The sequence below is a fragment of the Chelmon rostratus genome, chromosome 19 (assembly GCF_017976325.1).
Source record: "Chelmon rostratus isolate fCheRos1 chromosome 19, fCheRos1.pri, whole genome shotgun sequence".
Classification (NCBI taxonomy): Eukaryota; Metazoa; Chordata; class Actinopteri; order Chaetodontiformes; family Chaetodontidae; genus Chelmon; species Chelmon rostratus.
In genome coordinates, this window is record NC_055676.1 from 5,052,746 (window position 1) to 5,124,834 (window position 72,089).

Here is a 72,089-nt window from a genome sequence, read left to right on the forward strand (position 1 = left end):
TATTTATTGATGTCTGTTCCAATCTACATCTGGCTAAGCAGGACGATGCTCTGTGTGGGTGTGTGTGTGTAGGTGGAGGAGAAGGGTTCGGGGGGAAGGCTGGTGCTTCCGCAGCGCCTAGAGGAACTTGTTTTCCATGTGCACTTGTTCACCTGCCCGTCTTCTCTAATGGGGCTCAGCAGGGAGGGATGAATAGGCCTGAAAGTGGCAACGCGGCGGTGAAATTGCATCGCGGCGGCTCAGCGTGCACGGGGCTCGGCTCGTAAAATCAAGCAAAATCCCACCGCTGTCTTTTCTTTTTCAACTCCTGCTCTGAGCTATAGAAGAGGCAAAAACAGGGGAAAGCACACACAGGCACATGTATAGTAATTTACAGATGAACAAACTATCAAGTAAGGAAGAGAGGAAACACACATACACTCACATCGATCACGTAAAGCACTGAGCCAAGTAAGTGAGAAGATACTGGGTAATATCCTTGACAAGCAGCTCAAGAATCTTTTTAAAGTTCAGCAGCAAAACAAAGCAGTTTCTTATTGTGTTTCTCTCTTTCCCTGGAGTGCACCGTGTTAGTGGATGGGGAAATATACAAGTCTGATTTAACGTGGAGCTATTGGGGGGCATTTAAGTCTCCCAGTGTCCCAAAGATGAAAGGTTTAATAGTAAAGTATTTGGTGAAGAAGTGGTGGAGTGATTGAAATTTTCTGAAATGAGCGGTATTTCCTATAGGCCCAAAGCACAGCGGCTATGGAGTGCTAACACAACAGCTTTTTACATTGGGGTCCACATTAAGTGAGGCAGTAGGTGTAGCTCCTGAGGTGAATTTTCTCTGTTCACTGCTAATTTGAATTTGTACACTGGAAACATACTATGCAAGTTACATAGCTTTCACTGACTCTTATCTCCCCAGAAGCGCGTATATATCCAGTTCAAAAATGGTTGAAAAAGAACCATCACTTGCTTTCTAAAATGTGTATCTGTTCTTAATTTGAAGAAAAAAATATGAAATGGGATAACACAGTAGCCACTTTAAGACAGAGCTTTGCTCACATGTCCAGTCGGTTCTATGACTAAACACTTTTGTCAGCATATATGTACTAATTCATGTTTCATGTCCATTGCGTCCATACTCTTAAAAAGAAGGCAGCATGCTTTGCTTGTCCCAAAAGCTTGCCTTGTATATACATGTAGCAGACATTTCATTCAAAATTAAGCATTGTTTCAGTTATAAGTTCATCACCACTCTCCAGCTCTTCATCTGTAGAGCAACAAGAACAGGAACAGTCACTGTCACTTGTTAGGAGGTGGCCTGCTGAGGCGGACTGGAGCATAAGATAGGACCAGAAACTCTCCAGGCTCGGTCTCAGGCCTCTTCAGCTCTTCGTCTGTGTATCAAGAGCAACAGGAACAGTCACTGGAGAAGTGGTTGGACGGGTTTCCGAACTCACCATCAATCTTACTGGCTGCTCTGTTGCTGCAAAGCCACGTCCCATTGAATAATAGTCTCCCCCTCAGTTTTCTTGTTTTTTTGGAGAGTATCAGGATCTACAAATTTATGGATCCAGCGATCTCATTTTCATATACTGGTCTTGTCTTCTGTATAACTGGACTCTGCTCTGTCCACAGTGCAGGAGGCATGAGGTGGCCTTCTGAGGCGATCTAGAACATGACACTTAAAAGTGACACCAAAAAAACCTGTTGTTTCAGTATCAAACATTCACCTCCTACAGACTTACAGGAGGTGGCAATCCAGCTCTAATCTTCCATTTATTGTAGTTTGAGCATTATTTCAATGACATCTTGCTGTGGTGGAGAATTTATAATGTATGGAGACTTCGTTTGTAACCATGCTTACTTTAGTGGGCTAAACTTGAAGTAAGCCTCTTGTTCAACCAGGAAATGCTCAGCTTTTTTGTTGGATACTTGATGGAAGTATTAATCCATTATCAAAATGTATGATACATTTTCAGTAAATGACTAATCAAACAATTGACTAATTGTTTCAGCACAACTTTATATCAGTTAATTAGATTTTTGTTTGTTGCAAGAATTGGGTAGAAGAAAACCTCTGCAAATGAGAGGGAGAACATTTATTTGTTGCGCGTGCATTGCTGTGGCCGTGCATCAACCCCATGCTTGTAACCATGCACGCACACGCATACATACTTGCACCCATCAGCTCACAAACTCTTACACGAGCGTGAGGACGTGCATTTGAGTGAATCATGGCTGGGATTGAAACATCACTGCGACCTTGAGGGCTGAAACATCGGATGGAGGTCTCCGCTGTTGGTTGGATGAAGTTAGAGGAAAAGTAGTGAGTTCATTTACTTTGTGTTGTGCAGAGAACGGGAGGTGAGGGGGGAGCTTTAGCTCTGGAGGCTGGCCCATGTTTCTCCCTCCACTGTTTATTGAGGGCCTGTCTCAGGGGCCAGGTATTGATTTCTGCCTGGATGAGATGGGATAGCCCTGGAAGACTCAGTGACGGATGGATGAGGAGGAACGCAGGGATAAGTGGAGGAGTGTAGCTCTTGTCCCAGCACTGAGGCTGCCTCAATTGTCTAGAAATGGTAACTTTGCCTTGACCCCCACTTATTGGTTCCTGTTTAGAATAAATATTGAAAAAATATTGTGGATTTTACCTTGATTTTTGTGCATATTTTTTAAAAAAGAGAAAACAATTACGGACAAACTCTGTTTTTTCTTAACACAAACACTGTATTAGTCTTTAAGAATAGTAGAGACTCCAGTGAAGTTAATTCCACTCATCATGCAAACATTTGTATAAATTCATTGTAGGACAATGTTTTATTTTACCAGATTTTTTTTAATGTATCTTTTATTGGGGAACCTCCATTTAAGGACATGTGAAGTTGGTCCTTCTGTCCTTTTATCACCTCTTTGCCTTTTAGCGTCACTCTACATTAAAAGTTTGATTTCAGTGCATGCTTTGACTTTTATAATTCACATTTTTTACAACTGATTGTAAGTCTGGGTCTTTTCACTTGCCTGGACAAGTCAAACATGCAGAGAACTAAATATGACAGCAAAATACAGTGAGTCTAAAAGTTTGTGCTAGCTACGTAACATTTAAAATATAATGTCAATGGAGAATATTGGGTTGTGATTACTTAATGATGAATGAAAAATTGAAGGTTTGTTTGATTCTCTGCTGCCAACACAACAGTCAGCCATAAGAGACTGCAGCAGCTCTGCGAATCAGCTGGAGCTGTCAGAACAACTGTGAACTCATTTAACTACTGACAAAGTGCCCTTGAGCAAAAACAATTTAACTTGCTAGACCTGGAACTGCTCAGTAGTCAACAGGAGGAGAAATTTTGGACAGCTTCCCAGATGTGAATGTGTGGCAATCATTTCAAGGATAAATACAGTTAACAAATTCATACACAAATGGACCTGTCTTGAGGAACCCCTGATTATCAGATGTTCTCGGTATATCTGTTGTTGGCCCTGCTTTTCATATTTCATCTTACTCCTTATTTCTTTCTGACATCTCTCCTCTCCTCCTTTAGATGCACGGCCTGTGAGGTAGTGTCAAACTCAGACTCTGTGTTTCATTTCAACTTGACACAAATTATACTCTTTTTGGGCCCTCTATCACAAACACACAGTCTTGACTTTATCAAGGTTGTATAGTTGATCGTTCCCTGGTTAAGTGCCCAGTGAAATTCACAAAGCACACACACAATACACACACACACACACACACCTCCCAGGCCCTCTGTCAACTTAACGGCTGCCGATCAATAGCAGGAGGTCAGCCTGGTGATAGAGAAGCTTGGAGCTGCATGTGTGTGTCTGTATATGTCCGTCTGTGTTCATTTGTGTGTTTTCATGTGCCTACATGAGTGTTTGTGTGTGTGTGTGTGCGCGTGTGTCCATCTGATAGAGAGCAGGGCTTAGGACCACCGAGCGAATGAGGAGGGGTGAAAAAAGTGTCCAAGATTCATTTTTTCTCATCTGGTACAGAGGGAGAGGAGGGGAGGCCGGTGCGTTATTTTTCTTGGCTTTAGCCCTCACGGCTTTAAGTGGGTATTGATCAGGTGCCTTAATGCAAACCTGTCAAATTAATTTTGCTGGGAGAGAAGGCTGTGACTGCTGCAAGATTGCTTCAGCATCAAAGGGGGTGTATGGGGGGTGAATGGATGGATGGAGGAATGGATGGAGGGGGTAAAGGGATGTTAGAGGTGGGGAGCCTATGAATTTTAATCATCATCTAAATAGGAAGCTGCCACTCGAGTCTTCTTTTTTCATTCTTCTTTTTTTTCCACTCCTTTTGTCCATTTGCTTACTTCTACATCCCTTTTTCTTCTTCAGCACCCTGTCCTCTGGTACTCCTGTTTTCTTTCTTCTCCTGCTTTGGTTGAAAACCTAACACACAACTACATAAGTGTGTGAGGCAATGCTTGGATACTATTTGTGCCTGTGAGCAGCCCTGAAAAAGAGAAAGTTGTAGTGAGGTGGTGGAAGCATCCACAGCCGGACTTTAGGTGCTACCTTGAAAACTATCTGTTGCTGTATGTAATCTTTTTTCAGTGCTTTTGGCCTGTGTCTCATTCACCATGTCTTGGTTTATTCTTTGTCCTTCCAACTAAAGTTAGATAATTAGATTCATTTATGTTGTTATTCATCTCTTTTCATCCTGTCTTTGGTCTCAAGCTTGTTTCACACTAAATACATTACAAATACAAGCTATGCTTCTCAGACCTCTCAGCCAAATGGATGCTACAGTGATCCTAAAACACGGATAAGTGAAAGCACAAATGTCTACTCCAAGTTTTAGATTTTCCTTTCCTTCCTTCCTTCCTTCAGTTGCATTTTGAATTCATCTTTTTTCACACGGTATATAGCACTCCAGTAGTGTTTTACAATGCTGCTGCTAGGTCTCATCTCTGGATCGCTCCATCAGATCAGGCTAATCTCTGGCCTGCTCCTTGATCCCATTAGTTAGTTAACTGTCGGCCGGGGTCTTTTCACGGCGGGGAGAATTAAAAAGAGTCATAAGTAACTTTTACGATGAGGGATTTGAGGGATAGAGTGGTGTTACGGTGAGTGCATCTGCATGTGATCTACTGCAGCGTGTTTTCTCTGACTCTCGCTTCTCTCTCTGTTAGTTTATCTGAGAGCTGTAAGTTTTACGCAGAAGGCTGTCGGCCCGTTCCATCGACCCTCTCAGCCTTTTAGGTGTGCTTTGTGATCCATTTAGTACAGAATGAAGACACGCACTCACACAAACACAGCCACACATATACATGAACACATGGATGCGCAGTCTTGTTATTCCCGATCATTAATGTATGGACAAACCAGACTGTGTACGTGCATACATTAATGTCTGAGATACACGCACACACACACACACATCCACAGTCGGACTACATCAATACAGGCAACTGTGGAGGGCTCCACCACGAACAAATCATTGTAATAACTTTCTCTCTGGAAACAGAGCAGTGTGACAGAATTATAGTGCTAAGTATCATGTTGATTCAGAATGAGCTTTACAGTGGAGAATTTAAAAAATATCTCATATTCCAGATGACATTTTAACTATGTTTTAAATTCCTGTTGATGTTTTGCGCAGATGAGGTTGTTCAGAGCAACACTCCACAGCACTCCCAGGTCTCTCGTTGTACATCTGGTCCACAGTTAGGGTCTTAAGTGTTGCCCCAAATCTATGCCAACACTGTCGCATTAGTGTTGTGTAAAGTGGGGAACTAAAGTGGCGAAAGTGCTTCAGTTTACAGCACCTACACATGTGGTTGTGGTTGCATGTGAACAGTTTTTTCTTGTTTAGTTATTAATTTAATAATTTTTTTTGATGATTATCGGGCTGTTTACTGATGACCATTAATTGTGAAGTTAAAACCAGTGATTAGCTTAGTTTAGCATCAAGACTAAGAGCAGGGGACATGTTTTAGTCTTGTTCAGTGCACACTTATCTGGGTCTTTGTATGCTTTCCCTTTGTCTCTTTAAGCTCGGACGGCCAGGTTATACATGTAAACATCAGCATAAGCAAAACGTATTCAATTCACATCAGTGTACCAAAGTGATTCTTGATTTAAGCTCCCCAAATAGAAAGCTCATTTCAAGATAGATTTCCCATGCAGAGCAGTATTTGCATATCCCTAAAAAACCTCTTTCTCCTTTTTTCTCTCTCCAGGGCTCAAACAAACACTGCCTTCATTTGAATGGTAACTCGAATTGTCTCACTAGCTAGCTAGCTGCCACAGCACTCGAGATGCAAATGTATTTGGTAGACGTGTGTTTGTGTGTGTGTGTGTGTGCGTGTGCGTGTGTTTGAGTGAAATGTATTTTGGTGAGCTGCAGATTGGCTGGCTCGTCTCAGCAGAGGTTCCATTACCTCTCAGTGGCTTTCATCTGCTCATCGAGTGAGAAGTCCTCGTATCTGAGGCGAATGAGACACGGTGCAACATGCACACTGACACACACAAATGCAGAACTAAAAATACAGATAAATGGGGAGCCAGAGAGAGAGAGAGAGAGAGAGAGAGAGAGTGTGACAGGAACTCAAATAGAGTTTTATGACAAATACAATAGTTTTCAGCAGGCTTGCTGTGCTGGTGAGCGCAGCCTCAAAGCAAATATTTTGCTGTTAGAGTTACAAATCCCAATATTGTTGATAAAATGTCTTTGTTGTGCACCTGAGCAGCATTATGGCGGGTTCGGGTTCAGACGGATAGCACGGGAATGCAGCGATATGTCAGTTCTCATGTGAGTGGTACCCGGGGCTCTTCACATATATAAACGCATTTCGCTCCGCCAACAAGTGATTCTCCCTCTGTCACTGTCTGCTTGTGTGTGTGTGTGTGTCGCAGCGCATCCTGCCCAACATTACTGTCTCACACCAGAGCCATTATTGTACATGCAGAAATTGACTCTGCACTTCTATACCCAACAAACAGTGATGTACAACTCAAAGACACATCGATCAAAGCAATTCCGGGGTGAAAAAAGTTCTTGGAAATCTTGATTATAAAAAGAACTTTATTGAACTCAAGGATAGATAGAGACAGAATAGGTGGTGGAGAGATCTTAGTTGAGCAGATGTTGAAATTTTTTGTGACTTTGACTTTCATAGTTGTGACTAACATATAGCATGAACATAATAGGTACCTAAATGTAGCTGTTAAGATAAACTGCCGTGAGTTCAGCAACACATCAAGCTGCTTACTTGCTTCTTGTCATCAAAGTGGCGCTGCCCTGAAGCTTCATGTATCATCAGAGAATGAAGTGATGTCCTAAAAGTAGCTCTGAGATCAGTTTCCCTGCAGTTAAGAATAATATTTCTTGTCGCAAATGAAGGCGTGTGTGCGCCTGTGCGTGTGTGTGCAGGGTAGACAGATGACGTGTACCAGATAGGCAGATGCAGACTGTCACAAGGCAGGAAATTCACAGACTGACAGGACTGATTGTGTTTAGTTATGACTGACGCACACACACGCACACACACAGTCAAATGCTTATGTCTGGAAGTTTTGCATATTGTCCTTAAACCAACTCTGTATAAGTTGTTTTTGGAAAAGGAAATGTGTGCAGGATATTTGAGAGGACCATCTGTAGATCTCTTACTACAGTAGTGCTGTTAGTTCCGGACAGCTGTGTGCGTGTGTGTGTGTGTGTGTGTGTGCGTGGAACATATGTCTGGAATAGGGAGTAAAGCTTGAAACTTTGTGGAAACTTTTTTTATTTTTTTATTTTTTTAAGGAGAAGCCCTTGAAACAGCTTCTCTCCATGCCAGCAAGCTAGAGTCGAGTCTGCATCCAGAACATCGTCGTGTTTTGTCCGTTTGTTGCATTTTTGTTTTCAGATAGCTTTATACTATCACTACTTTTGAATAAGACATACCTTAAAATCATCTTTAAAGAAATTGGACATGCACTCTGTTTAGGGACAAAAGACACAAGATAAAGGAGTGGAGCTTGAGGACAGAGTGACGGAGGGAATGAGGGTGAGTATGGATAAAGTGGTGTGTGTGCGTGTGTGTGTGTGTGTGTGTGAGTGTAGGGGGGCTCTCCTGTCAGCCCTCATATCCATCAAAGGCTGCATCCCATTCACAGCAACATGACAGAGACGTAAAGCAATCTACCTGACCAAAAGCATTTAATTTTGAAATGGCTGCCCAATGAATCCCCATTCAGATGAACATGGAGCAATGCACACATATATGCACACAAATGATTTAGCATGCACATACTCCAGTGTGCACATATACGTGCACAGATACACGCATATGGCATTCTGCACCGCCCTCCCATCTATTACCTCAACCTACCCCCCACACACAGCCTCCGGGGAAAAGGGGAAATGTCTTTTTTGAGGATTGAATACAGCGGGATGAGCTTCGCCAGTTTACCCTTACATATGCAAAATCCGGCGCTGTGTATTCATGTAGAGAGACACAAAAACGGAGGCTACAATCAAAAATGTCATTTCCCTGCCAACGAGAGGGCCTCAACTTTTATCTGCCGAGACCAAATGCTCTCGCTCCCACTGGCACAAACTTTCATCACCAATTTAAATAGATATAATGAAATGTATGATAAAAATATTTATTTATGGTTCTTTGGTCATTCTTGTAAACATTTCCTTTTTAATTTTTTTTTTTTAATTATTTGACTATCTAGGATTCCTTTTCAAAATGCTGCAAATTCATCATAGGAAATGTATAAAACTCTGTCTACATTTCACAAGATGCCACATGGGGTCCTGACCCTAAGCTTGAGAATCTTCAACACAAGATAAGCCCATCATGGGTTTAACTTTTATGTCTGCAGTCAGTACTTTTTGGGGACATTGCATTGACTTACATTGTGTCACAGGGCCCTAACCTAATCTTTACCATAAGCAAAGCATGCTTAGAATCAACTGTTACACTAACATAAAGAGCATCATTCCTTCAACCAAGATCTGGTTTATCATTTCTGTGAGTTATGAGAATGTTGCAGAGGTATGGATACAGACAGATTAATTCATCAAACATTAAATTGTCAAATAATGTTAACAATAGTTTTTTTGTGCGATGTTAATAAAGTGAGTTTGACAGAATGAAAAAAGACTGCTCAGGCGATGTCGAGCATGCACACGTGTTATCTAGTTATCTTGTTTTGTATATATGGTAATAACTTAGTTAGCTTTGCATGGAAACATTATACCCCATCCCTCAGAGATTATCTTACAGTGGAGTGAAGCAATGATCTTCAATACAAGAGACCAGCTGACCAACTCATACATCAGAATTTTTCAAAACTCACAGCCAACTTCAGTCGGGTGAAGAAAATAACTCCATCACTGCCGGTTTCATTTAAACAGACCCGCAAGATGCAAGTTATGTTTCATAAAAAGGATGAATTAAAAAAAAGGAATCAAATTGCATAGTGTGATTATCAAAGATTGCCACCCTTAGCAAAGCTGTGTGTAAGTGTTACATGGTCCCTGATCAGGGTATTTGCATGAAGGTCTCTTTTTTCTTTTTCCCTTCTCAACATTTATATTCCTCTCTAAAAGTCTCCAACTTACATGTTCACATACTCTATCTTTCTGACGCTCACACATACTCACTGTATCTGTTCCTCATCTTCACCTGAAGTGCAAAACCAGCGAGAGTCCACCCACTCAGGACACTCTTCCCCTCCTCTCCATTTCTTAAAGAAGAGTGACAAGATTGGGAGTTATTTTGTGTCGTCAATTTGCATTACACTAAAAGACAAGGAGAAGCAGAGATTGCCAAAACTCTTCCTAATAAACAAGCCCCTGCTGAGTTCAACTGACTTTTCTTGAAACCCTGATTTGCTTGTAATCAGATAATGTAAGTTAAACAAACCACAGATTTTTTTTTCTTTCCATAGTGGTTCAAACAAGTTTATGGACACTACAGACAAGAAGTAAAAGTTTGTAAACTTACTGGAAGAGAATGCAAAATCAAAAATTATAGTGAAATCCAGTTAGCTTTCTCTGGTTGGGACTCTGGCAGCATTTTGAAATAGCTGTAGTGGCCCACAATTGCAGGACATTGCAGTACCTACAAGAAAATTGCATGAATGCATTCACTGCATCTACCTGAGAAAAGTCACTTGTTACTCACTATATATATATACAAGATACAAAAGAGAAGACAGAAGACAAAAGTATTATCACCCCTTTAAATTAAATGCAGCTACATTTCTTAATCTTATAATAAAACAGGACACCATTATAGGGTGTGTTAACAATATTGCAATATGAATTCTGAAACAGGGAGAAAGCTCATTATCAAATTGAAACAGCATTTGCACACAGAGGCAACGCACACATACACACTTGACATGTGCATGAAAACACAGGCATACACACGATGCACACGTAAGCCCACTGCAACACACACACAAGCAAAGCTGCATAATTGAATTCGCTGCACGCTCTTCTGTGGTACCTTTGAAAATATCACTATTGCCTGAAAACTGTTGTTACCTCTAGCCAGATGATGTTAGCATTGTCTGCAACACAATGCTGCTAAAAGCTGAGGCCACTAGTGCTGCTAGCATCAGGTGTGTGTGCCTGATATCCAATACTGAGATCAAAAGACGTATTTCAGTGTGTCTTAATTGAATTGAGAAGCATCTGCAATGGGATTGAATCTCAACTTTGTGTGTGCATGTGTGTGTGTGTGTGTGTGTGTGTGTGTGTGCTGTAATCTGTGTATTAGGTGATTGGTTGGTGGGAGGATGGGCGGGTTTGAGTGCATTTGAATGTGTGCCTGTGTCTCCCTGTTAATTGAACTGGGTGTTCTTAAAGGTCTGAGAGGTGTGTGTAACAGAGTGTGTTCTTACAGTACACCTGTGGCAGCGAGGAGGAGGTTGATTGTGTGTACAGGTGCTGGAGTGTGTTTGATGTGAAGTATCCACACCTCCCAAGAATCAGCAACACATGCTTTATCCCAAACATGCACATGCACACACAAGAGGAGAGGGAGAGATACACACTCTCATTCTTTTTCCTGAGATGAACAGTAACATAGTAAAATCCCACTGAGAAAGCAGAGTGTTTGCCCAGAAAAACTCTTCTAAAATTTCAAAGTAAAGATAAACAGATCAAATCAATACAGATAATAAGGGTTAGGGAAGCAATACGCACATCAAAACACAAAGCTGAAAGAATTGTGAAAAAGTGATTTTTCAGTCAAGGTATCTGACAATTAACCAAACAAAATTGCATGATTGCTGTTCTGAAATAGTTTATTGGTTTCTTCAATCAATATCCCCCCCCACACACATTCTATTTATGCAAAATTGTTCACCTAAAGTCTTAAGGTCAGTGTTGGACAATAAATAAATACGACTTGTGCACCATGAATGATCTGACTGAGTCTGTTACAGTCTGGGCCAGTCAACACAGTGTGATCTGAAGGACTCATGAATCTATGAATAATTATTACGTTTTTTTTTTTCCTAGCAACTCTTCTTTTTCTACTATCCCTCCAGTTTCTCTCTCACCCCATCAAGCCAAAAAGCAGATTAAATTCATTTTTTTATTATTATTTTTTTATTTTTCTGTTTCTTCTTTAACTGTGCATATCCGAAAGAAGGGCGTGTGGAGCGTTTTAGAAGATTTGGGCTGAGAGGGATTTCCTGTCGCTTTTCGGGGGTGTTTTAAAAGGGGCTTGAGTCGCTTAAGTAGGGCTGCTAACAGCGCTATCCCACAATGCAGTGTCCCAAATCCAGGAGACTTTGAACACTCATACATAAGGGGCAGGGGGAAATGAGGAGAAAGAAGAAACATGAAATGACATGCTATTAACAGAGAGAGAGAAATGAGGGATGAGAGCGTAACACCAGCTTCACTCTTCCATCTCTCCGTCTATCCCTCAATCCATCTCTCTCTATCTCAATTAGGAAATGAAAACTACGATTGTCTTAAGAGTTCAGAGATTACTCTCTGACCCTGATGTGCATTATAGGGTAATTCACAGGAAAATACCCCACTTTTTGACTTTTACCATAATTAAGAAAATTCAATTCACTTATGACTTTTAAACCATCTTACAGATCTTCAGCTTAGTGCAGTTCTCTACTTTTGGAGAGAAATGCTTTGCTGATTTAACTTGTACAACTAAGACAAAGTCGTAGAGTGCATTGATGTTAAAAGCTTGTGCATTAATGGTATAAGGTTTGGCCTTAACCATGGGGGAATCAGACTGATGCTTTTTTGCCCCGGTTGTTAGTGCTCTTCTCTAAGCCATGAGTGTCAAATGTAAGTTCTACATTTCGTAGATACAACTTTTGATAAATTCTGAATCTTCACTTTCACTGCTATTTCCCTGTTTCTATAGAATAAGCTGTGATATGACTAAAGTTTATTCCATGGATATATATAATGATGAATACAAGTGCACAAGGACTATTTCCTTTGGTATTTCCTCCTTCTTATGTTGCACATCCACCACAAGACAAATGCTCTTTTATTTAAACCTGTCAGCTGCTCTGAAGACAGGAAATAAACTTATCTTCTTTTGAATTAATAAATGAAAATAAAATCTGTGTGTGTCTGTGTATGTGTGTGTGTGTGTGTGTGTGTTTGCAGTACAACAGTAGGAGAGGTCTGGTGCCCCATATGTTCCATTTGCCCCCCTATGGAGCATAGAGCCCCTCCATCACCCATCATCCCCTGCGTACACACACAAACGCACACACACACAAACACAACGCAGCACATTCATTCAACGCATGAATGTTTGTGCTTCTCTACTTGTGAGGACTTTCAGCGAGCGCATTCTCTGTTTCTAATTTGGCCTGAGGAATGTCTGCTGGGTGGTCTATTCGCGCTGCCTGGGTTTCAAGCCAGTCCAGCGCTCTTTTGCGCTGTTATGTTGTTTTTGTTTTGTTTTGTTTAGCTTTATCCTAGAGAGGTAGATTTATGAAATGTCTTTTTGTTTATTTGTCTGTTTCACCATATATCGCTTGTCATTTTGGTCTTGGTTTATCCTGAACTATATTCAGTTTGTCACCATTCCATCGTTTTGCAGAAATAGATTATTTCACTTCAGTTGCAATTCAGTGTTCAGATACTGGTTTGGGGACTGGGGAGGGACTGTCTCTTAACTTTCATGTTGCTCTCCTGACTCCGATGCATAACCTTATCCCTAAAACCGAATTCACCCTCAAGCTGCATTTTGAGGTATTTAGGACTAACCAAGATGCCCTCATTATCCAAAAAGGTCCTCTGCTGAAAGGTCTGAAACTCACCCTGGTCTTCACAAAGGACCTTAACTGTGCCCTTAAGGTCCTTACACATTTGTATTTTTTATGAACTGAAAAAGACATCTTTTTCAATTCGAACCAACGCCAGAGAATATACTGTACCTGTTGTTTTGTGAGACAGCATCACTCATTTCAGCAAATGACCAAAAATGGCATATGTTTACATTAGTAAGTAAGTAACAAAGACCTCAGGGGTGTAGGAATTATTTAGTCACAAAGTCTGAAGAATTATGAGGTCAAGGTGGATGAATGGGTTAACAAAACGTCCAACTTTGATGTTTGTTTCCCATTTCCTGCCAACACCTTAAGATGGTTTCTTTTAAGTATGACTGCGGTTGATCCCTAACCTTAAACAACTGATGTGCATGATGACAAAGGTCACCAAACCCTAAAGCAGTACTAAAGTAACATTAAGCCATGCCCTGATCTTCTCCTAAATTTAATCCATATCATTTTCTTAAATAACCACCTCCAATCAGACACATTTGTATCAGTTTTGATAGGCACAAACAACCGACAATGTCTTGCCAATAGGGAAGTCACTTTTGTCAACAAATTTTCAAAATCTCTTCAGGAATATTTTATCCTGGAAGGTGTCTGCTCTGCTGCTTCGTCGGATAGAAGGGGGAAAGGGTTTGTGCGAATGTATGAATTATACTGACAGAGAAGTCAGATGAAAAGCAAGAAAGGAAAAAACTGGAGAAAATACTCTTTGCGTGTGTGTGTGTGTGTGTGCGCATGTGGATGAGAGGTGGTCAGAAGTGGTTAGAGGAACAGTGGCCTCCTCATCCCCAGAGGGTGAAAGAGTCAATGATAGCCTTTCTGCTGCTGCTTAGCTGATAACACATAGTACCACCACCTAATGTCCTCTCTCCTCTCTCCCTCACTTTCTCTCTCGCCATCTCACTTCACTATCAACACTGGCTCGCTTACTTTCTCTCCCTTCCCTCTACTAATCTGTCTCGCTCTCCATTTATTTCCCCCCGGCCCTCTCTCTGTCTCTCTGCTGCTCTTGTCTGCAGGAATGAATCAGACGTAAGAGGCCAAACAAGATTTTCAACCCATTGCTTTTGATTAAGTGACTTAACACAGAGGTCTGCGGCCCGGCAATATCACTAATGGTCCGAAGAAAGAGAGATAGTGTTTGGGGGAAACGGAGAGAGACAGAGGGGGTGGGCAGGAGAGAGAGAGGGAGAGAGAGAGAGAGTCAGACGTGGGCTAAATCTCCCACAAGTAGTACCATTATCCCCGGCTAAAGGAGAAAGTGATTATGAACTTAAAAGGAGCTTTGCGCTCATAGCTTTCTCCACAGCAAGTTTAGTTGGAGAATTACGATTAAGCCGGATTTAGATTCATGCGAATGCCTTTTTAAACAGAGGTGGCAGAAGGGGAGAAGTCCCTTGTATTGCCGAGGGAACGTAGAAGCAGTAGTAGCACCACAGTTTTGTATCCGTTCAAAGAGGACTTATTTACTTGAATAATCATTATCAAGTGCTGGAATTTGCTTCAAAAAAAGCTATTAGTTTCCAGTATATGTGTTTATATAAATAATGTTATGATTAGTGATGTTTTCATTCATTTCTGCAGTTCACAGGAGCCCAGTGAAGAGGTTCATAAACAGATGAGCGTTTCTAAATTCCCTATTTAGGTTTTACAAGCAGATAGTTAATTCTACAAATGTTGCTTTTATGGAAATGCAAAACATATGTCCCTACTTATCTGATTTCCTGCAGGATATCAAAACAATTTGGGATATGATCTCCATGATGACAGGATATACCCCCCCCCAAAAAAAAAAAAAAAAAAGAAAAGAAAAACAAACAAAAAAAAAACATGGAAAGTACATTTTAGTAATCGTGGAGATTGTTTTTGGATGATTATTTCAAGACCAGAAATTTTTGATGCCGTGAACACATGCACAACATACATGTTTTTGTTGTGTTATCTGTTGTGCTACTTCCTTTGTTAATACCATCTTAAAAGTTGGTTTTCTTTATTTTTTCTTCCTTACGTTTTTGGGAATTCAACTAGTGCCACGTGACAGGCCTCACTCACAGGCCCAAGGGACGAAAATGTCAGATGTGACGAAGTTTAAAGGACACCAGCAAGACAAGAAGTGACATATGAAGCCCATTACCGGATTTTGGCTGCTGTGAGTCGCGCTGCTTAAATGAGGCAACATACGGAAAATGAATTTAGTTGCCTAAATTTCACTGTTATTGCTTTGTGCGCCGGTCACAGTTTCCAAGAAAATAAGTATTCTCCTGTCGAGGTGTGAGTGTGAGTGTGTTGTGAGGTAGAATGTGTGTGTTCAGGTGCTTGCGCATGAGCGTCCACCTGCATGGCTGTTTGTGAGGTTATGTGTGTGTGTGCGTGTGTGTGTGCGTTCCTCTCTGCACATTAGCGGTAATTATAGTCAGTAATAACCCTAACGAGGAGAGAGGGACAGGCTGCGTTCAGAGCAGCAATTACAAGTTAATCAGCTACCATGTTGTTGGGAGTAATTAGGCAAAGCTGTGAAGAGGATTTAGATCTCAGATATTTACTGCTGCAGTGTGGGACTAGGTGTGGTACGTGTGTGTGTGCTTGTGTGCGTGCGTGCATGTGTGTTTGTGTGAGAGGGATAGAGGGATAGATAGTGTGCCTCTATGAGAGAGAATCACCGCAGTCAGGAGACTTTTAAAGGGATTTTAAAAAAAGAATTGCTCTCCCTTGGGCTCCTGCGTCAACAGTCCATGCTGCTGTTTGAGCTTTGTTGGAGTTTAGTGTGAGCAGATTGATTTATTTCTAAATGAATTAAATGATAAATTCACCCGCATGTTTTTCGTCTGAATCAACTATTGTAAAATTTGGAAAATGCACTAGCTAGCATATTTAGTTTGACTTGACTACTTCAAATATGCTGACTGTGCAAGGTGGTACGAGTGCAAGCCAACAAGCCATGAGAAGCTAATCTTCAGCTCTCAGTAACAGAGTATTCCTTATAAAACTTGCATTGTTGAAAGAGGAACAATGAAAAGCTACTCAAGTCAGCTGATTAAATGACTGTATGTCAACAGAGGTACGAGCTGCTGAACAGTGTCAGTTCACCGACATATTCTATCACACTCTTATACATGTACTGCTGTGTCAACCTAATTAGGTGTTAACGTGTTTTGCCGTTGATCGTGTGCGTGAGGCCTTTAATTGTTTGACTGGGAGGAGGAAGCTGCGATTCAGCTCCCTGCCAAGTGCCATTTAGGCTGAGGTGCTAATAGCAGGGGTCTGACACTGATACACACACTTTAATTGTATGTTGTGTTAATGAGACGCAGAGGAGGCAGGGAGGAGGGGTGAGGGGGAGAGAGAGAGAGACGCAAAGAAAGGTAGAGAAAGACAGAAAGAGACAGACAGGGATCAGCCAATGACCTGTGTGATGCAGAGAGACTGATCTGACAGCTCATTGCCCAGTCCTGTCTTCCATGCTCTGTGCGCGGGGGGGTGCATGTGTGTGTGTGCACGTGTGTGTGTGCATGTTTGCTTGTGGTGTGGAGATGAACATATTCTACAATGCGTAATTAGCTAATAACACATGTTAAAATTATGCATTAAATTACCATATTGAATGTGTGAGCTTTCATTCTTTCATTGATATTTAGCAATTCTAAAATCCAGTTAAGTGTAACCATTGAATGACATGTAGTAAGTACTAATGGGGCAGTATGGACAAAATTGTCCTTGTGATCATTATGACTATATCAATATGTTACATTTACTACATTACATGGTAAAATGTAAAGATCACTTGACACTGCATCCCCTTTTTTCAACTTTTATTCATACTTTTCAAGCACATGTAAGAACATTTGTGTAAGATTGATGAATGAGTCTTTGCATCACCGGGATTAGGAGACATTTTTCCTAGTTTTGTCTTAATATAATGAATTGTAAAAAGTGTTTTGCACTGAAGTAAAACTTATCCTGCGCAAGCAGTTAGTGCTTAGTGGAGCATATGCTCCTATTTATTAGCGAAATAAGTTGTTCTCAGACTAATCTAAATTTCCTTTCTATAATTCTCAAGGAATGTACATTCTCAAGGCTCATGCTATGAGAACTTTTGGTATTTGATAGATGTGGTGCCAGATATTTAAGTTTTTTGTTACAGTGTTCCATGATTGTATGGATGGACTCTTTATTATCATATTAAATAATGATCTCCTGACTACGACCATTAAAGGTGACCAATAATCAGTTTTACTTTTGGACCAGGAAGCAGTTTGTAATTGCATGTCAAGGTTTTCAAATTAGTATTGACATATATGTGTTTTAAGTGTGGGCGTGTGTCTTTGAGCATGTATATATTACTGTGTGTGTGTTTGGGGCGGCACTGATGACACAATGAATCTGTCAGAGAAAAGATTGTGAAGAAATTGTGTGTGTGTGTGCGTGTGTGTGTGTGTGTGTGTGTTAGGGTAAATGGTAGGGGAGGGTTGGATTGACCTCCTAATTACTGCAGCGGTGATGGGAGGAGAGACATGAGGCCAGAGGTTAATAGCTGGGTTGTCGGACAAGAAGGCTGAGCAGGGGAGAAGGATGAGGAAGGGGGAAGCAGAGAGAGTAGAGTAGAAGGCAGGATGAAAGAGGATGGAGGGAGGATAGAGCAAAGAAGACAAGGAGAAGGACGGATGATGGCGTAGATGGCAGAGAAAATGAAGGATAAGGGGTGCAGAAAAAATTAGAAAGAAGGAAGGTGAATAAGGGATGAGGAGGAAGAAGAATGGAGTGAAATGTTTCTCAGCACTTTTTGCCATCAGAGGTTTCATGAAGTTGGGTTCATTGAACAAAATAAAAAAAATCTTGGGGACAACAAGCCGCTGTTCATCCATCCCAACAAATACTTTTAACTAGGTTGTCATTGCCTTCCAAAACAACCCTTATGAGCCTTTTCTGTCTCTCCCGGTGGTTAACATTGCAGCTAATAAAACAACCTGGTTAATGTTGTGGTAATGGTCAAAAGAAATCATTGTTGGCTAGTATAAGGAATAAAGTGCCAACAGCAGTGTCAAAGATGGATTCTTTGTACACCAAACCCTCAGAACAGTCCTGCATCAAAACAACGCAGGGGGCGCTTTTTTAGACAGGATTATAAGAAGTTATCACAGCAGCAACTATTTTATCCTTCGTGCTTGCATGTATTTGATTGGCCAAAGAAGTACTCTGCTGTATGACGTTGCATTGCAGCAAAAGTTGATCCAAGTTCAACTTTTTTTCAGTAATAGACAGTTTAATTGTAGGTTTAAGTGTTTGAACCAGTGACAAATGTTGGCATTTTTAGTGAAGACAGTCCGATCCATCCACCAATCAGGCTGGAGGATATCCCAGCATTCTCTAGCGCAGTGAACACGCCACCACAGGCTGATAAGGGCTTCACCTGTCATGACATTGGTTGCATGTGTCAAAAAGGGCTTGGGAGAAAAGTTGACCATAGTTGTGAAAGCACTTCTGTTCATTCTCATGCTATCGTTGAGAGTATCTTAATCTAGGCCATGTTACCAGAGCAAACATTGTAGTTAACCGCTGGTGAATAAAAAATCACAGTTAATTTAGACAGGCCCCCTCCAAAATAAAAGCAATTTCCCTTCTGTGTGCGTCTGGTACAGTTTGTCTGTTGCCTGGAGCAGTGAGAGGCGATTAGAGCGCCTGAAAAAGGGGGTTAGAAGACAGAACCTCATCAGGAATATGGAACGGCTCTCAGAGACAGACAGAGACACACCAAGTGACACCCATAACCCAATTAAAACAGGAGCAAATGAGAATGCAAAACACCATGTAGGTATTGGCTGCATACGTAGACGCAAATAAATCTGCAAAGCAGTGCGTCCTGAAAAACAGTGGTCATTCCTAGAGATTCAGATGTTACTGACAAGTTTCTGAGTTTGTGACAGTCTGATTGTCAAAGAGCATGGTATGTACAAATGGGTGACAATTTAAAGCAAACACCAACACAAACCTCCTAGCCTGTGGAACCCTTGCCATTTTCCTACAGGTGTTCAGTTGAATCACATAATCTTTAGAACTGCAACAATTAGCCAATATAAAGAAAATGAATTGCCAACTATTTTAATAATCAATTAATTGTTTCAGTCATTCCTTAAGGAAAAATGTCAAGCATTTGCTAGTTCCTACTTCCTAAATATCAGGATTAGCTGCTGTTCTTTGTCATTTATGATAGAAAATGAAGAGTCTTTGGGCTTCACTTTGGGCTCTGAGAAATTATCATGAGCAGTTTTCTCATTTTTTTTGACATTTTATAGACTAAACAATTAATCGTGAAAATAATGACGATAAATGTTAGTTGCATTCTCATCAAACCATTCAATAACCCCTCATGTCCGGTGTAAAATCTTCTGCATTTGTCATGTTTCTCCACATATTCATTCAGGTTTTTTGTGACAAATTTGTGACCTGTCTAATAGTACAGCAGGTATGACATTTAGTATGTCAGGTAGATCTAAAAGTACTGGGTCAAAGCCAAGTGGGTCAACTGGTTCCACTTACCTATTTGACTAAGTGTGTCAGAGTATGACAATTGACTGAAAATCTTCATAGACTAAATCAGGTCTAAAATTCAATGGGTTTTTTTGTACATTATTAGAAGGATGTGTTTTATTGAAAATATAATATAATTTCAATAACAGATTTAAGATTTACATTAAATTAAGATGTAAAATTTCATATTGTGCAAAATAAAAACAAATTCAAGTGTTAACATTTGGTACATTTCATGACAAAAATTCCATTTTTTAATAGATTTGTAATACTTTTCAAAGTTTTGGTTTAATAAAAAATCACATTAACAACTTGATGCTGCTGCTTGATGCTGTTCTGCTTATCTGTATTGCATTTTTCATTAAAATAACAATAAATAAGTGTCAGTAAGATAAACCGTAAAAAAAAGACAGATATAATTATAATTGAAAACAAAAGAATATATCCAATACACTGAGAATAAAATTGGTCAAAACTAATTAAATCCACTTTTCAAGTCATTTGAAGCACTGCTTTGCTAGTCTGCTCTCCTTAGGCTGGTTGCTCCAAAATACTTTATCTAAAAATAACAATTAAGTTTTGCCCTGGGACAACCACTCATAAAAAAGATAGCAGTAAACATGTTGGGGACCTGTACAGGAAACGAGGCCTCGCTGATTGTTTCAGTTGTCGGCAGTTGTCTGAGAGAGAAGTGACGTGAGAGCACTGCAGAGTCTGATTGTAAACATTATGGAAGCACTGATTATGGTGTTCTTGTTTGTAATTAATTGCCCTGATTGATTCCGACTGCAGCTTGCTTTTGAGTGGCATTTCATCATGATGTTCTTTAGTTAATACCCCCACTCCCCGCTAATAAGGCAACAATTAAAACAGTCATTTGCATCTAACATTATACCCTCTATTAGCTAGCGAGGGGAAAACATAGCTGAAGGGGGCAGAGGTTGCTGAGTAAAGACACAAAACAAAATTTGTGTGTGTGCTTCTTGTACTCACGTTAATGCAGCTGCATACACAAAACTAGCCGAGCAAACACACATAAGGGAACGGGTAGTATTGTGCACACGCTCAGACATTTTCCCTCTGCACTGCCCAGCTGATTTATGGGAAATGTGACTGCCAGTTCCATGACCCTGCGACGGTACTCCATGTCCGACCCTTGGTACCCCGACACACACACACACACACACACTTTCTCTTACACACACAAACATGCACAAGCCAGCACCCAGCCATCACTCGTAGGAATATGAGTTGCCACGCCAAAGACGGGGGGTCCACGGGCTGTCCTTGGGGCTGATTGGCTGAGAGTTGTCAAACGATCACGGCGGCGGCGAGCAGGGGGCCTCTCTCCCCCCTAAAATCAATTTCAATCAACGTGGAGACGCAATATTATCAAATGTCAAGTCCACCACGGCCCTCGGCCCCGTGCTGCAGCAAAAAATTATTCCTGACAGCCACTTGGCGACTTAATTAAGTGCAAAAAAAAGGGACGAGGAGAGAGGAGGGGAGGAGATGGTGGGGAAAGGGAAGAAGGACGGTAGGGAGGGGTGAGGGGGGATTAAGAGTCAAAATACCTCAATTGGTCAGTTGGTCTTTTTGTTTGGTTGACTGGTCGTATTGACAAGGCCTCAGAATGATAGCCTCACAGGGGAGCAGTCAGAATGAGAGGGAGGGTTGGAGGGAGGAGGCGGAGGGCTGGATAGAGGGAGATGGAGGGAAGGAAGGGGCAGTGGAGGAATATGGGGGAGATTCATGAAAGACAGGGAAGAGACAGACAGGTAAGACTTGGGGAGGCATGGGTGGGACAGAGGATGTGTGCAGGGAGAGTAGGATGGACAGGGTGAGTATAGAGGGGGAAGAAGCATGATAAACGGGAGAGGGAGGGACAGACAAAGTTAGGGAGGGAGACATGGAGTTAAGGGGGGGAGGAAGGATGAGGCAGTGTGAGAGAGAGAGAAAAAAACAAGAAGAAAGAGCAGGCAGAAAATGTAGAGATGGATGGTTGAGAGGGGGATAGATGAAGGGATACAGGAAGAAGAATAGAGGAGTAAGTGGGAGTTTATTGACAAGGGTCTTCCACCACGCACACACCCACATACGCACACGCACACACACCCACACACGCACACACATACTCCCTCCCATCCGCTCTCTTGATATTAAAATGATTCCTTGGGAAATAAATCACATTTCGATTGGCTGGTAATTGCAGAAAATCGATCAGCGTGTTCTGCTCGACTCTCCTAGGAATCTTCCTCTTTTGTCCACCACACACACACACACACACACACACACACACACACACACACATGTTACAAACACACGCTTGCATGCACACACTCAATGGGGACCTTGAACCTCAAGGGAGAACTGATACCTGATTGGGCGAATCAGTAAACATGAGCTGCTGATTGTTCCTATGCAGATTAATATGAAGGGGGAGGTGGTTGGAAAGAAAAAAGAAGAGAGAGACAGGCTTGGAGAAAGAACGGAGGGAGGAAAAAAAACAAAAGAATGTAAAGTAACAACTTTGTGAAGCAAAAGATCAGCCAAAGTATAACTATTACAATATTTATCGTACCATAACCACCGTGTTATTTCCCAGCAGAGCAGCTCACCTTTTAAATGGCTGTGTGATTGTGCTCAGCACGCTGCAAAAATGCTTGATTCATGAATGAGTAATTTTGATCAATTCTGCAATCAGTCAGTGGTTAGAGGTCCGTCTTCCTCATGTTAAAGTATGATTTATAAATGGCTAGAGGTCGTTATGACGCTACAGGCGCTTTATCAGGCTAAATGAGAATGGCCTTTCTACTCATGTTCTCTGTATGACAGGGACAAGCAGGTTGTCAATACAGACATGACCCTGCTGGAGGGCTGAAAAGACACAACAACGCCTGCACACAAATATACAAGGGAACCCACAATGCGTGAATGTTTGCACCGAAAAGCTGCAAAAACACAAGTTGCTACACAAACGAAATTTAAACATGCAAACCGCCACATTGCTCATACACAATGTCCTCAAATGCACAATCCCTGTTTGCACGGATTCACATACACACACATGCACAAGATATATACTCACACCCAGGCGACGGATGCGTCAATACCCACATTGATCACCTTCTGATTTACAGAAGCAGCAAGCATTGTAAACAGCGGCATGGATTTTTTCTGTTTCCATAAAATACATAAACAATTTATTCACCTTTTAAACGCAAATCAATGTCATTCTGTGGACGTTGAACAAATTTCTCTCACATGCAGTGTAAAAACAGACAAGGTTGTTATTCAGGCATACATTAAACTTGGAGAAAAGCTGCTGTTGAATTGTGAAAAGAAATATCAGGGAGTCAGATTTATTTACACAGCTGGTAACAGCTGATTGACTCAATTTTGAGTATTAATCAGAAGTAAATGGAACAGGCGCACATGGTCCAAGACCCCCTAGAGAGTTAATACAGTGTTTTTTATTTTCATTAAAGTTATTTATTGATTTAAAAGCAGACCAATATGATGGCCCAATGTGCGATTCAGTTTCTTACTTACTTACTTACTCTTACTTAAATATTCATATTTACAGTCTGTTCATGTGCCTGTGATATGCAGATGATGAGTTAACAATATATTCCCCATAGGTAGAGTTGAGGTTACCCAAATGTGATTGTTGAGCATCATGGGTATTAACCTGCTGCGAGAAAAACCTCCACCATTCTAGGGTGGTGCTCCTCACATGATAGCTGGCTGAATGGGAGCAAATCCCTGCAGCCAGCTGCAAAGCATCAGTGAGGTTGGCCACTGATGCTGGGGGATGAGGCCTGGCCTGAATTCCAAAGATGTTGGATGGGGACGAGACCGCTTGCACATCATACTCATTAACTCTTTAGTTTGCATGGGGGTATTTTTATGTTGAAACAGGAAAGAGTTTTAAGGAAGCACACAAGCAATAACAATAAGATTCACTCAATTTGAGCTTGGGTCAAACGTGGAAAAACCGAATCAGGAGCCTACATTTGTCCACATGGTGTATGTGCAGCCCTGTGTTGAGCAAGGCACTAATACTGCCAGAGTTATCAGTTCAATTTCCTCTGTATCTCTATGGAGGTACATGATTGTTCCCATCTGCAGCATTACTTCGGGAGTTTTTAAGCTATTTTCCACCTCTTTGTTTTGTAAATGTACCTTAAATGAGACAGAGAGGTTTAGTAAGTTGAGCAAAAAATATATTATTTTCGAATTTATGGGTGTTGCTGTCTGTAAGACTAAGTTTGGAGGCTTCTATCACACAAAACACACACACACACATACCCACAAACACCTACACACCTAAGGGTGCTTTGTGTAAATAAGCGTGCCTGCACCCCTGTAGGGAGGTCAGAACACCCATCCATCTAGACCTGCCTACGGTGATAATATACACATACAGACACAGTTTCTCTCATTCACTCGCCCACAAAATCTTTCTGCTTCTCTTTCTGTTTTCTGTCTCTCTCTCTCTCTCTCTCTCTTTCACTTTCTCTCTTTCTCTCTCTCAGCACACACACACCTCTTCCACCCTGCAGCCATCATTTACTGGTTTGTGTTCAGAAAGTGTTTTGGATGTGTAACACTAGAGATGACACGGGAAGACACAGGAAGACAGAACACCGTCCAGAGGTCACTGTGTGTGTGTGTGTGTGTGTGTGTGTGTGTGTGCACTTGTTTTCATGACAAATCAGGACAATTTTATGATAACACACCTACAATATCAGTACACTTGGAAGAATGAGGACATTTTTTGCGTCCTCATTTTTCCGAGCCCTCTACAGTGTTCTAGAACCCCCCAACATGCTCCCAGACCAAAAATCTGTGATGACCTGAAATATCACAATTTTATGAAATTCAGTGTGTAAGTGTGTTTAACGTTTTTGCTCATTTTTGATTTCGCCCCTAGTGGCTAGTTTGGGAATTTAACACACTTTTAACACACTTTCAGTGACGTCAGTCCACCGGTACTCAAATGTCACTTTGATCAGACACTCTAACACACTTACCGACATTTGAAGCAGGTTTTAGCATTACTGCAATATCAATTGAGTCAAATAAAAACATTTTCAATTAATCAAAATAACTACAAGGGTAAGAGTACAAAAGTATTGCTTTAAAAAAAAAACTTCAGTGAGTAACTTAAAAAAATAAAATAAAAAAAGAATAAAAACAGTGGCACATTATTGTCTTTTTTATTATCATTTGATGTGGACTTGACCTGAATAATTTCAGCCACAGATGGTCCTCAGGTAAAGAAGTGAACATTCACCTGGATCATTTAATACCAAAATAACAAATAATGATCTCTTACTGAGATATTCTGCCACATCTACACCAGAACAATATTCCCAGTCTGTGTCTGTCAAGTATGATCACAATATCACAACAATATTATATTATTACATACTTTAAGAAATAAGGTCTATTGTATAAGTTTTTTGTGGTTATTTATCCATTTTTCCGTGATGAAAACAGCCCGTGTTATCCTCAGCTTCCGCTCTTTTCCTGATCATGTGAGTCTGTCGACCTATCAGAGTGGCAATACGCAAAGCACAGGAAGCTGTACTTTTTGGGAGTTGTAGTTCTACTTCTTTGCGTAGCAATGTAACAAGAGTTCGCCTATAGACCAGGCGAACCAAACACAGGTAAAATAGCAAAACTCCAGAGGTTTTTTAATAATGTTTTTTTTTGTTTCAGTTAAATTTTAGTCATTTTAGTAATTTCGATCCTGTTATTCCAAAGCGCATTGCGTTCGGTGTTCGGCGTTCGGTTCGAGATCGGTGCTACGGCACCCATCATAAACACAGCCTCTGGTTGGTCAGCAGGTCAGTAATGCAGTTTCTTATTGGTCGACGGACTCAAGCTAAAGTTAGCGGTTCACAATTGCAAAGCCTCTGAACCGATACGACGGCAACGGAGCTCTCGGTGAACGCTACATCCGGGATGTCGATGCTTCAGCACCCACCTGATGAGGTAAAGTTTGCTAATTAGCTTAACGGAGTTCAAACAACACGCAACTAACACAAATAAACTGGGAGGGGTGCATAGAAAATGGTAATTAATTACTTTTGATTTGTCTTCAACAACAGAGAGTAGAAGTTGTTGTGAAATATAACTCTTCTGAACAATGCCCATCTGAGTCAGCTAATTAGCCAGCGCAATAGTATGCTAAAAGCAATGTAAAGGACATGCAGTGCTGCAGGGAAGATTCTCCAAACGAACTTTTTCTTCATCTGCTGCAGAGACAGTCTTTGTTTTTAGGTGTCCTTTAACACAAAGTTTGTTTCAGCACAAGATATGTTTTCTGGAATTTAGATATTTTCCTATTTAACACAAATTGATGATATTCGTTATTCAGTGCAGGTGATGGCAGTGGAGTGCAAAGTTTTAGAGTGATTTTATCACAGTATTTATCTTTGAAGATGCTTTGTCGGTAGGTTAATATTTGTTCAGGTAATTAAATGTTGCACTGTTGTAATCACAGTTGCACAGGGTTTGCACTGATGTGTTAGCAAATGCGTTATGATTTAAGGCAGAATAATACCATTTTATAAGTCCTGTTTGATTTAAAGTACTGGTCTGTTTTGTAATTGTCTCACTAACTTTTTGTCATCTTTCCCTGTAGATGTTTACAGGTTGAGTAGCACATGGCCAAGTGAAGAGCATGTCAGGAAGAAGAGCCAGACTTCGTCCTGAAGCTGAGGCTGCTCAGTTCATTTTATCTGGAGTTGACAAGCCTGGTTTAAAGGTCCAGTGGGTCAGTGACTGTAAAGGTATGTTATAGACCTATGGTTACTACGGGAACGTTGCCAGAGCTGCAACTAACAATTATTTTAATAATCAAGGCGATAATTTCTTTGATGACTGAATTTTCTCGCCTTTAAAAAGTCTTATCTTTGTTCTACATGTTTTGTCAATAGCTGATCAGCTGCAGTTAGTAAACCTGACGTGGCTTGTATTACTTGACACTAAATAGTGAACTTTGGTGTTTTAGGACGTGGTGTATTTGCCTGTGCACCAATTGAAAAGGGATCCTTTGTGGTCGAGTACCGTGGGGAGTTAATCTCACAACATGAGCGGGACAAGAGGCAGAAAAAGTACACAGAGAAGCAAAATGCTTTCCTGTTTGATTTTGAATGGAACAGCAGCACATGGTGGTAAGTAAAGACCTATAAAAGATGAGTTGTTCTTTACAACATTATGGTTTTAGTGGAGAAAACCTCAAATGTTTCCTTGTTCAATTTTAGCATTGATGCCTCCCGTGAAGATGGCTCACTGGGTCGTCTGGTTAATGATGCCCACAAGTCACCAAACTGCAAAATGAAAAAGTTGACAGTCCAGGGCAAACCTCATCTCTGCTTGTTTGCTATTGAAAACATCCAAGCAGACAGTGAAATAACCTATAACTATGGAGAATCTCAGTGGCCATGGCGAGCTCTGGTAAGTAAATCTTCCTCATAGATTAAGCAGAATAAGATCTGTTAAGTATTAGGAGATGAAAAAATACTCATTAGAGTTATTGACAGTAATTTCAGTACAAAGATCAGTTTGCATCAGTGTGGGGTTTAGAGCTTTCTTTGACAACAACAGGAGAAGTCAGAAGTCAGGAACATGGTCTTGAGTCGTCATGTCCTCATATTGTTTGAAGCTGTGAAAGACCTGAGTGTGTTTCAGGAGACGTCCTCATATGGTCTGGCCCAACAGCTGTAGAGTGTGTGTTACATTGTCCTCATATTGTTTGGTGGCAGATAATGTACAGTGTTAACAGTTTCTATAGAGTCTGGTATAGTGAGCCCAGATCCTCCTGAAGCAAGTGTGATCATGAGTTTATGAACTAGTCAGGATTGATAGTACAGAGTAAACCTGACACTGTTGTTTTTTTTTTTGTAGCAGACACCAAATGTTCAGATCCTGACTCAATCTTCTGCAGACCAGGAAGTGAGCGAGAGTTCCACTTCATCCTTCCAACAGGTAATTACACATTAATTGTTTCTATATGGAATAAGGATCCATGTCTCAGTTGGGTCCAGTACATAAATTAAATGCCCTTTCACTGTATTAAAACGGTCAGTTTGTGTGAAATGTTCACAGTATCAATATTAGCATTGGTTGTTTGTGAATACCTTAGCAGAAGGAAATTGGCCATAGCATTGGTTAGCTCTAACTTCCCCTTAAATCAGCAAATTGATGTTTGTTCTCACTTTTGCTAATGTTTTTGTCCATTTAAACTCCTTCTGATCAGTTTACTTGGTTGGATTTCTGGGGAAATAGATCAGTTTACATCAGTGTGGGGTTTAGAGCTTTCTTTGACAACAACAGGAGAAGTCAGAAGTCAGGAACATGGTCTTGAGTCGTCATGTCCTCATATTGTTTGAAGCTGTGAAAGACCTGAGTGTGTTTCAGGAGACGTCCTCATATGGTCTGGCCCAACAGCTGTAGAGTGTGTGTTACATTGTCCTCATATTGTTTGGTGGCAGATAATGTACAGTGTTAACAGTTTCTATAGAGTCTGGTATAGTGAGCCCAGATCCTCCTGAAGCAAGTGTGATCATGAGTTTATGAACTAGTCAGGATTGATAGTACAGAGTAAACCTGACACTGTTGTTTTTTTTGCAGCAGACACCAAATGTTCAGATCCTGACTCAATCTTCTGCAGACCAGGAAGTGAGCAAGGGTTCCACTTCATCCTTCCAACAGGTAATTACACATTAATTGTTTCTATGTGGAATTAGGATCCATGTCTCAGTTGGGTCCAGTACATAAATTAAATGCCCTTTCACTGTATTAAAACGGTCAGTTTGTGTGAAATGTTCACAGTATCAATATTAGCATTGGTTGTTTGTGAATACCTTAGCAGAAGGAAATTGGCCATAGCATTGGTTAGCTCTAACTTCTCCTTAAAGCATCAAATTGATCTTTGTTCTCGCTAAATTCTATATTTTTTGTCCTTTTGCTCATGTTTTTGTTCATTTAACCTCCTTCTGATCAGTTTACATGATTGGATTTCTGGGGAAATAGATCAGTTTACATCAGTGTGGGGTTTAGAGCTTTCTTTGACAACAACAGGAGAAGTCAGAAGTCAGGAACATGGACTCTACAGGTCTTGAGTCGTCATGTCCTCATATTGTTTGAAGCTGTGAAAGACCTGAGTGTGTTTCAGGAGACGTCCTCATATGGTCTGGCCCAACAGCTGTAGAGTGTGTGTTACATTGTCCTCATATTGTTTGGTGGCAGATAATGTACAGTGTTAACAGTTTCTATAGAGTCTGGTATAGTGAGCCCAGATCCTCCTGAAGCAAGTGTGATCATGAGTTTATGAACTAGTCAGGATTGGTAGTACAGAGTAAACCTGACACTGTTGTTTTTTTTTGCAGCAGACACCAAATGTTCAGATCCTGACTCAATCTTCTGCAGACCAGGAAGTGAGCAAGGGTTCCACTTCATCCTTCCAACAGGTAATTACACATTAATTGTTTCTATGTGGAATAAGGATCCATGTCTCAGTTGGGTCCAGTACATAAATTAAATGCCCTTTCACTGTATTAAAACGGTCAGTTTGTGTGAAATGTTCACAGTATCAATATTAGCATTGGTTGTTTGTGAATACCTTAGCAGAAGGAAATTGGCCATAGCATTGGTTAGCTCTAACTTCCCCTTAAATCAGCAAATTGATGTTTGTTCTCACTTTTGCTAATGTTTTTGTCCATTTAAACTCCTTCTGATCAGTTTACTTGATTGGATTTCTGGGGAAATAGATCAGTTTACATCAGTGTGGGGTTTAGAGCTTTCTTTGACAACAACAGGAGAAGTCAGAAGTCAGGAACATGGTCTTGAGTCGTCATGTCCTCATATTGTTTGAAGCTGTGAAAGACCTGAGTGTGTTTCAGGAGACGTCCTCATATGGTCTGGCCCAACAGCTGTAGAGTGTGTGTTACATTGTCCTCATATTGTTTGGTGGCAGATAATGTACAGTGTTAACAGTTTCTATAGAGTCTGGTATAGTGAGCCCAGATCCTCCTGAAGCAAGTGTGATCATGAGTTTATGAACTAGTCAGGATTGGTAGTACAGAGTAAACCTGACACTGTTGTTTTTTTTGCAGCAGACACCAAATGTTCAGATCCTGACTCAATCTTCTGCAGACCAGGAAATGAGCAAGGGTTCCACTTCATCCTTCCAACAGGTAATTACACATTAATTGTTTCTATGTGGAATTAGGATCCATGTCTCAGTTGGGTCCAGTACATAAATTAAATGCCCTTTCACTGTATTAAAACGGTCAGTTTGTGTGAAATGTTCACAGTATCAATATTAGCATTGGTTGTTTGTGAATACCTTAGCAGAAGGAAATTGGCCATAGCATTGGTTAGCTCTAACTTCCCCTTAAATCAGCAAATTGATGTTTGTTCTCACTTTTGCTAATGTTTTTGTCCATTTAAACTCCTTCTGATCAGTTTACTTGATTGGATTTCTGGGGAAATAGATCAGTTTACATCAGTGTGGGGTTTAGAGCTTTCTTTGACAACAACAGGAGAAGTCAGAAGTCAGGAACATGGACTCTACAGGTCTTGAGTCGTCATGTCCTCATATTGTTTGAAGCTGTGAAAGACCTGAGTGTGTTTCAGGAGACGTCCTCATATGGTCTGGCCCAACAGCTGTAGAGTGTGTGTTACATTGTCCTCATATTGTTGGGTAGCAGATAATGTACAGTGTTAACAGTTTCTATAGAGTCTGGTATAGTGAGCCCAGATCCTCCTGAAGCAAGTATGATCATGAGTTTATGAACTAGTCAGGATTGGTAGTACAGAGTAAACCTGACACTGTTGTTTTTTTTTGTAGCAGACACCAAATGTTCAGATCCTGACTCAATCTTCTGCAGACCAGGAAGTGAGCGAGAGTTCCACTTCATCCTTCCAACAGGTAATTACACATTAATTGTTTCTATGTGGAATAAGGATCCATGTCTCAGTTGGGTCCAGTACATAAATTAAATGCCCTTTCACTGTATTAAAACGGTCAGTTTGTGTGAAATGTTCACAGTATCAATATTAGCATTGGTTGTTTGTGAATACCTTAGCAGAAGGAAATTGGCCATAGCATTGGTTAGCTCTAACTTCCCCTTAAATCAGCAAATTGATGTTTGTTCTCACTTTTGCTAATGTTTTTGTCCATTTAAACTCCTTCTGATCAGTTTACTTGGTTGGATTTCTGGGGAAATAGATCAGTTTACATCAGTGTGGGGTTTAGAGCTTTCTTTGACAACAACAGGAGAAGTCAGAAGTCAGGAACATGGTCTTGAGTCGTCATGTCCTCATATTGTTTGAAGCTGTGAAAGACCTGAGTGTGTTTCAGGAGACGTCCTCATATGGTCTGGCCCAACAGCTGTAGAGTGTGTGTTACATTGTCCTCATATTGTTTGGTGGCAGATAATGTACAGTGTTAACAGTTTCTATAGAGTCTGGTATAGTGAGCCCAGATCCTCCTGAAGCAAGTGTGATCATGAGTTTATGAACTAGTCAGGATTGGTAGTACAGAGTAAACCTGACACTGTTGTTTTTTTTTGCAGCATACACCAAATGTTCAGATCCTGACTCAATCTTCTGCAGACCAGGAAGTGAGCAAGGGTTCCACTTCATCCTTCCAACAGGTAATTACACATTAATTGTTTCTATGTGGAATAAGGATCCATGTCTCAGTTGGGTCCAGTACATAAATTAAATGCCCTTTCACTGTATTAAAACGGTCAGTTTGTGTGAAATGTTCACAGTATCAATATTAGCATTGGTTGTTTGTGAATACCTTAGCAGAAGGAAATTGGCCATAGCATTGGTTAGCTCTAACTTCCCCTTAAAGCATCAAATTGATGTTTGTTCTCACTTTTGCTAATGTTTTTGTCCATTTAACCTCCTTCTGATCAGTTTACTTGATTGGATTTCTGGGGAAATAGATCAGTTTACGTCAGTGTGGGGTTTAGAGCTTTCTTTGACAACAACAGGAGAAGTCAGAAGTCAGGAACATGGACTCTACAGGTCTTGAGTCGTCATGTCCTCATATTGTTTGAAGCTGTGAAAGACCTGAGTGTGTTTCAGGAGACGTCCTCATATGGTCTGGCCCAACAGCTGTAGAGTGTGTGTTACATTGTCCTCATATTGTTTGGTGGCAGATAATGTACAGTGTTAACAGTTTCTATAGAGTCTGGTATAGTGAGCCCAGATCCTCCTGAAGCAAGTGTGATCATGAGTTTATGAACTAGTCAGGATTGGTAGTACAGAGTAAACCTGACACTGTTGTTTTTTTTGCAGCAGACACCAAATGTTCAGATCCTGACTCAATCTTCTGCAGACCAGGAAATGAGCAAGGGTTCCACTTCATCCTTCCAACAGGTAATTACACATTAATTGTTTCTATGTGGAATTAGGATCCATGTCTCAGTTGGGTCCAGTACATAAATTAAATGCCCTTTCACTGTATTAAAACGGTCAGTTTGTGTGAAATGTTCACAGTATCAATATTAGCATTGGTTGTTTGTGAATACCTTAGCAGAAGGAAATTGGCCATAGCATTGGTTAGCTCTAACTTCCCCTTAAATCAGCAAATTGATGTTTGTTCTCACTTTTGCTAATGTTTTTGTCCATTTAAACTCCTTCTGATCAGTTTACTTGATTGGATTTCTGGGGAAATAGATCAGTTTACATCAGTGTGGGGTTTAGAGCTTTCTTTGACAACAACAGGAGAAGTCAGAAGTCAGGAACATGGACTCTACAGGTCTTGAGTCGTCATGTCCTCATATTGTTTGAAGCTGTGAAAGACCTGAGTGTGTTTCAGGAGACGTCCTCATATGGTCTGGCCCAACATCTGTAGAGTGTGTGTTACATTGTCCTCATATTGTTGGGTAGCAGATAATGTACAGTGTTAACAGTTTCTATAGAGTCTGGTATAGTGAGCCCAGATCCTCCTGAAGCAAGTATGATCATGAGTTTATGAACTAGTCAGGATTGGTAGTACAGAGTAAACCTGACACTGTTGTTTTTTTTTTGTAGCAGACACCAAATGTTCAGATCCTGACTCAATCTTCTGCAGACCAGGAAGTGAGCAAGAGTTCCACTTCATCCTTCCAACAGGTAATTACACATTAATTGTTTCTATGTGGAATAAGGATCCATGTCTCAGTTGGGTCCAGTACATAAATTAAATGCCCTTTCACTGTATTAAAACGGTCAGTTTGTGTGAAATGTTCACAGTATCAATATTAGCATTGGTTGTTTGTGAATACCTTAGCAGAAGGAAATTGGCCATAGCATTGGTTAGCTCTAACTTCCCCTTAAATCAGCAAATTGATGTTTGTTCTCACTTTTGCTAATGTTTTTGTCCATTTAAACTCCTTCTGATCAGTTTACTTGGTTGGATTTCTGGGGAAATAGATCAGTTTACATCAGTGTGGGGTTTAGAGCTTTCTTTGACAACAACAGGAGAAGTCAGAAGTCAGGAACATGGTCTTGAGTCGTCATGTCCTCATATTGTTTGAAGCTGTGAAAGACCTGAGTGTGTTTCAGGAGACGTCCTCATATGGTCTGGCCCAACAGCTGTAGAGTGTGTGTTACATTGTCCTCATATTGTTTGGTGGCAGATAATGTACAGTGTTAACAGTTTCTATAGAGTCTGGTATAGTGAGCCCAGATCCTCCTGAAGCAAGTGTGATCATGAGTTTATGAACTAGTCAGGATTGATAGTACAGAGTAAACCTGACACTGTTGTTTTTTTTTGCAGCAGACACCAAATGTTCAGATCCCAACTCAATCTTCTGCAGACCAGGAAGTGAGCAAGGGTTCCACTTCATCCTTCCAACAGGTAATTACACATTAATTGTTTCTATGAGGAATAAGGATACATGTCTCAGTTGGGTCCGGTACATAAATTAAATGCCCTTTCACTGTATTAAAACGGTCAGTTTGTGTGAAATGTTCAAAGTATCAATATTAGCATTGGTTGTTTGTGAATACCTTAGCAGAAGGAAATTGGCCATAGCATTGGTTAGCTCTAACTTCCCCTTAAAGCATCAAATTGATCTTTGTTCTCACTAAATTCTATATTTTTTGTCCTTTTGCTAATGTTTTTGTTCATTTAACCTCCTTCTGATCAGTTTACATGATTGGATTTCTGGGGAAATAGATCGGTTTACATCAGTGTGGGGTTTAGAGCTTTTTTTGACAACAACAGGAGAAGTCAGAAGTCAGGAACATGGACTCTACAGGTCTTGAGTCGTCATGTCCTCATATTGTTTGAAGCTGTGAAAGACCTGAGTGTGTTTCAGGAGATGTCCTCATATGGTCTGGCCCAACAGCTGTAGAGTGTGTGTTACATTGTCCTCATATTGTTTGGTGGCAGATAATGTACAGTGTTAACAGTTTCTATAGAGTCTGGTATAGTGAGCCCAGATCCTCCTGAAGCAAGTGTGATCATGAGTTTATGAACTAGTCAGGGTCCAGTTGGGTCCGGTACATAAATTAAATGCCCTTTCACTGTATTAAAACGGTCAGATTGTGTGAACTGTTCACAGTATCAATATTAGCATTGGTTGTTTGTGAATACCTTAGCAGAAGGAAATTGGCCATAGCATTGGTTAGCTCTAACTTCCCCTTAAAGCATCAAATTGATCTTTGTTCTCACTAAATTCTATATTTTTTGTCCTTTTGCTAATGTTTTTGTTCATTTAACCTCCTTCTGATCAGTTTACATGATTGGATTTCTGGGGAAATAGATCAGTTTACATCAGTGTGGGGTTTAGAGCTTTCTTTGACAACAACAGGAGAAGTCAGAAGTCAGGAACATGGACTCTACAGGTCTTGAGTCGTCATGTCCTCATATTGTTTGAAGCTGTGAAAGACCTGAGTGTGTTTCAGGAGACGTCCTCATATGGTCTGGCCCAACAGCTGTAGAGTGTGTGTTATATTGTCCTCATATTGTCGGGTTGCAGATAATGTACAGTGTTAACAGTTTCTATAGAGTCTGGCGCATTGAGCCCAGATCCTGCTGTGAATTATTTTCACTCAAATGTGTGTGCACTACATACAATTTCAATCCAGCCTTTCACCTCAGCAATGGCAATTATATTTTAAGCAGTGTTGCTCATTTCTTAAGCACAATGTATCGTAATTTCCAGTTCCAGTAATCTGTAATTACAAACAAATAATGAATCCATGTTATTTCACTTCAGGCCAGCCAGACCACTGGAGGTTTCTCTTTCCACCAGACAGCTACTGCACCGCAGGTAAGACAGCTGCCTTCTTTTTTGTCATTTAAATTTTTTATGTTCTATGACTGGGGATATGTGAGGAAATATTGTCAAATCTCAAGTAAGACTAAGGTTCTTCACATTCAATTCTTGATTTGGATAGTTAAGAGCAAGCCGTCGTCTGCAAAATCTAAAGCAGCATCATGCTCGTTGTGAGGAACGTTATGATGAGGTCCAGAAGAAGATATTTGAGAGAGAGAGGCAGGTGACTTTGAGTCTGATCACCAGAATGAATAATTCTGTGAGTATGCAAATCCAAGCAAAAACCAAACATTCTTTTGGTTGTATGCAAATGAAGGTTGAACATCCCTCGGTTGATGATGGTGGATTTCATGATGGAAACTCTGCAAGCTTAAGTAACCAAGTAATGAATATGACACAGTAGTCAAGTAGAACAACAACAATTGTATTAAGGGATTTAAATGTTACTTTTAATTTGATTGTTAATTTCAATGACTTATCACTTTCAAGTTGTGTTATGCACAATGTGATGGTACTGTCGGGGAATGAAACCCTGGCAATTTATAAATGTAAAGATGTTTCTTTTTCTCCATTTTCCTTCAGGTCTCTCCTGATGAATCTTCAGATTGTACGGATTATGAAGATAGCAACTATGTCCCAGACTCAACTGGCAGTTCCTCAGACACAAGTCTTTCTAGTAGGGAACTGAAAGTCACAGAAAGTCTTGTTCCCAAAAACGTGTTGAAGGACATGCCATTGGGGATATTTACAGCACGCAGTGGGGAGATCACTGGTTCAGAGAAACCTACAAGCAGCAGTCATAATACTTCAGTGATAAGTTGCAGTGCCGATTCATCAGGGAATGCATCACACAATAACAGCTCCATAACAGTTGCACCATTGCCAAACAAGGCAAAACAAAGCAAGTACAACAAGAAGCAATATTGTTTATATTGTAAAAAGGCCATTTCTAAATTGGCAAGACACCTCGAATCCGCCCACAATGACAAGCCTGATGTTGCAAGGGCTTTCAGTTTTAATAAAAGATCTCGCGAAAGAAGAGATTTCTTGCGTTATCTTAAGAAGAGGGGAAACTTTGAACATAATGCTACAGTGGCAAGCTGTGGTGCTGGAGAAATGGTTGCTTGTCGAAGACCCACTACAGCAAGACAATCTGATGATTTCCGTCATTGCAAGTTTTGTCAAGGACTATATGCAAGAGGTTGCCTTTGGAGACATGTGAGAAACTGCCCTCAGAAGCCTGTTGAGGGAGAGCCTCCCGCTGGGCGAAAACGGATCGGACTTGACTTACCGAAACCTGATGAAGTACATGAAGCTGTTTGGAAAATTGCCTGTGAAATGAATCAGGATGACGTTTCATTGGTAGTAAAGAGTGAAAGAGACATTCTTAGCCTTGGCGAGTCACTGTACAATGCCAGGAAACCACATGAGAGAAGGAATGATTACATACGCCAAAAAATGAGAGAGATGGCACGGTTATTGATAACGGCCAGAGCCATTACACCTTTGAACAGCACAGAAGACCTTGTGATGCCTAGTAACTTTCCCCATGTCATTCAAGCAGTCAGAGCGGTTGCTGGTTATGAGGCTGAAAGCAACTCTTATAAAACCCCATCCTTGGCTTTGAAATTGGGGCACAGTTTGGCCAGAGTTGCAGGCATTGTGCAGTGCAGTGCCATCATTGCAAATCGCCATGCTGTAGCAGAGTCAGCCAAGCAATTTGCCACTCTGTATGAGAAAAAGTGGACAGAGTCCATTTCAGCTGCTGCATTGGGTACACTTCAACAAGCCAAATGGAATAAACCACAGGTTTTACCATTTACTCAGGATGTCACACTGCTGCACAAGTTTCTTGCTACTGAGTGTGCCAAGTGCCTGAAGGACCTGAAGGAAAACCCCACCAACATAACCTATGGAAATCTTGCTAAAGTGACTTTGACGCAGGTAGTATTATTTAACAGAAAAAGACAAGGGGAAGTTTCAAAAATGGAGCTCCAGTCTTTCACATCCCGAAATTGCACAGAGTTGAATCCTGACATTATGATGTGCCTTACTGAGTTGGAAAGAAGGCTTGCAAAGCACTTTGACAGAGTTGAGATTCGTGGTAAAAGGTCAAGAATGGTACCTGTGCTTCTCACACCTGACATGATCGCTGCAATGGACCTCCTCGTGAAAAACAGGAATGAGTGTCAAGTCCACACAGAGAATGTGTACTTGTTTGCACGCCCGGTTGTTTTTTTCCCATTACAGAGGCTCTGACTGCTTTCGCAAGTATGCGAACCAATGTGGTGCAAAGTACCCAGAGGCACTCACCTCTACAAGGTTGCGGAAACAAGTTGCAACTTTGTCCACAGTACTAAACCTAAAAGAAAATGAAATGGATCAACTTGCCACCTTTCTCGGACACGACATCCGTGTCCACCGAGAATTCTATCGGCTTCCTGAGAGTACCCTGCAGCTTGCAAAAGTCAGCAAACTGTTGATGGCAATGGAGAAAGGAAAACTGTCTGACCTGCAGGGGAAAGGGCTAGATGACATCGACATCAATCCTGACGGTGAAATTTAGTTTGAAACCCAGTTTATAAAGCTTCATATATAATATTTATGAATGTTCAGCCATTAATTTAAAAACTTTGTCCTGACTGTTTTTTACCCAACCAGATGAAGTAGCCACGAGTGATGAAGATTCCAGTGAAGAAACCCTTGCTGACCTACATCAACACAAAGGTATCCTGACTCGCACAGTACGTGGTACCTGATAATCGTGTTAGATGGGCTTAGGGAACAACAGATTCGAGAGGATGGTAGACACCATCTATGAATATGGTACTGAACGATCTGGAAACATTGATAGAAAGAAGATGGACAGTTTGAAGCCAATTAGGTCTAGACAGCAGAAAGACATAGAGAAGTGTCCTGAATTAGTGAAGGATAGGAGACATATAAGAAAGCAACAGAGAAAAGCAACATTAGATGACAAAGAGGTGATTAATGTTTTGGAATAAGAGCTAAGAAGTTGGTTAGCAGTAGTCTGGAGGGCAGAGCAACTTAGAAGGAAGGTAAAGAGGAGCCATGTATACTGACCTTTCTTAAGGTTTGGTTCGTGATACACATACAGATAGTGAGATGCAGGTGGATTTAGGATGAAAACTTGTTCCAAGGAAGATAGTAAGGACTAATCTTAAGCCTGACCTAGTGTTGTGGTCTGCAAGCCAACGACAGAGTTGGAGGCTTATGAAATGAAAAAGCTTATGTATGAAGATTTGGCAGCAGAAACTGAACAGCAGGTATGGATAGAGTTTGTCCTGTAGAGGTTTGATGCAGAGGTGTTATAGCACAAAAGCATGATGATGATCCTCTACCTGATTTTAAACAATCCCATTGTGATGAGTAGTTCCACATTTGTGAATTCATAGTCGATTATATTTACAAGTAAAATATTCATATCTAATGTCGAATTACATACTGCCCGACATTGACCTTGCTTACAATGCAAACAAAAAAACCAAGCAAACCTATTGCATTAACGCTCATTTCATTGTTACTTTTCAAAGGCTCAAGAACTGAGACTTCTCAGGACCCAAGCAACGCACTTCACTCAACCACTCTGGACAATATGGAGGGTTCTTCTGCCTCAGCCACCCTGGACAGCAAAAACATCAGCAACACTCAGCCAACAAATGGTAAAATATAAAAGCCACCCCAATACAAAATGTTTGAAGTGAATGTACTTGTGATGAAAAGAAAATGTTATTCTTCTCAGGGATGGCAGTATGTGAATGTGTGCTTTTATAGTAATACATATTCTATTTCATCTTTTTAGCTTCCCAGCAGAACACAGCACTTCAAGCGGGTACATCCCGAGCATCCTCAAAGTGCTCCAATGGAAAGCAAGGTTATAGAGCATTTTGTTTTCACATTGTTAACGAGAATATTTGTTATCCTATCTTGCATTTTTCACATTAGCAGAGCCATTGTTCCATTGTTAAGAGATTTTCTTTTGTTTCCATTTATGACAGTTGGGAAGGTAAGAAGCAGGTGGACAGGTGACGAAGTGAAGGCTGTTGAGCGGCACATGCTTCATTTTATAACAAGCTGCAAAGTACCAGGTAAAAGGGACTGTGACTCCTGCCTTCAAGCAGAACCAGTAGCTCTGAAAGACAGAGACTGGGTTGCCATTAAATTCTACATTCACAATAGAATCACTGCATTAAAAAGGAAGCTGAATAGATAGAGCTATAAAATGCAAACTATGGCCCAGGTTTTATTTTCATCCCATGCTTTTGTAAAGTGGTTGTGCTAAGTTGCTCAGCGCTGCCAAATGTTCAGATTAGTGAGCATAGGTTTTTGTTTCCAACCCCTGACTCTCCTGGTTTTATTCAGAGTACCTGCCATATTTTTTTTCAGAAAATGAAAGGTTCATACTGTGCTCTCAGTTTCAACAAGCAAGAGAGATAGTACATAAAGGGATTGTTACTTCCACATTTATTTAAGTTTCAGCATTGCTTTGTTCTTACCCATAACTTGTTGAATCTGGTTTTTGAACTACTAGGAAATTCACAAGAATGGGAGCTAAGGGTTTCGTATATGGTGACTTGTATTAATGTAAATGTGAAGTAAATTCCGACTTTCTTTAGACACGTTCGCGGAATATATTCTTTCATAGAAGTTGTAAGCTTCTTAATTGTAGTTGTTTTTATAGAAAGATACTAAAGAGTCATTTCCTGGTTCAGTTCAAACATGCCTTGTCTACTGCACTGCCGGATGACATGAAGGAAAGGAGGCAAGTTTTCTTATTGCCTGTGGTCTGTTCTGGGTGCAAGTTGCGTATTTTGCCATCAATTAAAAAAGTAAGAAAGGCAGAGATTGTTCCATGTTTTTATTCACATGAACATTTACTACAAAATTCATACATGCAATACATTAATAAGACTTAAAAAGTAGACTGACCACATTTTTGAGCTATGTCTCTTTTTATGTCTCCACACATCTCAGTTTTACTGTGTTGTATTAACATGTGAATATCTGATATTTCTGTCAGAGGTAACCTGACTGATGAGCATGACTATTGGACACCTATGCCTTTTTTTATAGGTATTTCAAACATATGTAACAGGAGCCAAGTTGAAAATACACACCCTACCCTTACCTGGTCTTTATAAGTCATGTATACTTGAAAATTTTGTGTGTATCCATGGGTTTCACAATTCACCTAAACATGAAATATCAGTGTGTGATGGTATTGTACTCATAAGTCACAAAAACCTAAATGTGTCCTCACAAGTAGCATGAAAATCAGGTTTGACCAAAATATAGCCCTAGCCAAATTCTCAACAGATGGATGTACTCCTGGAAGCATGGTGAAGAAACATTTTGATTCCCAAGCCTCTAGGACCTTGGGAAAGGCACGTACCCATTTTTCACATTTTTGTCATATGTCCTGATATGTCATGAAAACACGTATGTGTGTGTGTGTGTGTGTGTGTGCGTGTGTGTGCGCGTAGCTTTAATGTATTCGAGCTTACAGAGGTGGTAAACACCTGCGGAGTGCTGCTCATGCTGCTCACCCCCTTAATGTCTTTGTCCCCGTATACTAACACACACATACACACCGACACGCTGAATGCAGGATTCAGGTTTTTTAGACAAAGGAGCTTTTTGCTTGTTTATTTTTCATTTTCTGATAGGAGAATTGAAAAGGATTTTTGTTGTGTAACATTCCCTCTCTCCTTCTTCCTCTCTCTCTCTCTCTCTCTCTCTCTCTCTCTCTCTCTCTCTCTGTCTCCCCCTCTCCAGAGAGGTTGCAGTACTTTAGCCTCTTCCTAGGAGCAGACCTCTCGTCACCCTCCCTGATGATTTCTAATGTTTAGGGAGGGACTGAAGCACAGAGAAGATGGAGGTTTGGATGGATGGAGAGACAGCAGGATGCAGGGAATGCAGCAGAGAGGTAAGAGGGAGAGTGCAGAGGACGGTGCCTTTAGTTATAGACATGTTAATAATAACACTTGTTTATCTACTTTGTTAAATGGTTTTCCAAGTCAGTGTCACAAAAGAAATGCCAAAAAACCTCACTGACCTGCCGTTCGGGCAGTCTCTGCAAGCTCATGCTGTGCAGCCAAATATTGTTCACACTCTCATTTACATATTTTAGGCTTCATTTGACGGAAATGTGTATAAAATGATGCCCAAGACATCTCAAATATCTCCATTTCATAGAACTGTGCAGCCACATACTGGGTCAGAAAATGTCACTCTGTGTAAGCATCATATGGCTTTAGTGAAGAGTGATGGTGAAGAGTGATGAAGAACATACATGATATTGTCAGAGTGTGGAAAACATGTTTTCCAGCCTTTAAGCTACTTAAAAGCCCTGCACCCACACAGGTGTTTCTGTTCCTGTGGTGTTGGTTGCCCCCCTAGCAGGTGCAACAAATCTAACAGGAGAGTCAGGATGATTAAGAGGTCTATTCAGGTAAGTGACAACACCTGTGTGGGTGGAGCATGCCTTTGTATTAGCTATACAGAGCTGCAGAAGAATTTTGGCCTCCACCACCACCTCCCTCATCTGCATTGTTGGAGCAGGAGGTGGATACCGCTCTGCTAGCTATGGCAAGCTAATGGTTCAGGTGGGTCAAGTGTGGTTTTGCTGTATGTGACAGCGATGATCAACTGGTGGCCCACGTGCCACATCCGGCCCACAAAAGTTACTCAGCAGTGGAAGAGGCTCGGCCCATCCTGAAAGTGATCGGCAACGGGCTAAAAAGTTCCCCCATTCTGTAGACTCGAGTTATTCTCCAGCTCCATCCACTCTACCTTGTGGACCCACCATCAAACCACTTGGCTCCCAGGCCGGAAATACAATAAAATAACTTTTTTTGACACAAGGGGCGTCACTTGGATTTATTTTTGTTGACCAGCTGTTGTATTGAGTCACAAACTGATCTGGGATCCTGAAGAGGAGTGTTTTCCATGTTTTTAGTTGTATTTTTATACTAATATGGCTATACAAATAACACCTTTTTTGTAAAAGAGTGAAAATATTAAACATGTAATAGGCTAAATAGGCCTTTTTTTCATCTAGCCGCCACAGTCTCTGCTTAGAAAAATTATGGAGTTGTATGATGTGTGGCCTAATCACTCTGAATCAGATTTGACTGGCTGAATTTCTGTATGCAAGGCAGATTCAAGATGAGTCATCAAACATAATTTAGCATCTTACAAAGTGAAATAAAAGAGAGGCCTTTTGATCCAAAAATACCTGAAAATAATTATTGGGATGTGTATTTAAGATATGAGAAGAGGTAACTGAACAATTGACACAATAGCACAGGATTACAGCTTATATAATAATAACTTCTATTAATAATTATAAATGTATTCAATTCAATGTGTTCAATTTCATTTCCTCTAAAAAAGGTAAAAAAAACAAAAAACAAAGACAGGAGACATAAAGAAAGTTGAAAGTTTTTAATCATTAGATTTTATGGCCATGTGTATGTGATATATGTGATATTTATGTGTGTGATTTAGATGTTTGAAATATTGTATTTTTTATCAGTTTCAGCCCACGCTCTGAGATAAAGCAAACTGAATTGAATAATGGAACTTTTCATGAAACAAATGACAGGTTGACAAAACAACAAAAGTCTTCCCAAGGACTCTAACTTTTGCTCATTCAGATATTTCAGTTGGCACTATAATGAAAAAGGATGTTGGAGACGCTTAATTCTTATGAGGCTCTATACATGAAGCACATCTATCGATGTACACACGAGCATATACACATATACATATGCATAAATACCCGCATAACATAAATCAGTACATTTAACCACAACATAAAATAAGTACATTGTGGTTACGGGACATTAGCAGTTGTATTTACCATCCTGACCATCACTTAACAGCGCTCACTTTCTGTGTGTGTGTTTGTGTGTGTGTGTGTGTGTGTGTGTGTGTGTGTGCACATGTTTGCGGCCGTGTTAAAGCTTTTAGTGGGACAGAGACCGAGCAATTCCTCTTCTCTAACTGTCAGAGAGACCTCATCTTGTCTCTCATTGTTGTTCTGTGGCCCCACCAAACACACACACACACACCTCAAGAGTGCAGGTCCCCCCTGGTTAACCCTCCCCACACACAACACTCCACCTCCGCCCTCACACTCCTTTTATGTTCTTAAATATTGATAAGTAGCTTTGCAACATTAATATCTTAGATGGCTTACAAGAACACTTAAATAAAATCTCACTCCCCCTCCCTTTTCCTCCCCCTCCCTGCCTCTCCTCCAGCCTCTCACTTGTTTTTCATTTGTATAATGCGTTTGTCTGTTTGGGAAGTGGCAAGGGCGGAGGGGGGTTGTAGGATTATAAGGAGGGTGTGTGTGTCTGTGATTGTTTATATAATGAAAGTGGGGTTTTTTTTGTTTGCATTTTACAGACCTTAAAATTAAAACATGCGGGGGTCACAGACTATAATTGTTTCAGATTGCCTGGTCATATAGATACTGTACCTTAAATATTTTTGCTTTATGAAATTGTATTAGACAATAGCAACAAAAGTGATGATTTACATTCTGATACCATTTCAGTCACTGGTGAAACTAATCGATCTACAGTATGAGTTCATCAGGAGTACAAACAAATGTTTTAAAATGGATGAAAAATTTAAAAAAATGGCCTTGCAGTGAGAAGTCACTGCATTAGTATAATATGACACTGCAAGATATCCCAATACAGAAATGAACTCACCAAAAACAATCTTTACCTACACTTCACTCTTTATTTTCTTAAATCAAGAAAAAGGCCAAACATACATGTGTAACACCTGATTACACAATGTTTACACTCTAAGAACTATCTTTGCGAGAAACAAACATGAGAATTTGTTTGACCTGGGCTCAAACTGACCTATAACAGGACATTGTGTTCTTAAACCAGGATGAAGTCCCGTTAGAAAGGGTGGTTTAGGGTGTTCGGATCACATAATTTCACATGTCAGTTTACAAGAAAGATGAATTTAGGTGAGATCCACAATTCATATATAAGTACTGTAACTGCACTTTAAATAATTTTAACTGGCTGTAATTGGACTGTAAATGCTGTCCTAAGTTCTCTTAAGATATCAGGCCACTTTCATCTGAAGGCAGCTGTCCTGTCCTGTGAAAAATATCCATTTCACTAAACACCACCTTGTTCACTTTTTAGTTATTGGAGATCAAAAATCAGAAAATAACACCCCTGCAATGGTGCTGCCTTGCATTTGTCTCATTTTTTGGAGGTAATCTGAAATAAAAGTGAATGAGAGGGCTGTTTGAGTAAGTGAATAGACAGAGAAATGAAGGGAGATGACACAGAGGCTCGTTCACCTACAACCTGCTGTGTGAAAACTTTGACATAATCGCATTTAAGACGTGGAGAGAAGCTCATTTCATTCATGACACTTAACACTTACCAACAGCAGGGCCATTGTGTGTGTGTGTGTGTGTGTGTGTGTGTGTGTGTTTCTGGTGTGTGACTTGACAAGATTTAACCCATCTGAGGTCCTGAGAGGCTGATTGAGAGTTTTAAAGGGATTAGAACCGGATTAGGGACCAACTGGGAGGGATTAGCCCCCGACTCTCATAGCTGCTCACATAGCAGATACCAGAAACACAATGCCTTTGACACACACACACACACACACACACACACACACACGCACAGTGACCTCTGGACAGTGTTTGGTCTTCCTGTGTCAAGTGTCTACATATCGTTGAAGATCACTTTATTAACCTTCAGTCAACTTTTCAGTGCACTATCTTCAAAGTCGAATCACTCAAAGAGATGTGTCTAAAAATAATCTCAAAAACACTCCACATCTTGGGCATTATGTGAGTGCGCACACACCTGCACACACAGACAACAAGGCCCTCTTGACCGCGTATTTACCCGAGCGCAGCCTCTTCCTTCAACAAGACAAATATTTGGTCCAGAGCGTTTGCCACTTTTGCGTGTGCGTGTGCACACAATGTGTGTGTGTGTGTCACAGGGCGGTCTTTCCGGGGGAAGCCAAATGGAGAAGAGTGATAGGCCGACGTACGGCGAGGTTCATCAAAGTCAGGCCGCGCGACGGCACTCATTTTTCATTGGCTGAGGGGTCCCGCGCACCTGCAACCTGCAGCAGCCAGCTCACCTGAGAGGGAGGGAGGAAGGGAGAGGAGAAAGAGAGAAAGAGAGGGGAGGATGGTGACAGAGAACGAGTAAGAAACAAACATGAGGAAGAGTCGCTGGAAGAAACATAGAGCGTGAAGGGGGAGAGAGGGGGAGAAGCTGGTGGTTGGGACAGTTTGAACGACAGCGTTCTCCCTTTTACATTTCACACCCGGACGCTTCTCGCACCGCTGGGGGGGAGGAGGTGCGGAGGAGGCGTGTGTGGTGTGTGATGTTTTGCTCAAGGGAGAAAGATGGGGAGATACATTCTGAAGATGTTATTATTATACGTTTACCTTGTTTTGGGCTCGCAGGGAGACTAAAAGACACAGAAACGCACACACAGATCGAGCACATATCTACGCGTACGCAGCAGCAGACACACACACATAAAAACAGACGTGCAGTCGAACTGACACTCTGCTTGAAGTTCAAGTTTCTAAATCAAAAAGTTTTTTCATTGTATTCATTTGTTTTATTCACGGTAGATAAGGCACCCATACCTAGATACCATATTCCAAATATATTCACTTTAAAATGAATCTTTTGCTGATCTGGATGCATGTATTTCCATACTTTGTTAAAGGTCTGTCCTGTACCTGAAACTGTCATGAAGACAGAAATAAATCAGAAGAATTCTGCGTCTCTTCAATGACATTAACTCTCCTGACACTAAAACATCTTCTCAGGACTGTTTTTAAGGTTTTAGGTTTTAGGTTTAGGTTTTAGCATCACCCTCGCTGCACAAAGTTAATCTGTAGCTTCCTGTGTCGAGACCCAATTTTATAAGTTAGACAGAGTGGGAATATGACGATGTAGGTATCTCTTGTCTCTCACTACATTTCTGAAATAAGCTCTGAATGTATATTAGTTGTTCCTGCCATCCTTTCAATGATCTGCCTTTTATTAGATGATTAAATGATTCCAATTCATTACATAAAGTTAAGTTAATTGCTGGCACTGGGAACATCACAGGTGACATTGCTTAAAAGAAACAGAAGCCAGTCATACAGGTTTCCAACAGACCCCCAGGCCAGCAGTAAAGAAAGGCTACAGTAAAGTTTTTATGCATCCTGTGGCCAAATGATTTCCTGCTGGCTTCCCATAGCATGTAGTTTAATAATGTAGCTCTTTCCTAATTTAATTGGAGTACAAGGTACAAGCAGTCATTTTGATGTTGTTTGATGTCGATGATGTTTCAAGTGATTCAGAGGACTCAACCTGTTGCTTTATGACATGTCTGTGGAGAAATATATTGAAGACATTGTAAGTGTAAGACATTTAAGTGGAAACAAGTGCTCTCCTTTGTCATATAAATAGTATAAAAATATATTTTTTAAGTTTTAATGTACCAGCACTGAGTGTATTAGGGTGGAATGTTAAAAAGTAAAGGAAGCACTAACAGTGATTGAGTTTTTTTTGTGTGTGTGTGAGTGAGTGCGTGCGTGTGTGATTGTGGTGGTGGGGTGTCACCTGCAGCAGGTTGAGGTCATCATAACCGTGAGATGTCCATTGTGCCTGTCAGCACACGTTTGATTGTACACAGACCTCGCTGTTGCTCCGGGCAATAGAAACCCAGCGTTTGTCCGCTATACTGGACCCATCACTCAGCCACTGTCACACAGACACACACACACACTCACACAGACACACACATGCAGGTAAAGACACATATAAATAGACGCAATGTGACAGAAACACATACTCACACCTGCATGGTCCAGCAGACACACGTATCACTTACACTCTCCCTCCTACCGCTCGGGTTCAAGCGTCCACACTCTCACTCACTCACTACAGACGGCTTACACTGGAAATGAAGCTAATCCATCACCTGGAACACACACAGACACACACACACACTCACACGGCAGGCACCGTCACCTTCACAGCTCACCTACTATCATTGTAACATCCATGCCTGCTGGACACTGTGGCTGCTGTGATGAATTCATAAATACACACATGTGCACACACACCCACGCATGCATGTGAATTCATGCACAAGCACTGTGCACAAGATCAAAGAAATGCAAAAAGGCTTTTTCTTTGTGTTCATCCAGTTTGTTCTCACCTACAGTATGCTTTCATTCTCGCTTTTGTCTTCTCTTCTTCTCTGTCATGTGACAGAGGGTGAATGTGACAGTGAAAAAGTCTCTCGCAAAGCTTCCTGCTGCAGTATTATGTTTGAAAAATATGTATATGGATATATTTATTGGCTACTCAGGGAAAAAACAAACAACAACAACAAAAAAAAAGTTAATCAGGACACCCATCAAACACATTCCAACAAAAAATGCTAATAAGCTACTTCCAAACGGAGGCTATGGCTTCGGGGCCCCTGACTCCTCGGTCCCCTGGGCCTGTGCCTGGTAGGCCCATTCAGAAATCCATCCATGCTTTTCTTCTTACATTAATGTAAAAGTCACATGTAAAGTCCAGGAGCCATTAAGATGTTAAGAAGTCGATCCTCTACTTCAGTAACACTAATTATATGCCAGTGCAAAAATATTCACTCATATGTCAATCTAAAGGAAGGGCTCAGAGTCTATCTCGAGTCACATATATATCATATGCGCTTTTAAGGAATAGTTGGCCACTGTAATCATTCATGCTCTACATACAGTGTTTGAATAGTTGCACTTTGTTACTTTCCATCACTGAAGCACAGGTGTGAGGAATAATGATTAACATCTGCACTTCATTTAGATGTTTCAAGGCTCGCGATTGTGACTCACTGGGACATCTAAATGGAACAGAAATATTGTCAGTGTTATGAGTTTCACCTGTGCTGTTCCCTCTATGACAAGTCCAAATATCTTCTGTTTCAAAGGCCTATTGTTCATCCAAATGAAAACTCTTTCATTGCTCAGACCAAAACACAACCCACAGCTGTGACTGATGCAAAACCCAAACCAAATTGATCCCCCAAAACAACAACAAGAGCACAAAATTCCTCGGAGAATCACTGGTGTGCGTGTTTTGACAAATGCTCGCCGGCAGCGCTGCAGTCTCGTCCAGCAGCTTGCTGAAGGCTACAGCAGCGTCGTTTCGTTGCTCTCTTGTTACTGGGCTGTAAATTCAGCGGATGGCTCCTGTCTCTGCGTATTGATCCACTCCGTCACCTTGAACCTCGGTATTGACACATGGGGCGACGCTGAGCGGGGAAAAGCGGCAATTTACCGACCCTCAATTATGACATTCATAGATGATGTCACAACAGGGGCACGGGGCTTTGACACACACACACACACACACACATACATACACAGTTCGTCGAGGGATTGAATCCATTTGTCTGAGCTTTGTACATCGAAAACACACACTCAAGCACACACCAAACAAAGGCTTTCCATTCTAAATAGCACTTAATGGCACCCTGTGTGCCCGTGTGTGTGTCTATACACACACAGAATATCTTGAGTGTGTGTATGTGTGTGTATCACCTCTGACAGTCGATCTAATGTCTGCTGCCTTCTTGTTCCCCAGGCAGATGGTTCACTGGACCATGTCATTAGCAGAATACAGTTGGCCCTCATAATGTCATATTAAATACTAGATATTAATACTGTGATAGCGTGAGGCCAAACACACTCTGCTCCCTGCTGAAACCTTCAGCTCTGTTTCGGTTGTCTAGTAAGGCCAGGTGTAGCTGTAAAAGCCATGTAATTACTGCGCAGCAGTCGGCCACGAACATTTTTAATTTTCTACTTAAACCTTAAAGGTTCGATTTTGTGTTGTTTGCATATAGTAATAACACAGCTACCCAACTGTAGCCTAGAGCTCAATCAGTCAGGTTTGTGACCTGGAACATATCTTTAGGAAAGCCACTTCCTCAACAGCATCGTGTACAGTGGCCATCCGTGAGCAATGACCAAGACTCAGAGTAGCGGAGTCTTTAAGTTAAATCTGTGTGTAGTCGATTAGAGAAAATGTAATGTTTATCAAGCTGTTAGGGCAGTTTCTTTCTCTTTTTTTCTTTTGTTGTTTGGCAATTGCCTTTGAGATTGTTAATATCAACACAGTTCTGAAGCCTACATCATGACAGCTACTGTCCATCAAAGTAAATCTTAAGTTTCAGCTTTTAGGAATTAGAAAACGATGCAGCAGAGCTATACTTGTTCATATGCTTTCTGAGATGCATTCATTTAGCGCGGCATTGAAAATCAGGCATGATGCCTAATAGTTCATGTATTCAGCCAAATTGTCATGCAACAAATGTCTAGTGGACAGTATTTCCTTTAGGGTTAGGATTATGCTAACTATGCTAATAATAACTAGGCTTATAGTTACCAACAGTCATATTTTAAGTAGGAATTCCAAACATGTCGAATGTTGAATTTGCTGCAGCTTTTCTCTGTTTTAGTGTTATCAGTAATGAAAATAATTGTTAGCTGCAGCTGTAGTGTAAATTAAAAGCTTTTGCTTGTCAAGAAAATACTTTGTATCTTATGCAGGCTCCCACAAAAAGTTTGACTTCCGAGCAAGTAACTGTATCTAAAGTTGAGAAAATATAGCACTCATTTTAAAAAGAGGAAACGACTCGCTTCTTTTAAAATAATTATGATCTTTCAGTGACCCAACTTTGGGTCCTGACCTTCACATAAAGTACACTGCTATATTGCATTACAAATGGATTTCAAATTGAAGCCATATCAGATGTCCCATATCTGATTCAGTAAGTAGTGGCCAGGGGCCGCCCAGCCATCGTTAATACTGTATTCACAATCCATTGATGAGATCATGAAAAACTGTGTGTGTATGTATGCTTGCCCTCCGAAGACTCACCCCTGCATGTACTGACACTCATAAATACACACACACACACACACACACACTGACACACACCCAGAAAGAGAGACACACTCCCCGGGGCCTTAGTGCTCTCAGTGTTGACCGTTGAGGATGTGGGTCAGAATAAGAGGGCAAAGAGAGAGGGGCTCTCAATGGCCCACACAGATGGGAGGTCAGGGTTCACCTGGAAAAGCTCTGGTCACCATCCATCCATCAGTTTTATTACTGTGCCATGTCAAAACAGAGAGTGGAAGAGAGATGCAAGATAGAAACAGATTGCTGAGTTGGAAAAAAAGAGTGGACAAGAAGAGACTCTTAAGACATTCAAGTCTAAGAAAATTGTAGTCATAAAATACAGTTGTAGTAACGTAAATACACTAATGCACTTCCTATGTGCACTCTGTCTCTCTCTGTTTCTGCAGAAACTCAACTGGCCTGCGTGTATTTATGCATGTCTGAGTGAGTTCATGCATCACATGTGCTTTAGAATGAGGTCTCTGGAGTGTGTGTCTCTCTGTGTGTATATGTCTGTCTCCCCTTATTTCCCAGAGTTTTCCCACGAGAGAATGGTGGCCATTTTGTCCTGTCACTCCCCTGTGCTTTTTTCCCTCTTCGCCTGTCCAATAATGACAGTTTAATTTGCCAGCCAATTACACCTGAGCGGTATTTAAATGAGCCAATCAGGACTTGTGACAGGATGACTAGTCACTCCAGTTAGCATTCAGACTCAGAGGTCGCTTTACTCCCTGACTCACTTGGTGCTACTGTTGTGGTACTGCTTGGCCAACAGTATTTTATTCCACTCAATTCTATTGTATTCACATCTTTTTAGCAAACATATTGCACACTGAATGGATATGTACACCATCCAGTATTTAAAAAGCAGCAAAGTTTGGAATTCAGGTTGGTTTCAGCAGTTCAACAGATCATTTTTTGAACTGAAATGAAACAAAAGGAGGAGAGATTGACAGGGGTCAACCTAATCCCCTCTTGCCCCGTGTGTAAATAACGTCTAAGCATCTTATCCTGCTCATTTATGTAATGGGGGACTTAACTGAAACACTGTTCATAAGCTTCTTGAACCCTTAGATGTATTTGCACCAGCCTATGTGTGTGTGTGTGTGTTTGCACATATTGTGTTTGTGCAGTTTGTGTGTATATATATCTGAAAGTGTAACTGCGCAATATGTTTTTTCTATGTGCTCAGTATACAAGTGACTTATGAATGTGTGTTTTCAGTGTGTGCGTTTGTGTGCACTCGCACTCCTTGATTAAACAGCCCGTTTAATCTCAGCCGCTTCCTGCTTCCCCAAGATCCCCTCCAATAAGCGTAACTACCTCCTGACCGCACAATAACTGTAACTGTGCTTTTTAATACCAAGCGATGGTAAGTAAAAATAACCTGAGTCTAATATCTTCAGATTAAACACATCTTTTACAGGCTGGCTTTGGCCTGCTGTGCTGCTTTAAGCTGTTCCCAAGCACACACACACATACATACAAACATGCACAAAACATTATTCATGCGTGCACACATCCGCAGACACCACCATCACTGAACATTATATATATATACTTACAATCACAGTGGCATAACCATACTTAAAAATATTAAATCGCTAGGAGGCTTTGCAAATTGCACTTATAAATATGTGACCTGACCTGCGAGGCCTTCAGGCACCCTGAAAAAATTACGTAAAACCATTGAATGATCGAATTCTGCTGCAAACAGGGAGGGACCTGTTAGTGTAATGACTCATTGTAGTTAGACCAAAAGCAAGTGACTAATGCTGGCAGAGTTGCACATTTAATTGCCACCAGGACCAGGTTTTAGACTCGTACTTCGGTTTGATAATGTTGCAGGCTGATCCATCTGTCCATTCCAATGCAGTTTTTGCTGAAATGCCAATAAAGTTTGTTGTTTCGAATGATCTAAAACTGACTACATACTTCATCTTATTTTATTCATACTGTGTAACTGAACAAGGATGGAAAGAAAATAAAAAATGGAGGGAAAGAAGGTAAGAAAGCAAATAAAAGACTATAGAAGTGGGTAAACAAAGGAAAGAGACAGAGGGGAAATCAGACGGCTTATGTTTTATCTGTTTGTTAATTATTTCGCTTGTTAATTTCCTTTTGTATTTAGATGCTTTGTTAATACTGTTCATCTGAGATTCATGCCAATAACAATCCTGAATGAGAGAGATGGAGGAAGTGGGATAAGTTGAGGGAAAATGAGTAAGATTAAGAAAGAAAAAGAAAGATAATTAGAGTGACATACAGCAGAGGAATGGAGGGAAATCAGCTGAGGGATGAGTAGAAAGATGGAGAGGGAGATTTTGGCAGTGGTCCATTCATCACGCTGAGTGTCTCTTATCAAATTGAGAGTTAAGGCCTCAATTTTAGAGTAGCTATAGCCACAGAGAAAGGCTGCACACACACATCATTGTTCCGTCATGATATCTGGACACCCCTGAGTCAGGGGTCGTTGCACATAAAAACACGCATACAGACACACCTGGAGCAAAGCATGCTGGTCTTTCCAAAGAGCGAGTAGAACCCTGCTGTGCGACTGAGAGCATCCTCCATTAACTCCATCGCACACAAATACACACATACATGTACATGTGTTTCCCTCTGTATGTCATAGACACGCACGCACACACACACAGAAGAGGAAAGGAGAGGAGTAAAAGAGACGAGAGGAAAGGCAAGAAGTAAAAGCGTGAAGAGGAACAACGCAAAGGGGGGAAGAAGAGGAGAGGATATAGAAGGTGATGAAAGAAGAAATTAAAAGTGAGGAGAAGACAGGAAAGACTGAAAGGAGATGAGAAAATATGAAAATGGTTTGTGGAGAAAAAATTAAAGAGGGAAATGGAACGGGAGGAAATGAAAGGAAGGAGAGGAGAAAAAAGAAAAGGAGGGGAAACTATAGGCAAATTAAAGGAGGAGAAAAGGGGAGAGAGGAGTACAGGGAAAACAAAAGAATAGATAAGAGGAAAGAAGGAAGGAGATTATATGAGACAAGACAAATGAAAGGAAGAAATGAAATGAGTGGAGAGGAGGAGAAGAAAGGAAATTCAAGGAGAGAGAGGGAAAAAAGAGGAAAGGAAATGAGATAAAAGAAAAAGTAAAGGAGATGAGATGATAAGGAAGGAAGGATGCAAGAAAAAGAGAAAGAGGAGTAGACATGAAAACATAACGGGAGAGTAAACCTGGATAGACAAGAAAGAAACAGCAAAGCAAATGAAAGAAAAGGAGGAGGTGAGATGAAGGACAAAGAAAAGAGGAGAGGGAAGGGGAAACTGAGATATGAGGAGAAGAGGAAAGAAGAAAAGGAGGAGGAAAGGAGGTAAGGAAAGTTGGCATGGAGATCAGGCAAGATGAAAGGAGAGAAAGAGGAGAGAAAGGAAGAGGAAGGAAAACAAGAAAATGAGAGAAGAAGAAAGGAAAGGAAAGAGTGAGAGTGAAAGCGGCTAGAGAAGAAAGGAGAACGTCAACACACAAGCACAATGAAGAAAAAAGGAACAGGGAACTAGAAGACAAGCCAAGATGAGGGAGTGCATCGAAAGCCTCTTCTTTGTTTGTGCTCCATCTGTGTCGGCGTGATTGCAAACAAAACGAGCATCGGCAGCTCAGTTAGTTAGTTAGTTAGCAGGGGAATCAGTGGGTACTTAGGCCCCAATTATCCACTAAATCTGCCTCTCTCTCTAAATGAGATTATTGCCACACACAGAAGCTGTGGCTCCCATTGGGTTCCATTAACTTTGATTACTCCTCATTATTTACTTACAGCTCTGCTAGTGTTATTGCTTTCACTCACACACACACACACACACAGAAGGGGGGGTGGGGGGCGGGTGCAAACAGGGAAACACATATAGCGATATACAAACACATATTACGACTGAGGAAGATACACTTAACAAAAGCGCAAAGTGTAAGTAATAAAGGCTAAATAGTAAAACGACACATTTGCGTATAGAAAACAGAGAAAAGCACAAAGAAAAGTAATAAACAGAAAGCAGAGAAAGAATAGAAGAAGGGGAAAAAAGAGTTAAAAGAGGATGTGTGTGTGTCAGTGAAAATGAAAGGAGAGAGTGAAAATAAAAGGGGTGAAGAAGAGAGAAAATGACTATTTAAATAGAGAGACGGAGGGAACCGTCAAACACCACCATGAACATTTCATTTCATTGCACACATGCTGGCAATACAGTTTTCGGGGGAATGGGATCAAACACAGGGAGAGAGAGCAACAAATGAGCATTTGAGGCATCACGGGGGGAAACGCAAAGAGAAGTGGATGGGAAAAAAAGTGGAGAAAGAAGAGAAAGAGACAGTAAAACAGGCAAAGACACAGAGAGCTGCAGCACGAGTCATTCCTGATACACGGAGGGGAAAAATGGAGAAAAGTGGAAGGGAGTGTAAAGAAAATGACAGTGAGAAAGAGATTATCCTCCAAGCAGTGGAGAAGCAGTAAAACTAAATATCTTTTTCTCTCTCTTTTTTGTTTTTTTTTATTTGCAAGGACCTCTTGTGGTTGTAGTTGTTGATTAAGACTGTGGTCTGTCAGGAGGAAAGGTAGGCGCAGTGAGATATTGTTAAAGTGCTGCAAAACCTTGTGGGGACGAGGATAGGGTGGATGGTCGGCTGGTCAAATTCTGACGAAAGTAGTTTTTGTAACTAAACAGAACCAAATCTTATCCAGAGAGGTGGCATTTTGAAAATGAGTCACGCAAAAATGACTCATGGCTTAATACTCTCATCTCAAGGCGCACTTACTAGCTTTTTTCTGAGCTTTTAGCTGCATCTGACAATCATCAGTGAGCAAGGTATTAAGTGGAGCTTGAGATAATATTATTTTATCAAGCTGCTCAAGATTTTCACACTCAGGTTATAGCAATAATTTTTGTCAACAGCCACATGCCTGAGCAGAAAACACTCATATTAGTTGACATGTTTTGTCTCTTAAGTCAGAGGTGATGTCGGTGTTAAAATGAGGAGAATTTGTACGATTGTCATTATAACAACAAATCTCTCTTTAATTTGATATCTTGTTTTGATTAAAGCATTTTTTTGCTCTTGATTCTGCATTCATATGATGTGGATGTGTAACAGTAAATTGCAAAACAAAGGAAAGCGTTGAATTAAATGAGGAGCGAGGCAGAGAGGATCTCAGTCAACCCCTCAGCAAGTATATATTTTTCTCTTCTTTGACAAGGAAAGTATCACTTGGGTTTTTAAGGAGGCCCCTTGCTACATAAGCACCCCCCTCCCTCAAACCTTTACTGTAGAGAGGAAACAAGTTTGTTTAGTGAGTGGAGAGCTGTTCAGTTGTTGTTTTGGGGCTGTGCCCAGTGCTCACGGCACACACCACTCTAGTGCCACACTCTTTGTGCACTGAGCTGCCATACAGGCCAAATCACCAGGGCACAAGTGTGTATGTGTCTAAATGTATTTTGGTGTGGTGGGGTTGTGTGTATGTGTGTGTCTGAAACCCATTACCACATCAGCATTGAGAGATCACAGCTGCTTCGCCTCCGAACTTTCTGACGGCAAAAAGAGAGAAAACTATACGGAAAGCCAGGAGAGGGGAAAAAAAAAGGAAAGAGCAGAGGGAGGAAGAACTCAGCTCTGAGGCCTAATTTCACCGACATTGTCCCTCGCCTAATTGCAAAAATCCCTCCGTCTCTCCTTTCCCTCCCCGTCGTGCAGCTCTGTGGCGCTCCAAGGTAAAAAAGAAGTTGGGTTCTAATTTCATTTCAGTTTGTCTTAGGACAACTCTTAGATGTTTAATTCTATCCCAATTTCATGTAATCAGGCAAAAGACTTCCCTAGAGGGAGGGCAATGCAGGCCAGGGCCAGGCGTGTGCTATTTGCAAATGTAATTGGTCCACCTTTATTCCGCTCTCTCCAATGCTCAGGCTGTCTTTTCTCTTTTCTCTCTTTCATCCTCCATTATCTTCACATCCTTCTTTCTCTTCCCATCCCTTCCAGTAGCCCCACATCCTCCTTTTCTTCCCATTTCCTTTTCCTCCTCCCTTGTTCCTCCCCTCCCCTTTAGGCAAAGCCAGCATGGTTGTTATTGTGATTTCATATTTTCTTCTCATCCCTGCCTCTGCAGCCTCTGGACATTGACTACAAAATCCATTATCATTTGTATATTTTAATTATGCAAATGAGGATAGCTCAGCTGGCCTGTTGGAGGCTGCAGGGGAGAAAGCAGGAACTCCATTGCGGGTGATTACAATTCATCCGCTCGTCTCGCTTTAATTGTAACAAGCTAATTACCTTGTTTCCATTTAGTTTGAACAATGCCAAATAGAAAAGGGAACAGTGATAGCTTTGGCTAACTCACATGGTGAAGCTAGCTGACAGGCATGAAGAGGAGCGGGAGGGTGGATGAGGGAGGAGTGAGAAATGAAGGAAGGAAGAAAGACAGACAGAAAGACAGACATTTGCAATACCACTGAGACAGGAGTTTACAACAATGGAAAGTTATCACTTCAGACATGATAGGCATTACCGGAATGTGCATTAGTATGCATTTGATTGGTCAGTGCAGTGCAGTGCCTGATCATGTTGCAGCAAAAATTGAGTCAGGTTCAACTTTTTTGCTGTTTAACCCTGTGTTCCTGAGCCCACCTGTGCTGTGCCAACTCAGTGGTCTCATTAAACTGAATGAGGAGCTGTGTTTTTCCATTCAGGGATAATGCTGGATTGAACAAAAAATGCATTCATGCTCATTCTTACATTTCTATGTTCTCTGAGTCTTTAGGGCACCAAACTAGTGCCTTCATCTGGACAATATTTTTGTGTGCATGTAAGCATGCTGGTGTGTAAGTCAGTAGACTGACCTCTTGTCTCCTGGTGGTGGAGAAGTAGAAGTACATGACTGGACAACACTGATAACAGTTATAATCCTGGTTCCCTCTGAAAGGAAACTCTTTGTAGTTTTGTAATAAAAAGTGAAAGTGAACCAAATTTACAGAGTTCACTGATAAGAGTAAATGCACTCCTGATGCAAAATAAGCAAATGTTGCTGCAGTTGCATTGACATCTTGACACGTGGGCCATCAAACACATTTTAGTGCCCCTTCTTTCTGGGGCACAGGCTGAGGTAAGAAAAAAGGAGGCAGCCCAGAAATGGCGGTTTCTCCGTAGGCACGAAGAAAACCCCTGCAGACTCTAGAAAGCAGCTGAACTGAGTACAGTGAAGCAGAAGAGGAGTGAAAAGCAGATTATTGTATTCCTTGAAAAAAGGAAATTGAGGAATGTCAAAAAAAAAAAAGTTCCCCCTTCAAAGAAGAACAAAGGCTATCATCCCGGACTTAAATCAGCTTACGGTGCATAACGGACTCATGGTGCACTTGGATTCCTCTACATGAGACCGGGTTTATGTTTCAGCCAGAGGTGTTCAGTCTCGTATTCACTCTGTTCAGAGGTTTCGCAGTGAAATGAGTCCAGGGCTTCTGGGGATCAAGACCAGGCCTCAGCTGAACAAGATCTCATTATCTCTCCCTCTCATAGACCCATGCGCACACATACGTAGGCACGTACTGTACACACAGATATATATTCACACATGCACACGCCCTGTCATGCCACAATGAGTAGCATGTCACAGTGAGGGACTCTGTATGTGTGTCACCGCGAACAAGTCACTGCTCATGCGAAGTATATTACAGATTTAAAAGAGATCGTATATTCTGGTATGGGAGCTCAAAAGGTCAAACTTGTTCTTTGACTGTCTCTCTTTTCTGTTTCTCTGCACTTCTGTTGTGCTTCTTTCTCATCCTTACCTCCAGACACATGCTCAATTCTCATACAGTGTACAGGTGCAAATGCACATTAATGTACATGTATGCTTCAAAGACATGGATGAACCAGAGCACACGTCCACAGGCACCTACATCCACTAACAAAATATCAGCAGCAATTCCTCCCTCCTGCATGCACACATGAACACTGGAATATTCACCTTGTCTTTACCATAAAGCTTGGCATTCTCCTCTTGCCAGCTTCCACCTTCTCCATGCCCACCTACTTTGCAATGCCATCAGGGAGAGACTTGAAAGGTATTTGAAACTGTCTTCCTTAATCATTTCCCGGATCCCGCAGGACACGCTGTGTGACGTGACGGAGGAAGGACTGAGGGGGGGGCGTGAAGGAGGGAAAGAAGAAGAGGAACGGGGGGTGGGGAGTGATGTCACACATCAGTCAAGTCCTCTCCAAGGGTTCAGGAGGAACGCCCAGTGACACAGATGGAAGGGATGACAGACTAGAAACGGAACCATCCAGGGTTTTCTTAAAGGTTGCGGTAAAATAAGTGATTTCATAATTGACCTATAGGAATTAGTAAAGACCTGTTATGTGACTCCTTTTATAATCCTTTTCCAATGAGATCTAAACTGGGTCATAGGACTCTTTCTGCCACCACCTCCATCGCCTCTCCATCTGTGACATAACTAGTTGTATTTTATAATGACATTACATCCCATAGTGAGCGGCTGGATTTACTACTTATGTAGCCTGACCATTAAAAGTTTAATAACCCATGCTTTGCTTCTTATCTTACTGTACCCCCTCATGCTTTATTCTTCCACAGGCACATTTTAGCTAAACACTCAAGTTAAGTAAATTTAGCATCATCCTGTGAGCCAGTGACAATAGCACAGAATACTCTGGCCAGTGGTTTCTGAAGCACCTTTCTGAGATACTGTACTTTATTGTGGTGTAGAGGTTTGTGTGTCTTCTTGACCCTGGAAGCTGTTGAGGTCCCCCAAGACAGCGGAGCCACAGACAGTGAAGTCAGCACAACATCAGCTTCATCAGCACGTTGTTAACAGTGTGAAATGGTCACAGCTTGCTTAGGTTAGTTTTAGGAAAACACTTTATGTTAAAATAAGTATGTTACTGTTACCAACGTGACTCAACTGAAGTATTTATGTCAAGATTGTCCTTTTTCTGTCACCAATTCTGTTCTTAATATACTGTAATTAATCAGAGCCGCACATCATACATGGAAAGCTGGGAAGTTAGAGACAAACCAGCCAAGCAGTAAAAATCAGGTGCTGATTTGTGAGAATAAAACTCACTTCTGCACTACAGAACAGACTCCAGGCTGAAGTTAGTTTGTTAATCATCAGTTGGATGTTGGTTTTACCAAAGAGTCTGCATGGAGTTGAAGTTAGTTTAAAAAGTTCAGATCGACCAGCTGGACTCCTCAAGTCTCAGGATTTCCCCCAGCGACTTGGGTAGACAATGTGGTGAGCCACTGATTTTAAAAATCCAGCTGGTCAACATGAACTTTAAACTGACTTCATCTTGAGTGTGTGAAGGGATGGTTAGCAGCTCAGGATGAAGATATTTTTGAATCAGGCTCAGCAGTCTGAGGCCAAAGAGTTGCTGCCCTAATGGAGGGAGTTCAAGTATCTTGGAGTCAACAGTGAGGGTAAGATGATTGATGATCATGAGACTGGTGGATCAATGTGAGTGGCGTGGGCAATGTACCAGACTGTTGTCGTGAAGATGGAGCTGAGTCTGAAGGCCAGGCTTCTGATTTTCCAATTATTCTATGTTCCAACCCCCACCTATGTTCATGAGCTCTGGCTAGTGACCGCAAGAATGATATCAAATTAGTTTCTTTGCAGGATTCCTTTCCTTTCAACCTTAGAGTTAGGAGATCAAACATCCAGAAATGACTTGAAGTAGTACTGTTGTTCCTTTGCCTTTGAAGAAGCCAGTTGAGGTGGTTTGACTAGAATGAGAGTCCTGATGTCCAACCTGGGCCTGGGAATGCCTCAGTCGGACAGAGCTGGAGAACACAGCTGGGGAGAAGACAGTGTGAGCTAGGTTGCTTACCCTGCAGCCTCTCCTACTCAGACCCAGATAAGCAATGAGCCATATGTTGGTTGAGCTTTGGTAATCACAGTGTGTGCGCTGTTAAATCCTTTTACAGGAAATTCTGGACTTTTTACTGTTGTTCCTATGTTCACAAATACCTTTCTCTCAATTCTCTGTAGTGTGTCTCTGTCCAGGGTGCTGAAATGCAAAACTCAAAGCCTTACTGGGAAAAATAATTTCTTGTTTATTTTTGTACTATGTACTAAGTATTTGGGATTGAGTGTTTGGAACTTTTAAGACTTCCTACTTTGAACATTATTATGAACACTGAATTACAGATATTGTATTTTACACAAGAAAGGACATCACTCGTGTTTGGAAATCTGCAGTTAGAAGACTTTAGTTCATGAGCTGCATATGTTTTTAATCCTAATCCCAGAAACCTATGTCACACAACTGTAAGACCATAATGGAAACATCTGGGGCCAATAATTCCTGTCTCTTTCTACTTACATTTGGAGAGTGAACTTACATTTGCTAGCTGTGGACACGCATCTTAATGTACATATTTATGCATCCTTGCGTGTGTTTATGAATGATAAATCTCCAGGACTCAAATCCACACTTGTGTCACTTTTACATGGAAAAATCAAACCCCACACAACAATTTATGATATGCAGATGGCATTCAATCACAAGTAAAACTTGAATTTCAGTTGTTTTTTTGTTTTGTTGTTTTTTATAAGAGGGACCATCATTCCACATAGTATACTGTCATAACTTTTTTTTACACTGATTTTAATTGCAAAACAAGGTGTCTGCCATTACAAAAACAGAAAATCTCTTAAACGGAGATTATTTACATCTCAAAAGGTCAAGGAATACTTAACCTTAACCCTTTGCATGGAAATCTGCCGCTGGCCCAACCTCTGATCCTATTATAACTCTCGATTACTTTACTATACAGATGTCACACTATGATTTAAAGCTGCTGTAAATACCAGACAGTCTTAATGTACAGAGACAGAAAGAGAGTGATGCCATATCCTTAGTAAATATCCAGCGATCACAGATCACCCAGTGCAGCAGCTCAGCGATTTGATGCCTATTTGACCTATATGAACAGTATTACTGTGAAACACCATGTGTCTCCATCCACCTCTGCTCTCTTGCTGAAAACCTTGTATCTCCAATGTTGGCATTTTTCATACTCAAAAATGGAAATTTAGACTGAATTATACATGGTCACACAAGTGTTGAGCAATTCTCCAGGCTTAGCGCCCATGTACCACACCTTTCTTCACTTCACTAGTCACTAATAACCTGCCTTAAACCTGTGAGGTTTAATGATGACAGCGTCCATATGTCTGGAGCCATATGTCATCCGACTGTATGTGTGTGCGTGTGTTGCTTGTCTCTGTGTGTGTATTGATTGGTTGTAAACAGTTTTGGGCAAGTTAGGGGAAATCTGTAATCATTTACTAACTAACACATTACTCTGTGACTGCACACCTGTTCAAGTCTTGACCTCAGCTGCAGGATCCATACCACCCTCCAACTCTAAACATAGGTGACTTCAGACTGTAGGCGTACCTGTGGCTAACGTTAGCAAACCAGCTAATAACAAACAATATGTGAATAAGACATCTTTGGTAGAAGTTAGAGGCTCAGTATATGTGCATGTGCAAAGACGAGCCTGTGTATGTGTGTGTGTGTTTATAAACTGAGATTTGTAATTGGGGTCAAGGCATTGAGGGAAACACATATCTGTTAATTAGGCGTTATTTCTCTTTCAGATATATTTATCAACTAAGAAAAAATCAGCATTGAAATCTTTGCCATTTAATTAACAAGGCTTTGATTAATGCAGCGAACATCACAGTCCAGTAACAACACATTAACTAGATTCAAGATTTTAAAAGATGCTGTGTGCTGAGGTTACCATGCCATATACAGTACATTGTACATGATGTACAGTATGCACACCCAAACGTGTGCAAACATGAAATAAAGCTCAGCTATTTCAGGAATATGTTTAGCCTTTGGCCGAGGATGAACTTTATGTTTCAAATACATCTCAGAGGCTTATAAAACTGTGGCCTGCATCAGCTGGAGAGAGGAAAGCTGTATGTACTAATCCCATATCACTGGAATGTAGGATTCACAACATGCCAGTCTGTTACAGCGCACCTAAAAGTTTCTGTCCACTGTCCACCGTGTCTGCTTAATATGTATGATATGACTAAGCATAATCCTTGTACTCTATATTTTACTACATTTATATATTGTGCGTGTGTGAGTACATGTGTGTATTTTGAGTTTTTGCACCCTTTAGGCAGGGTTTATAATTTATAATTTTCACTTTTTTGTTTCTAAATCTTCTAGACTAGTTTGCTCTTTAAAGTGACTCTGTATCTCATTGGAAATGTCTGATAAAGTTATGCTGAATATAAAAAGAAATCTTTTCAGGTTCATTCCACCACATCCTTCCTTCTTTTTGTCAATGGACAGGATTTGTTAAAACAACCTGCCATTCTCTTGAAGTCGTACAGAATGTGTCTTGCATAAGAACATAAACATTACAGAAAGAGAGAATAACAGGTATTAGAATTCTAGTAAACTTTCAGCTGCTTCCCTTCACAGCTGTAAATCTGCTAGCATGCATCAACCAAATGGCTAAGAGGGCCAGCAGACAGAACATTTGAATATGCACTTTCTCTTAAATATCTTGTTTGTGGCCTCTGGATTTCAAATACAACTCAGAGGTTTACCAGAAGGTTGGGATCAGAGAGAGAGAGAGAGAGATTTAAACCGTAGCGTTCATTTAGAGATCAGACACTCAGAGGATCATCTTAAAACTGTGTCTGAAAAATAACCATTTTAAATCGCCTTTTTTGCACCACATGACCTGGCATTTCTCTCCTGTTTTTGTGCTTCAGTATGTGGCATGTTCAAGCAAACATCTATACTATATACACAAACATACTACATGTGAAAAGTATATAAACACCCAAGCGTTTAACCCATATGTGATTGTTGAACATCTCATCCCCAAACCATGAGCGCTATAATAGCGGCCTCCATCCGCGAGAGATTTCCACCATAATATGGAACTTTGCCGTGTTTGGTTGCTCCCATTCAGGCTCAAGAGCATCAGTGCGTTCCGGCACTGATGTTGGAGACATTGTACAGGACTTGGAAGTTTTGTAGTTTTGTCTACACAATCCATGAATGTAATGTTACAATAGTCTAGATGGGCTGAAATAAAACTGAATAATCATCTCCATGTCAGTTTAAAACACAGGAGGCTTGTTCCTAAGCCAGAAAAAAACATGAATGGACCAAACACTTCAATCAGTGCTTTGTCCATAACAACTCCAAGATTTTGAAAGAGGTGATGTTACAGAAGAATAAAATAAAACCACAAGGTTGCTCAAGGGGTCAGTATGCTCGGTCAGAACCGCTTGTCAGATGTTGTCAGCTGCCCTGCTGCCACACATTTCCAGTGTTGGATTAGTGGGAGCTGTGTCTGACCATTTCTTTAACTTTCCAAAACCGAAAATCACACTGTGATCGGCAAGCTATGTGGAGGAAAGAAAGGAACCAGGGTTTGAACTTCTCTATCTAGTGCCTTTTTTCATTCTGGACAGCACTATTTCTGTCACTTTTTACGTGAACTACTGAATACAACACTATGAATGATTCCCAAGAGAATGTGTCTGAAAATGGATGTGTAGTTGAACATCACCTACATAACAATGATAAGAGGCAGCTTCAAAATGACTTATCAGGCCAAGGGGGCCTCATGAACAAGGCAAACAGAGAGGACTCAGGATGGAACCTTGGGGAACACCACAATAGAGTATCAGAAGACGAGGCATAGTTCTAAACAGCTACTGAAACACTTCCATCAGAAAGGAGAACCTCTCTCCAGGGCTTGGTAGCTGCTAAAAACACAAAAGGCGCCGTCTTGAGTTTAGTTTGTCCATTCTGGGCTACTTGTAGAAACATGGCAGACTGCGGAAGAATACCTGTGCTCTCTGTAGATATAAAGGGCTCAGTCTGAGGTAACGAAATCGCAATGATTCTTAATGTGAGGAACCTTGTGCTCGTCGAAGACAGCTTGGCAACTGCTTTTCAGATTAGATAGATTTTAGAAATTGATGGCAACTTGGAAATAGGTCCATACATTTGGGCCACAGAAGTTGTTGAACAACAGCTTGTATGAAATAAACAGGGACATTACATGGTTGTTGATTAGAGAGAGCACAAAAGGACCAATATTCACATTGTCATTTTTAAATGTTAACAGGAACTAAGGAGTCTAACCCCTGTCCACATACTTTTGGCCATCTAATATATACTGTGTCCTGTATCGACCCGTACCACTTTTTATGTTAATCTGTTTTTTTAAAACTTCTGTATTTGCGTGTCACTTCCTGTTCCCTTCACACAGAGCACTTGCATTGTTTCTAATGCTCTGCATTAACATCGTCATGATTAAACTTCTGGGCCAATCAGAATAGCAGAGGGCCTGGGATTACCGCTGCAACATCTGGGGACTATGCTAATGGACCGCATATGTTTTTAATGTTTAGATTTAGAAGTCGACATGTTGCTCTTAATTTCAACTCAGAGAGAAAGAGAGGGTGAGTGAGGGTGGTGAAGGGAGGGGGTTTACTCTTAAAATAAGTAAATCACTACTGATGACAAGAGACCCACCCAAAGTGTGTGAGTGTCCCTGAGCACTTAAGGAAACCCAAATAGCCCCATCTGTCAATTTTACACTCTGTGATTCTTACTTAGCGCACAGAGCCTCTGTATGTGTAATATGCTGTGGGGATTTGATAAAAACCAAATACACACGCCAGAGACACAAACATATTTATGCTCTCAGCTATGATCTTTAATCCACGTTTTAGAGTGAAAACTGGTAAAGGAAGAGTATTTTAAGAGTCAAATGCTGGCCAGAAAGGTCAGTTCAGGACAACTGGAACTAAAATTGTTACAGTTTTTCTGTCAGTGTTGCGTGTGAAAAGTCAGCTCTTCGTTACAACCAAATTAAATTATCCTGTGGCTTGAATGGCTTGAACATTAGAAACTTGACTTGACCAACTAGAGTATGAAGATTCATTTAAAAGAGGAGGCTAAGATACATTTACAGTGGCATGAAAAAGTTTGGGCACCCCTGGTCAAGATTTCTGTTACTGTGAATAGTTAAGCGAATAGAAGACGGACTGATCTCCAAAAGCCATTAAGTTTAAGATTAAGTAGTCCTTTCAACATTTTAAGTGAGATTAGTCGATTATTCTTGTTTTGTGCAATTTTAGAGGAGAAAAAAAGGAAAGGATCACCTAACCAACATTTGAGCACTATCACTACTGTGACTCCTCAAACCTTGTCCCAACAATCAACAGCCAAGGGCTCCTCTACGCAGCTGAAAATGAAAATAAATGATGCACACAAAGCAGGAGTTAACTTGAGGTCTGGAAGACGAAGAAAAGTTGGACTGCAGAAGACCTTCAGGAAAATTCTCAAAACAGAGAAATTCACTGTTTTGCAACAAATTCCAAGTGAATAGTACAATTTACACAGTGTTCCTGTGCTTTGCTTGTAGTGCTAACATCAGCATGGTAACATGCTCACAGTGGCAATGCTAACATGCCTATATTAGCAGAATATATTTACCAGGTTCACCATCTTAGTTTTGGCCTTAATCAACACAAAGTACTTCTGATTCTGATGGGACTGTCATTAGTTTAGCAGGTATTGCCATGTAACAAAATACTGACAAATTGAAATTTTGACCAGATGAAGGTATGACATCACAAGTGAAGAGATCACCTTGACTGACGTTCAATATCTGCACCAAATTTCATGGCAATCCCATTGAATAGTTGTGGAGAGATATCACTCTCTACCATAAATGCCACCAAAGTCTTGAAGATACTTTGCCATGAATGCCTTTCTGTGACCAATTTTTTGTCCAGCTATCAAGTAAATGTCAAACTATTTCATTGAATAAGTGAAAAGTCATAGGATCACCAAATTATTAGAATTTATCTCCTGGGGACCATGAATGTTTCTGCAAAATTTCTTAACAATCCATCCAGGGGTTGTTGAGATATTTCAGTGGTGGACCAACTGGCTACTGACATATGTTGCCATGGAGCTATGCCACTAAATGTTGTCCAGTTTGTTGTTGTTTATGAGTTTTGGTAAAATAAATACCAGTGATTTGACATTAGGTCACAGTGTGCCAGTATATTGTGATTTATGTGTTAATTTGCTATTTAAATGGCAGCCAGGTTGGCAAGATGTTTTGCTGTATGTTAATATATTTAGTAGATTTGAGTTAGGTAAAATTTAAATACAACACCAATGTGCAACAGCAGGTTTACTAAAAACCCATTCTGATTACAGTGACTACATAGAAGACATTTAACTGCCCTGATTATCGCTCTAAAATGTAATCAAACTCAAAAATAAGTCTTGTAATTATATAAAGATAAAGTACAAACATCAGTAGGTGTCCAGTGTTGGCATTAAAATGTTTTTCTTCTCTCCTTTATTCATAACATCTGTCATTAGGTTGTGAAAAATAGATTACAATAATGTGGAGTTAATCCACCAAACATAGACATGAAAAACATCTTGTAGCGTCTAATATTTGTGCATGCATTAAAAAAGCACAGCGTGTTTTTGTATGTACTTATGTCAGCGAGCATGCATTGTATGTGTGTTTGTTAATGCGCACATGCGACTCAAGCTTGTTGTGAGATCACCATTAAAGACACACATTTCTGTCATCATTAGCGCTCTCAGATCAGTGTCCTGCATGTTTCAACCCGGTTGTTAATCCTTCAGTTCACACACTGTTGTAGAAGGGTATTTACGCATCGGCGGATCAGCGAGAGATCAGGCACAATATTAATAACAATAATAATGATAAAAGCTGTTTTGATATTGAGTTTTAATGTGGGGGATTAGCACCTCAAAAACAATACAGATGTTAAATCCAACCGCATGATCCTGTTTGGAAGATGTTTGTAGATAAGGTATGTTTTGTTTGTGAAACGTCATCAGAGATCCATTTGGAGAAGTACATCAGTGGAAAAAAATTACAGTGAGAAATGTAAATGGTCATTTTTTTTAATGTCATTTACATAAACAAACCTAGAAATTTCCCATATTTGTTAGGTTTTTCCAACATGTGCAAGCACTTTTATACTTTAAACATGTGACAAACTAATCAGGAAATAACTAAAAGTAATCAGAATGCGTAATTATGGAGTTTGAGTAATTCATTTCATCATGTCATACATTTGACAAAACAACATGGCGTATATGTTATCTGTTACTGCAAAACCTGCTGTGTGTGTTTCAATCCCCAGCTCTGTGTGTGTGTGCGTGTGTGTGCGCGTGTGTGTGTGTGCGTGTGTGTGTGTGGGTGTGTGGGGCCTCTTGTGCAAGCGCCTATCTGTGTCCTGCATGTGTGATACAACTTAAGCCACCTCATCCTCACATACACACACAATCACACACACACACACACATGCTCACAGAATAAAAAAAGAGAGCTAATACTTGTTGTTATTTAAACACCAGAGCAGATAGGCGGCTGAACAATAATTATTTTCTGGAACAATAATTATTACCATTTAATTCAGTTGTTTACCATTTTGCCCGGTGGCCCCTCTTTAAAAGCCAGCCTCTATCTATAATGGCGAGCCCTTGAGCAGAACTGCATTTAAGACAAATATCAAATAATTAAAAATCAAATAATTGAAAAATAAAAGTGCGGCTTTTTTGTATTTGAACATTAATTGCCAGTGAAGCGTGTGAGCTGATTGTTCCCAGAAGACTGTTCTTGGTCGGGCTCGGTGTCAGATTTCATATTTTTCCATATATTGTGCCTAAATTCATGTTTTACAATGAAATGGAGTGAGCATGGAGTGATTGCTTGGAGTTATTTTGTCCAAGCAGAAGCATATTTCTGTTTCCTTCTTATTTTTTAAAAAGGCAACTGTTGGAACAAAATGTGCCAAGTTTCAAAAACCTCATTCATGGTAATAGATTATGGTGTTACGCTGTTAGAATGGTAGTAAACCTGCTGACATTGTTACTGCTGGTACATCATAGTTGTCTCTAAATTGTTGCTTAACCTGTTGTAACCTCTTTTGCACATTATCGCTAGATGAAAAATACAGCAAATTTGAAAAACCTAATGCAGTGTCAATGAACTGTTGACCATTAAATTAGATTTTTCTCTAATTTTTAACAGCATATAAACAGTAAATATAGATCACCTCTGCAACGGTACAATCTGTCAGAGATCTATGGTATCGTTCTGTATGTTTGAGGGGATTACATGGCAGATCACAGGATTACACAATTAAAGCTTGTCTGTTGACACTGTGACGACGCAAACACCAGGTGTACGCACACACGCACACACACACACACACACACATGCGCCAGCATGTACTCCCTGACAGTGAAAAGTCATGCTGATGCAGGAATACATATACTGTCAGTCATCTGTCTGCATGTTTACCTCCACAAACTAAAAGGCAGAAGATATTAGACTATACTTCAGTTACTTCATTCTATAGTTGCTTCTTGTCTCTTGGACCCTGTATTGGACTTCAACGGCCTCAGTGTGCACAAGCCTCCAGTCACAACTTCTAGAAATCTCAGGACATCTTCCCGTTCGTTGTATGAAAAGAAATATTGTCTTTGCATTCCATAACGTCAAAAGGGGATAAAGTGTCCCACTCTGAATGGCCAGTGTATAAAGGAACAACAAGAGAACAACCAACATAGGGGAACTGAAAATCCCCGGTGCATTAACGAAAGTTGTTTTGCATGTGTGTAGTTTTGAATAAGTTCTCCTCTGAGCAAGACAGCTGAATAAAGATAAAGGTCGGAAAAGTATGAAGAGTATGAGCCCGGACCGTTTTAACTAAAGGATGGGACAGAAACTGCACTAATAGGATGATCTCATGTTTTAACAGTTCTCACTGGGACAATAACAGAGGTGTTTACACATCCACATTTGTGGAGAGACACCTGCTGATTGATATCATAGTTGATGAGGTCACCGGTGCCCATCTTCCTCTTCTCCTCTCTCACTCACTCCCCACTCCCTCTGTTTGATTTCTGTGGGAAACCAAACTCTCTCCTTTTTATTCACCTCCTCCATCCTTGTGTCTCTGCACCACTCTCTATGCAGCCTGGTGATTAAGCGGTAGATTAACCTCCAGTCTTCATTAATAATGGACGAATAGAAAAAGCCCCGGTTGTTCCGCTTCCTGTCTGCAGCACTAATAGAGCCCTTAACGTTCACATTAACATAGCTCTTGTTTACTCGGGCAGATGGACAGACAAGTCAGAAACACAGAAAAGCGAGACACATTGATTGGTCACGCAGTGCAATGCATATAAATTACACAGCCAAATATATGTGGACGCATGAACATTACACCAATATGTGATTATTGAATATCTCTTTCCAAAACAATGAGCAGTAAAATGGAGTATCCACTCTTCTGTGAAATCTTTCCGCAAGATTTTGGCAGATGCAAGGATTTGCAGTGTGTCGTTGGTCGATAAGGGCTCTACATGTCTTTAACCGATAGGTGTTTGATGGGAGGGATGCCAGTCAAATTCTTCCACACCAAACTCTGAAAGCCATTTGCTTAATTGACCTTGCTTTATGCACGGAGAGCTGGAAGTGCACTGATATAACTTTATGCCACAGCACGGAGATTTTCAGGGCTAAACAGAGGCGTGGACGCACTTTTGACCGTTTATGCTGCTGCTCTCGTTGCTTGAGTTGGCGAAGCTGAACCTGTGGCCACCCTGTAACCAAAAGGTTGCGAGTTACAGTCCCAGCACTTGCCAGAATTTGCCCTGCTGATGTGTCCATGAGCAACACACTCAACCCTTACCTGTCAGCCGCTGCATATGAGCTCCAATAAAACAGAAATGTCCAAACATGGAAAAAGGCATTTCCCTCATTGTCACTGATCATGCCTTTTATTTTCAAATGTGCTCATATCATTTAGGAGTTAAGCTCTTCACATATGAGTACAAGGTTAATAACAACGAGGAACTGAAGTTTTTGTTGAAAAATAAGCTGTCACACACACACGCACGCACACACACATACAGAGCGAGACAATACTGAGTACAGGCCTTATGGGACGACATTTGTGGTAATTCATTCAGAATCCATTTTAACGCATTGTGCAGGCCTAAGTGCCAATCTTCCTTTTTGGTGAGTTTCCATGATTTTATGTCCCATATAAAACGATGCAGTTTCCTCCACAATGGCCTATTTAAGTTACATTACCGCCAAATATTCCCCAGTAAAGAAAATTAAGCCGTGATACTGTGAGATCATCTCGGTTAGTTATCTTCTCCCCGCCGAGATGTGTCGCCTTGACACCCCGCGGAGAACTGAATGATTCTCTTGGACGAGAGATAATAGTCTCTCTCTCTCTCTCTCTCTCTCTCTCTCTCTCTTTTATAAACCTGATCCAAAAAAAAAAAAAGTTGTATGTGTGTATAATGGTGTTAACCGTAATTAGGCGTTCAATGGCTGACAGAAGAAAAACAGCAGTGTATGTATGAGTGGTCGAGCAACTTTTACCAAGTTTGTGTCACATTCATGAAGCAGTGAGAACATCCTGCAACAACAAGCTGACGGTATTTAGGCAGGAAGAAGTCACAGTTCTTCCCAGCTGCCTTGTTATTTACATTCCAGTTTCAAGCTGCTCTGCTTAACAGCATCAGGTAAATCCATATAAAACTTGTTCATAAACACATACAACACACACAAACAACATAAATGTACAATTAGTTCTGTTGACTTATTACTATTTCAAAAGCAGACCAGTCTTTCTTGAAACATCAATCTGAGCTGTATTGCAAAGATAAAACATTTAAAGAACGAGACCAGTGGTTTAACGTGTTTTAGCCCATTAACCTCAAATTGTATGGTACATTTTGCATTATTGCCGCCAATTTTCTACAGCATACCATAAGGTTTTTAATAGATTTCCCGGATTAGATTGATATCAGAGCTTTCCCACAAGCACTTGAACATGAAGTGTTGTCAAAACACTTCAAGTCCATTATGAAGAGATGATAATGAAACACAATGTGAATGAAAATAAAGCCGTCGAGATACTGACAGGAATGGATCTGCCATGTAAAGCAACTTTCAAAGCTGGTATCTGTTGTGTTTTTGTAGTGAAGTTGTCCATCTCTGGGTGGAAATTGTGAAACTCATGCACTTGCTTGTTTACCACCGTGCTTCTGAGAAATGTGGATCAGCTTGTCTGTCCCGCTGTGATGGATCTGTTCAACACATTCAGCCAGTTTAATTGAACAGATCATGTCCACACTCTCACACATCAAAATGAAGCACATGGATGCAGTAGCTAATACAAAACCTTCACTGCTCACTTTTTAAGACATGCTTTAAAAATCTGCTTTTTGGAATGATTTCATTAAAAAAAATGGTGAAAATAAAATGAAAAACACCGCAGGAAGTGATGCTCAATGCCAAAGATATATGAAGAGCTTTATGAAATACTTTGCCATGATTATTTTACTTTCCGAGTAAACAAATCTACAAAAGCCTTTATTATGTTGAATGTCTGTACAGTCCAAACAACTTCAGACATGTTGTGTGCTCCCTCTTCACACACACACACACTGTAGCCCACCCCCTCTGACCTTGCAGGCTCTCCACTTGCCTTTAAAGCGCAGCGTAGCGCCCAGCAGTCTGTCTGCACCGGAGCTAATTGGCTTCAGCTCAGTGTTCACTGTTAACGTCTCATTACTCATTCCACTTAGAATAACTTCCACAAGTTTGCTTGTGTTCAGGGGTCATTAAAAGTCAAGCAAGCCTTTAATTACGAACCCGGATTGTTCAGTAAGTACAGCTGCATCTCCCGGCAGCTCTGAATGTACAGTATCCTCACTCAATCCTGCTCAAAATCGCTGGTGAAATACAAATACAGTGGACTCATGGTGAACAGGGAAAGGGTCCACATGCCACCACAAAATCAAATCAGATCAAAGTACAACAACGTTGACAGTGTGTGCAGAGACAGACTAGAGCACCAGCTGCCACCTCAGA

At 40.8% G+C, this 72,089-nt stretch overlaps 2 protein-coding genes across 2 annotated transcripts; both read left to right on the forward strand.

The window, feature by feature from the left end:
* Positions 1-26,484: 26,484 nt before the first annotated feature.
* LOC121623386 (N-lysine methyltransferase KMT5A-A-like) lies at positions 26,485-28,275 on the forward strand. The gene is made up of 5 exons (XM_041960658.1): positions 26,485-26,609; positions 26,831-26,993; positions 27,084-27,276; positions 27,727-27,807; positions 28,240-28,275. The coding sequence occupies exons 1-5, from the start codon at positions 26,501-26,503 to the stop codon at positions 28,273-28,275; spliced, it is 582 nt and encodes a 193-aa protein (XP_041816592.1). The 5' UTR covers positions 26,485-26,500.
* A 9,135-nt stretch (positions 28,276-37,410) lies between these two features.
* Positions 37,411-39,463, forward strand: LOC121623553. Its single transcript, XM_041960868.1, has 5 exons — positions 37,411-37,663; positions 37,770-37,835; positions 38,663-38,791; positions 38,932-39,003; positions 39,128-39,463. The coding sequence occupies exons 1-5, from the start codon at positions 37,486-37,488 to the stop codon at positions 39,340-39,342; spliced, it is 660 nt and encodes a 219-aa protein (XP_041816802.1). The 5' UTR covers positions 37,411-37,485; the 3' UTR covers positions 39,343-39,463.
* The last annotated feature ends 32,626 nt before the right edge of the window (positions 39,464-72,089 follow it).

Coding starts and splice junctions, on each gene's coding strand:
- LOC121623386 (XM_041960658.1), top strand. CDS start 26,501: ATGTCAGGAAGAAGAGCCAGACTTCGTCCTGAAGCTGAGGCTGCTCAG. Junction 26,994..27,083: donor TGGAACAGCAGCACATGGTG/GTAAGTAAAGAC, acceptor GTTCAATTTTAG/CATTGATGCCTCCCGTGAAG. Junction 27,277..27,726: donor AGTGGCCATGGCGAGCTCTG/GTAAGTAAATCT, acceptor TTTTTTTTGTAG/CAGACACCAAATGTTCAGAT.
- LOC121623553 (XM_041960868.1), top strand. CDS start 37,486: ATGGATCAACTTGCCACCTTTCTCGGACACGACATCCGTGTCCACCGA. Junction 37,664..37,769: donor CATCGACATCAATCCTGACG/GTGAAATTTAGT, acceptor TTACCCAACCAG/ATGAAGTAGCCACGAGTGAT. Junction 38,792..38,931: donor CAACACTCAGCCAACAAATG/GTAAAATATAAA, acceptor TCATCTTTTTAG/CTTCCCAGCAGAACACAGCA.